This window comes from Uranotaenia lowii, chromosome 3 (genome assembly GCF_029784155.1).
Source record: "Uranotaenia lowii strain MFRU-FL chromosome 3, ASM2978415v1, whole genome shotgun sequence".
In the NCBI taxonomy this organism is placed as follows: domain Eukaryota; kingdom Metazoa; phylum Arthropoda; class Insecta; order Diptera; family Culicidae; genus Uranotaenia; species Uranotaenia lowii.
The window spans coordinates 356753011-356809156 of NC_073693.1; the positions used below are offsets into that span (position 1 = coordinate 356753011).

The 56146-nt window shown below is 34.2% G+C and overlaps 1 protein-coding gene across 1 annotated transcript; it reads left to right on the forward strand.

Annotated features, from left to right (window-relative positions):
* The first annotated feature begins 1338 nt into the window (after positions 1-1338).
* On the forward strand, positions 1339-41655 carry LOC129753983 (low-density lipoprotein receptor-like). Its single transcript, XM_055749839.1, has 11 exons — positions 1339-1498; positions 25669-25895; positions 25959-26229; positions 26304-26526; positions 34098-34430; positions 34495-34713; positions 34771-34915; positions 34976-35185; positions 35247-35445; positions 35776-35940; positions 40973-41655. The coding sequence occupies exons 1-11, from the start codon at positions 1339-1341 to the stop codon at positions 41653-41655; spliced, it is 2835 nt and encodes a 944-aa protein (XP_055605814.1).
* The last annotated feature ends 14491 nt before the right edge of the window (positions 41656-56146 follow it).

Sequence of the window (56146 nt, forward strand, 5' to 3'; positions counted from 1 at the left end):
TCTTTTATGATTCTCTCTCTACTCTGTTGACTTTATTTTGACTATGTATTTGCCTACCTGCCGATCTTAAAAGCGCCATATTTTAGAATACCCTAGTCTGTTGGGATTCAACCTAGTTTTTTTTTCTTTTAGCATGGATTTTGGCAAGCTAAATGATCACTCTCAAACTTTTGATTGTTTCTTTTGTTTTTGTAGAACATCCCAGGCTAATTTCATTACAAAAAAATTCTACAGCGTGAATGTTCTCTTTACCGCCCCAAGTCGAGCAATTGAAAAATGCGATCTACAATTCAAACTTCCACCACACACACACACCCATTTCGAGTGATTATGTTTTAGGAAACAATTTATTCAGTATCAGTAACGGAGTTTTCGCACTTTGCCCAAATCAGATACGACGGCGGGCTGCCAAAATCCAGTTACCGTTTCGGATCGGCCCAGAAAAGTTGAAGCAATTTCCCACTTGCTAAGTTAGTTACGAATTCATTCGCAATCAATTTTCCTGCTGCTGCTCCAAACTTTCCAAATCTGTTTTTAGCATTATTTTGGCGCTCCCACGTGCTTTTTCAAAGGCAAGAAGTTTGGATGCAAGGGAAGGAGTGGGGGTCGTATTTCACTTAATCAGAAATTCACCGAATATTTCCCCGGTACCTTTCTCATCCGGTTGGCCACCAGAAAATGTGTAGCAGCAACAACAACAAAAACAGATAGAACGAAAACGACAAAAGATGATTAGTATTCGAGAATCATCGCCCGGAGGCGTGTGGCAAAACACACGCAGCAGAACGAACGATGGCAGCTTTCGATGATCAAAAAAAGAGAAGCCTCACACACAGAAAATCGAGCAGATCACGCACGAATTTCGGGTTTTGTAGCCTCCGGTTGCTTCTGATCTGTCGCTGAAAATACATTTATCTCGGCGTGCCAGTCAGCTTCCATCTCTAGCCGGATTTCGTCTCTCGGCTTGTGTGAGTTATGACATGTGTTTTGTCAGCTCCACCTCTTGCGCCTGGAGGGCTGCAACCCTCCCATCTTCCATCTTCCAACTTCCGGTCGATCCGGTGAGAGATGGATAGGTGATGCTAATGCTGACTTGTGGGTGGCTAGCTGGTCCTCGCTTTCCGATTTGCCCTCCTCGCTCGCTTCAAATGCGATAAGTGTTCTGTTTCGGTTTGGCATCCTGCTGTTTGTCCTGTGTTTTCTGAGTGCCGACGGATGAGCGTCGATGAAATTTATTATTGCCGATAAGATAAACTACTTCAAACGGGCACAAACCTCGACATATGACTGTAATACCACTTTGCTGATGTGGCTGATGCTGTAACGAAGTGAAGAAAGATGGCGACTCCGGGAATCAAAAACGACGACCATCCGGAGTATCATCGCCACTTTGCCCCGGAGGAAATGCGAGTGACAGACAACATTCGTCCGCGTCCTGCGTTTCCGTTTCTCCGTCGAGCAAACAGATTGCCTGCAAGTGAAATGTCGTCGAACGTCGGTTTGCCGATTTCAAGCTTTCCTTTGACATTAAATAAATCAGCACTTCAAACGTTCATAAGCATGACGGAATTTGAAGGAGCTTCCAATGGACGCAAATGTGACTCATATCAACAAATCCACATTACAAATTCGATTTCCAGGCACTCATCTCTTTCTATACGTCACGTTCCATATTCCATGCCGCACATACTTTATGTAACGTTTAATATTTTACACTTTTTTTTAACACATCTTAGTATATTTCATAATCATTTATTTTTATAATTTTTTTAGTAACTTTATTTCCCAACCCCCAGCCATGATACAATCAATATTAACGCAAAGCTCATCCAGAAAGTTATAATAATACCCTCGAAGACTTTGTAATGTATATGGAACTTTCTATGGAACATTTTCAAGATAAAATCATGATGAATTCTGACAACGAATAAGAACCATACAAATTTTTGTCACGTTAAGGTTTAAGATTGAGTAACATTTCAAAGCGTTTTGACGCACTGGAAAAAAGTATCGGAAATTTCAATTTTCTTTGAGTTTTGCGTAGGTTCCACGCGAAAATTATAATGGTAAAAACAATATGGAATTTTGGCAAGTGTTCAGTTCAAAGAAACTGAGCTGTACAAAAAAGCAGCTCAAAAGGATTTGTTTTAGGTGCCTTGAAGCGCTCCTGGTTGCGAAATTTAACCCTTAAAATTAACTCTGAAGGGTAAACAAAAATAAATGGAGGGAATCGAATTGTTATTTTTTATTCTAAGTGACTTAAAAAAATGTTTGGAACGTCGAGATCAAGCGTTTTCAAAAATAAAATCGGATAAAAAATTTTTGTCGAATGTTCAAAAAGCATCCAAAAAATAAACTTTATAAGAGGTCCAGTCATTGAAGTCAATTGAATAATTTTAACATAATTAAAAAACAATAAAAATGGAATAAAAATTTAATTTCTAGAGAACCTTACACCGACTTATAAGAAAAAATACTAAAATAAGGTACAAAAATGACAAAAAAAGGCAAAAATGACAAAAAACAAAAATGACAAAAATGACAAAAAGACAAAAAAGACAAAAAAAACAAAAATGACAAAAATGACAAAAATGACAAAAATGACAAAAATGACAAAAATGACAAAAATGACAAAAATGACAAAAATGACAAAAATGACAAAAATGACAAAAATGACAAAAATGACAAAAATGACAAAAATGACAAAAATGACAAAAATGACAAAAATGACAAAAATGACAAAAATGACAAAAATGACAAAAATGACAAAAATGACAAAAATGACAAAAATGACAAAAATGACAAAAATGACAAAAATGACAAAAATGACAAAAATGACAAAAATGACAAAAATGACAAAAATGACAAAAATGACAAAAATGACAAAAATGACAAAAATGACAAAAATGACAAAAATGACAAAAATGACAAAAATGACAAAAATGACAAAAATGACAAAAATGACAAAAATGACAAAAATGACAAAAATTACAAAAATTACAAAAATTACAAAAATTACAAAATTACAAAAATGACAAAAATGACAAAAATGACAAAAATGACAAAAATGACAAAAATGACAAAAATGACAAAAATGACAAAAATGACAAAAATGACAAAAATGACAAAAATGACAAAAATGACAAAAATGACAAAAATGACAAAAATGACAAAAATGACAAAAATGACAAAAATGACAAAAATGACAAAAATGACAAAAATGACAAAAATGACAAAAATGACAAAAATGACAAAAATGACAAAAATGACAAAAATGACAAAAATGACAAAAATGACAAAAATGACAAAAATGACAAAAATGACAAAATGACAAAAATGACAAAAATGACAAAAATGACAAAAATGACAAAAAATGACAAAAATGACAAAAAATGACAAAAATGACAAAAATGACAAAAATGACAAAAATGACAAAAATGACAAAATGACAAAAATGACAAAAATGACAAAATGACAAAAATGACAAAAATGACAAAAATGACAAAAATGACAAAAATGACAGAAATGACAAAAATGACAAAAATGACAAAAATGACAAAAATGACAAAAATGACAAAAATGACAAAAATGACAAAAATGACAAAAATAACAAAAATGACAAAAATGACAAAAATGACAAAAATGACAAAAATGACAAAAATGACAAAAATGACAAAAATGACAAAAATGACAAAAATGACAAAAATGACAAAAATGACAAAAATGACAAAAATGACAAAAATGACAAAAATGACAAAAATGACAAAAATGACAAAAATGACAAAAATGACAAAAATGACAAAAATGACAAAAATGACAAAAAGGACAAAAATGACAAAAATGACAAAATGACAAAATGACAAAAATGACAAAAATGACAAAAATGACAAAAATGACAAAAATGACAAAAATGACAAAAATGACAAAAATGACAAAAATGACAAAAATGACAAAAATGACAAAAAATGACAAAAATGACAAAAATGACAAAAATGACAAAAATGACAAAAATGACAAAAATGACAAAAATGACAAAAATGACAAAAATGACAAAAATGACAAAAATGACAAAAATGACAAAAATGACAAAAATGACAAAAATGACAAAAATGACAAAAATGACAAAAATGACAAAAATGACAAAAATGACAAAAATGACAAAATGACAAAAATGACAAAAATGACAAAAATGACAAAAATGACAAAAATGACAAAAATGACAAAAATGACAAAAATGACAAAAATGACAAAAATGACAAAAATGACAAAAATGACAAAAATGACAAAAATGACAAAAATGACAAAAATGACAAAAATGACAAAAATGACAAAAATGACAAAAATGACAAAAATGACAAAAATGACAAAAATGACAAAAATGACAAAAATGACAAAAATGACAAAATGACAAAAATGACAAAAATGACAAAAATGACAAAAATGACAAAAATGACAAAAATGACAAAAATGACAAAATGACAAAAATGACAAAAATGACAAAAATGACAAAAATGACAAAAATGACAAAAATGACAAAAATGACAAAAATGACAAAAATGTCAAAAATGACAAAAATGACAAAAATGACAAAAATGACAAAAATGACAAAAATGACAAAAATGACAAAAATGACAAAATGACAAAAATGACAAAAATGACAAAAATGACAAAAATGACAAAAATGACAAAAATGACAAAAATGACAAAAATGACTAAAATGACAAAAATGACAAAAATGACAAAAATGACAAAAATGACAAAAATGACAAAAATGACAAAAATGACAAAAATGACAAAAATGACAAAAATGACAAAAATGACAAAAATGACAAAAATGACAAAAATGACAAAAATGACAAAAATGACAAAAATGACAAAAATGACAAAAATGACAAAAATGACAAAAATGACAAAAATGACAAAAATGACAAAAATGAAAAAAAATGACAAAATGACAAAAATGACAAAAATGACAAAAATGACAAAAATGACAAAAATGACAAAAATGACAAAAATGACAAAAATGACAAAAATGACAAAAATGACAATTTTGACAATTTTGACAATTTTGACAATTTTGAGAAAATTTTGACAATTTTGACAATTTTGACAATTTTGACAATTTTGACAATTTTGACAATTTTGACAATTTTGACAATTTTGACAATTTTGACAATTTTGACAATTTTGACAATTTTGACAATTTTGACAATTTTGACAATTTTGACAATTTTGACAATTTTGACAATTTTGACAATTTTGACAATTTTGACAATTTTGACAATTTTGACAATTTTGACAATTTTGACAATTTTGACAATTTTGACAATTTTGAGAATTTTGACAATTTTGACAATTTTGACAATTTTGACAATTTTGACAACAATTTTGACAATTTTGACAATTTTGACAATTTTGACAATTTTGACAATTTTGACAATTCTGACAATTTTGACAATTTTGACAATTTTGACAATTTTGACAGTTTTGACAATTTTGACAATTTTGACAATTTTGACAATTCTGACAATTTTGACAATTTTGACAGTTATGACAATTTTGACAATTTTGACAATTTTGACAATTTTGACAATTTTGACAATTTTGACAATTTTGACAATTTTGACAATTTTGACAATTTTGACAATTTTGACAATTTTGACAATTTTGACAATTTTGACAATTTTGACAATTTTGACAATTTTGACAATTTTGACAATTTTGACAATTTTGACAATTTTGACAATTTTGACAATTTTGACAATTTCGAAAATTTTGACAATTTTGACAATTTTGACAATTTTGACAATTTTGACAATTTTGACAATTTTGACAATTTTGACAATTTTGACAATTTTGACGATTTTGACAATTTTGACAATTTTGACAATTTTGACAATTTTGACAATTTTGACAATTTTGACAATTTTGACAATTTTGACAATTTTGACAATTTTGACAATTTTGACAATTTTGACAATTTTGACAATTTTGACAATTTTGACAATTTTGACAATTTTGACAATTTTGACAATTTTGACAATTTTGACAATTTTGACAATTTTGACAATTTTGACAATTTTGACAATTTTGACAATTTTGACAATTTTGACAATTTTGACAATTTTGACAATTTTGACAATTTTGACAATTTTGACAATTTTGACAATTTTGACAATTTTGACAATTTTGACAATTTTGACAATTTTGACAATTTTGACAATTTTGACAATTTTGACAATTTTGACAATTTTGACAATTTTGGCAATTTTGACAATTTTGACTATTTTGACAATTTTGACAATTTTGACAATTTTGACAATTTTGACAATTTTGACAATTTTGACAATTTTGACAATTTTGACAATTTTGACAATTTTGACAATTTTGACAATTTTGACAATTTTGACAATTTTGACAATTTTGACAATTTTGACAATTTTGACAATTTTGACAATTTTGACAATTTTGACAATTTTGACAATTTTGACAATTTTGACAATTTTGACAATTTTGACAATTTTGACAATTTTGACAATTTTGACAATTTTGACAATTCTGACAATTCTGACAATTTTGACAATTTTGACAATTTTGACAGTTTTGACAGTTTTGACAATTTTGACAATTTTGACAATTCTGACAATTTTGACAATTTTGACAGTTTTGACAATTTTGACAATTTTGACAATTTTGACAATTTTGACAATTTTGACAATTTTGACAATTTTGACAATTTTGACAATTTTGACAATTTTGACAATTTTGACAATTTTGACAATTTTGACAATTTTGACAATTTTGACAATTTTGACAATTTTGACAATTTTGACAATTTTGACAATTTCGAAAATTTTGACAATTTTGACAATTTTGACAATTTTGACAATTTTGACAATTTTGACAATTTTGACAATTTTGACGATTTTGACAATTTTGACAATTTTGACAATTTTGACAATTTTGACAATTTTGACAATTTTGACAATTTTGACAATTTTGACAATTTTGACAATTTTGACAATTTTGACAATTTTGACAATTTTGACAATTTTGACAATTTTGACAATTTTGACAATTTTGACAATTTTGACAATTTTGACAATTTTGACAAATTTGACAATTTTGACAATTTTGACAGTTTTGACAATTTTGACAATTTTGACAATTTTGACAATTTTGACAATTTTGACAATTTTGACAATTTTGACAATTTTGACAATTTTGACAATTTTGACAATTTTGACAATTTTGACAATTTTGACAATTTTGACAATTTTGACAATTTTGACAATTTTGACAATATTGACAATTTTGACAATTTTGACAATTTTGACAATTTTGACAATTTTGACAGTTATGACAATTTTGACAAAATTTGAGTGTTTTTTCAAATGAATAAATTTTGGCTACATTTACGCAATTTTCGCAACTGTACCAGACCAGACTTTTCCTTTATTTTGTATCAAATATCCGGGCAAGTCCAGCTGAAACCAGGTAATCTGACAAATAAATTACAAATAAAAATAATTACCACCTTCATGAGTTTAATTCAAATATACTGACTGTCTTCTTCTTGTTCCTAGACTCAAAGTTTTCACTTTGATTATGACAATAAATTTTTACAGGATTGCTTGAAACAATTGTAATTTTTAAAAAGGAAAGTGTTTGTCCTTTTTTTTAACGAATTCCTTAACTTGATTGGTGTCGAAATGATATCTCAAATTGATGTGTTTAATTTCTGTTTTCTATTTTGTAATCATCATTTCCCGTGAAATTTTTTAATTCTATACAACATATAATACGGTTTTTTTTCATAAATTTACCAAGTAGTTTTAGATGTATATATGATAAAAAATGTCTAAATCAAAAAATTTTTAGGTGGCTTGCACTTGCAAGGATTCGAATAAAAAAATGTAAAAATAATCTTTTTTTTTCCAAATTTGGTTATTCCATCTGAAAAACTGAAAAATTGGTTTTGAATTCTAAATTCAAAACATCCGAATTGTTAAACTTACTAAAATATACGAATTAAATTTATAAAAATGGGTATAGCTAGGATACACATCAGCATATGAATGCTGATCGTTGGATGTTGCGCTGCCTAAGAAAGAAAAGAAACTTTTTTTTCTCGTTCTTCCGGAAGTGGCGAAACGTGTCGGAAGTTGATCCCTGGATGGATTGAAAAGCCTATGTCAATTGGGAAAAAATTGCGTTTTTCGGTATAAAGTTTTGTCATGTACGGTTTTTGTTGGTTTACGTAAAGTTTTTTTCGGGAAATTTCTTCTAGATTGTCTCAATGCAGATACACTGGCTAGATGATGATGACAGCGGCCTTCGTTTTGATGTCTGAAGCCTTCCTTTTTTGTTTTAGTGCTGCATATTTTGGTAGAAAAATTTGGGATTCAAAACAAGACCGGCATTTTCGATGATAGAGGAACAGGTTTATCACGATTACAATCTGATCCGACCAGGCCAAACATAAGTCAAACTAGGTTGATAGTTTTGGATGATGAAATAAGCAATGTTGGTCCAAGTTATGCACCAATAGATGAACGAAGGATGAGGAAAAAAAGACGAGATTTCAATAAATAACTACAATACTAGAACACAGTGAAACAAAATTTTCAATTTTTTTATGGCGACCGTAAAAAAAATCTTAAAGATACCTGTAAAATTCAACTAGGCTTACAAATTTAATGTAGCCAGATAATTTTGGCAGAGTTTTTTTTTAATTTTTTGTTTCTTCTGACGTTTGAACTAGTTGAAATACTCTTTTTAGATAATTGCATAATTTCAAAGAATGAATGACAATTTCCAAAACTTTATTCAACAAACAAAATCACCAAAAGGAAAAATAACTTTCTTTAAAGAGAAAAGTGCACTTTCATTTCCTCATCTTCCACTCGAAAACATGAATAAAATATCCGATTGCATATTCAGGGAGCTTTTTCCTTTTTTTAACACCCTGTTCGAGCAATTTTCCGATGTTTTTCCCCAGTCGTTTTGGGAAGTGATTGAAATTTATTGACATTTTTCCCGGGTTGTTGTTTGGAAAGAAGGATGAACAACGGCAAAAATGTTGATGATGACGATGGTGGGTGATAAAAAAGGAAAAAAAAAAACAACAACATTCTTTCCAATTGCTTCAAAATGGGTGAAAAACGACGGTTCCATTCCTCAGCAGCCAGCAAATCATCATTTCGAATTCCGGGCGTGCTTTTGTTGCAATCGGCATTCGTTTTTCCCACTTTGCCGCATTCCTATCCCACTATTTTTGGTTGGAATTTTGGGTTTTGGTTTGACGATTATTTCTCACTTTCCGTTTTTTTTTTTCACTATTTGCTGATGCTATTTTGATGACCAAACATTTAAGAGTGACCGAATTTTGATTGGAGCTCGTTCGATCGGAAGAATTTGATCTGATTTGAAATCAATCATGGCTAATTAGTTTTTCGATTGGGCGAATTGTGGAATAATATGTTCCGCTTGGGTGTGATTTTAGGGTTAGGTGTAGGATGGATTTTTCATGACTTTTATCTTTGTGAAATCAATTGGAAGGGAAAAGATTGGAATTCGAAGTAGCTCACTCATTCGAAGATGAAATTAATGAGACATGGGAAATAATTTACATAACTCAGTCGAAATTTACGGTTGACTTAAAGATCCCATTTTCTCAGATTTTCCGAGTTGATTCTCGGAACTAATCTTTTTGTTATTTCAAAACTCAAACTCTTGAAGAGCGAGCTGTGAAAAATTGACCGGCGGCATCTGACGGCGGCGCCACATCAGGGACAACAGCTAGGGGTTGGCCATCTGCTGCTGCTGCAAGGGACGAGAAGAAAATTTAAATTAATTTTAATTACCCTAAAGCCACTCGGCCGCCAAAAAAGCAGAAGCTGAATAAGATTGGCCAACGACCACGACGCAATGCCAAAGGAAACAATCCGGAAGACAAAGAAAAACGACAACCATTTCTGGCACAAAAGTGCGTAATGTTGGATGGATTTTTCCTTGGTTCCTTTTTCCTTTTGCGGTTGATGTTTCTGACAAAATTAACGTAGCTTCACTAAAAAAAGAAATGAATAAAATAATAATACCTCAACACAGCCGAGGAGAGAAAAAATAGCGGAACAAAAAGAGAACCGCAACGTTTAGTGGCCGGGTGCGGCAATTTGCAGAAACTTTCTGCCTTTTCTTATCGCCATTTCCGCGCCTCGCGGCTGCGTGGGGCGTTTGTTGTTTATCGGCCGGAAATATGATGTGCCAGAAATAATAATCACAATACAACAACAGACGAACAAACAACAAAATGCTAGCAATGCTGAAGCTTTTTTCTCGCATTTTTGGTTTATTTTCCTATGCGATTGAAAATTGAATGGCAGCGTTTCGGGTGGGTTTGAAGTGATTTATTCAAGCTTCTTCGTCTCCTATTATTTCCGTTTGAATTTGTCCGTGGGCTTCGACTCACGATAAAAAGGCTTAGGGCGGAACTGTTTATGAATGTGATGAAATAATTTCGGAACGCAACCAATCAGAGGCCCTTTCTTTGATGAGGCGCGTGATCTCTCTCGGGTGGATTATTTTGCGAGCCCAATTAAAAGTGAGAACAATGATCTGCTTGGGGTGGGACTGGGATGGCCGCAGATGCTTTCGGGGTGAAAAACAACCATAAATAATTAGCTTTGTTGGTGGCTTGATGGAAAAGTTTTAAAGTTATTTCCAGTGTCAGTGTCAATGGCAGACATAAGCCGGTTCGCTGCGTTTGTGACTCTCTGGAGCCACCCACGTTGATTTTTTTTTAAATAAAAGAACCAGAATAGTTATAACAGTCAATTCGAATCAAATCTAGTAAAAAGCTAAAATATCGTCAAAAGAAACTCAAAATGAAAGATATTCAAAAAACGAACCGAAAAAAATGAGTTATAGAGAGTCACAAGAGATTCAAAAAAGTTTCTAAAGAGGGTCATGAGACAGCAATCAGTAAATCTGTGGAAAATTAAAATATTTTTGTAAATTTAATTTCGACATATCGGTGAAAATGCATATTCTTGGAGAAAGAATATCAGAGTTGAAAATTGATAAATTATACAAAAAAGTTAGGAGAAAATTTTACAGGTGTTGAAAAAAGCGAAAGAGCATTTTTGGGAGGAAAACTTATCAACGGACACCACCATACTTTACCCCGCAACATTTCATTATTTAGGAGAAGTAGGACCGGGATAGAGGTGGTACTACCTTAACCTATACAATGAAATTTGGTTGGTCCGAAGCTTACATGTAATGAACATGTATACTCCAAACCGGCAAAAATACTCTTTCGCTCATTTCAACACCTATTAAATTGTCTTCTCACTTTTCTATTCATCTTATCAATTTTCAATTCTGATATCATTTCTCCAAAAATATTCATTTCACCGATATGTCGAAAATAAAATTTAGAAAAATCAATTAAAACGGTGGTTAACTTATCTTAAAAAAAATGAGACTTATCTTTAAAAAAAGTCAGAATAAAGTTAAACAAGAAGAAGAATGCTAGAAGAAAGTAAAAAAAAAGTCACATCAGTGGTTAAAAGAGAAATGAAAAAAATTAGAAGAGTCTAAATTAGTCTCTTTTTTGGGTCCAAACGATTAAAAAAATCGAAAATCATCAAGTAAAGTCAAAAAAAAGTCAGCAGAGAATCCCAACAGAAATGAAAACAATCAAAATCGAAACAAAAAGTTATGCAAAGAGACTTGAAATGAGTCGAGAGAAATTACAAGGATTTTTCGGTTGCTTTGATTCAGTAGGGTCATTACACATATTATAAGGTTGCCCGATTTTTTTTCTGCACGTATCCGGGTAGGACAAATCCGAACTTTCTTAAATGGAAATCTGGCAAAATCCGGGCATTTGATTTCAAAATTGACGACCACAAATTTTGTAAAAACCCAGAAGCTACTCAACAAAAATCAAGGAAAAAAATTGAAAAAAAAATTAGTTTCATCAAAACTTATCGACAGATTTTTAAATGTATATATGGTTTAAAAAAACCCTTCATGATTATTTTTATAAAATTTGCTCAAAAAAATTTGTTTTGGAGCCATGAACAAAAAAATTTGTACAACACAGTTTGTTATATTTTTGTTTGATTTGCCAAATAAAATGAATAATTCTGGGCAAAATCCGGGCATTTTTCAAAGAATTTCGGGCTACCGGGCCAGACCGGACAGTTTCTTAATTTTGTATCAATTATCCGGTCAATAAAGGTTGCCGAAATCACAGAAAATTCTATAATTTCACGAGTTTCGAGCCAATTTTCATCACAGAACAAAGAATTTTGAAAATATTCACAGATTTCACAGAATTTTTAAATTTAGGACGTTTTTTTCGCAATCTGACATGACTTTTGAAGGAAAATAATGGAAAAAGCATCACAGAAATCCATCGCAGAATTTTTGGGTAAAATCACAGGAAGTCAGAATTTTTTTTCGTCAAAACACAGAATTTTTTTCGGCAACCTTTCGGTCAATCCTGGATAAAACCGGGCATTCTGGCAACCTTAACATATTAGAGCCATAAACCGTTGAGAATCAAAAGAAAGATCATAAAGGGTTAGAATGTATTAGAAAGACTTTAAAAAAAGGGAATCAGATCATAGTCGAGAATAAGTCAAAAGATAAACGAAAAAAGTCAAAAATAGTATAACACGTTCGTCACCATGGACAAACGCGTGACACTTTCTTACTCAAGTTAGCCGCTCAGTTAAGCCACACGTTGCAAATCTTGGAATCTCCCTGTTTTCCATCTCGCTCGGAGAATTTCTTTGGGCCCGACTTGTAAAACTACCAAAAAGAGCGTGGCGACGAACGTGTTAAAAGGCCAAAAGAGATTGACTTGTCATTTTTGTAATTTTTGTCATTTGTGTCATTCTTAGGGATTTTATTTTGACAAGTCAATTTGATGGAAACTACCAAATTGTTATAAAAAATTTAAAAAATAATACAAAACTCACAGAATAAAAGAAAATGACAAAAAACAACAAAAATGACAAAAATGACGAGAATAACAAAAATGACAAAAATGACAAAAATGACAAAAATGACAAGAATAACAAAAATGACAAAAATGACAGAAATGACAAAAATGACAAAAATGACAAAAATGACAAAAATGACAAAAATGACAAAAATGACAAAAATGACAAAAATGACAAAAATGACAAAAATGACAAAAATGACAAAAATGACAAAAATGACAAAAATGACAAAAATGACAAAAATGACAAAAATGACAAAAATGACAAAAATGACAAAAATGACAAAAATGACAAAAATGACAAAAATGACAAAAATGACAAAAATGACAAAAATGACAAAAATGACAAAAATGACAAAAATGACAAAAATGACAAAAATGACAAAAATGACAAAAATGACAAAAATGACAAAAATGACAAAAATGACAAAAATGACAAAAATGACAAAAATGACAAAAATGACAAAAATGACAAAAATGACAAAAATGACAAAAATGACAAAAATGACAAAAATGACAAAAATGACAAAAATGACAAAAATGACAAAAATGACAAAAATGACAAAAATGACAAAAATGACAAAAATGACAAAAATGACAAAAATGACAAAAATGACAAAAATGACAAAAATGACAAAAATGACAAAAATGACAAAAATGACAAAAATGACAAAAATGACAAAAATGACAAAAATGAAAAAAATGACAAAAATGACAAAAATGACAAAAATGACAAAAATGACAAAAATGACAAAAATGACAAAAATGACAAAAATGACAAAAATGACAAAAATGACAAAAATGACAAAAATGACAAAAATGACAAAAATGACAAAAATGACAAAAATGACAAAAATGACAAAAATGACAAAAATGACAAAAATGACAGAAATGACAAAAATGACAAAAATGACAAAAATGACAAAAATGACAAAAATGACAAAAATGACAAAAATGACAAAAATGACAAAAATGACAAAAATGACAAAAATGACAAAAATGACAAAAATGACAAAAATGACAAAAATGACAAAAATGACAAAAATGACAAAAATGACAAAAATGACAAAAATGACAAAAATGACAAAAATGACAAAAATGACAAAAATGACAAAAATGACAAAAATGACAAAAATGACAAAAATGACAAAAATGACAAAAATGACAAAAATGACAAAAATGACAAAAATGACAAAAATGACAAAAATGACAAAAATGACAAAAATGACAAAAATGACAAAAATGACAAAAATGACAAAAATGACAAAAATGACAAAAATGACAAAAATGACAAAAATGACAAAAATGACAAAAATGACAAAAATGACAAAAATGACAAAAATGACAAAAATGACAAAAATGACAAAAATGACAAAAATGACAGAAATGACAAAAATGTTTGTCATTTTTGTCAATTTGTTAATTTTGTCTTTTTGTCAATGTTATCAATTTTGTGAGTTTGGTGATGTTTATCAGTTTTGTAATTTTTGTAACTTTTTGTCAATTTGTCCATTTTGTCAATTTTGTCATTTTTGACGGTATGGTAAATTTTTTAGATTGTCAATTAAGTCAATTCAGTCAAAGTTGTCGTTTTTATCGATTTTTTATTTTTGAGAATTTCGTAAATTAAGTAAAATTGGTTAATTTCAATTTTTTTTAATTTGATATTTTTTGACAATTTTGTTATTTTTGTCGCGTTTGTGAATTTGTTGAAATCTGTCAATTGAATTGTTTAGACCAGTGGTTTTCAAAGTGGTCCCTACCGCCCCCTTGGGGGCGTTGAGAGCTTCCAGGGGGGCGGTGAGCTCAATTTTAAAATTTGGGGGGCGTTGGAAGGGCTCAGGGGGCGGTGCGGTCGTAATTCATATTTTCACAAATCACTATGCAACGTAGATTTGAAAACGATTAAATCCAATGCAAAACAATGAAATTACGTTTCAGAGAATTAGGTCTAGTTTAAGACTAAAATATCGATAATTTCACAGAGCTGTCTGCCAATTTTTGTTAGCATGTCATTTTTTTTTTTTCTAAAAATGTGTCTAAAAGATTTTTTAATATTGTCACAGATTTTGTATACACTCTACATGTTGATCTTGTTTTGCATGGTAATTTTGGGTTATACTAAATAAGATTAATTTGAGATGGCGAGGTTTGATAATTTTTAAAATCTATTGTCTCAAAAAAAACTGGTAGAAAAAAACCTTCGAAAAAATCTGTGCAAAAGGGTGTCATATGTGATTCAGTAATAGCTCTTTGGAAAGAAAGTTTGAAAGAATTTTCTTAGGTGAGATAATTTTAATTTTAACTTGTTACTCTTTATTTCGATTGTGGCGAATCTCAAAAACTTTTAATTTATTCGGTTATCACTAACAGTTCCGGAATTCAGTTAATAAAATCTAATTTAAATGCATAACTTGAACAAGACTTAAATTCAGATATCAAGAAAAATACTATTTTTACGTTATTTCATCGGCTGGACAGTAATTAATTTGTAAGTTTGTATTCAATAATGCGAATTAATAGTGATTATAAAATTTTGTTGTAAATGATTTTATATCAAAACAATCAAAACAAACTAATAAAGTTTTTATGTTTGGTTATTTTTCATATTTTTCGAAAATTTGCATTTTTCGTTCAGACGAAATAGTATGTAAAGAAAATTCTAAAATTCAGAAAAATTATGGAATAAAGTTTGAAATATAAGGAATTGTTTGACATTATAACATTAAAATCGACCATTTTTTACACTTACGTATACTTCCTACCACTTTGCCTCTGAGGGGCTCATATAGATTTGAATGAATTTTGAGTTAAGTCTTACAACAACATAAAGCCAAAAGCTAATGATTTTTCAACGATCCAGATTATCATTATTTTAGGATTTTCTTAAAATTTGCCCAGGGGGCGTTGAGCTCAAAAATTTTGAAAAAGGGGGCGGTGAGTGGAAAAAGTTTGAAAACCACTGGTTTAGACTGAGAACTTATTGAATACTTTGAACATCGAGTGAATCATGCCTGAACCAAAACATTACCAAACAATGCTCAATTAGAGATGTTAAAAGAATGTTCGATGTTTTGTTATTAGGAAAAAATGAAAACAGGTGAAAATTTTCGATGAATTTAAATTGTATTTTACTTTGACTTTTTCTTTCAGTGCTCTCTTATAAAGCAAGTTGAATCAATTTTTATGTGTTCTTCTAGAATTTTTAACATTTTTTGATAACATAACATTTTCTAAGCGATAAATTGAGTTTCAAAAACTGGTGTTTTCTTGTCATTGAAACGCCGCGTGATTTTGGTAAACCATAGCAACAAATTTGTAGGTTTTATCCCAAATCAAAGGACTTTTTGAGCTGTTTATTGTACTGGAAAAAAAATTTATTATGAAGATTTTTATAGGTTTATTCAGGTGTCGTATTCCATTTATGAAAATGTGCTTCTGAAATGTTTGCTCTTATATGAAAACGAAAAACGTGCAAACATTTCGTAAATTTCTGTAAAAAAACTTTTTCCCTCGGTGTGTCTTGTCCTTCTTATAACAGTTTGCATTCTTTGAGAGAAAATCTCGCGCTCTCTTGTATACTTTCGGGATATACGAATAATCCGATTTGTTTAGTTCTTATTGCTTTAGTGCTGAAAAATAGCACTTTTAGATACTGAGTTTAGTGTCGAAATGATCACTTTTCAGAGATGTTTTATTCTATGTAACTCTAAATTAAGCTTATTCGAAGCTTTTTGAAGATTGGTCGAGCAACTTGATCGAGTTTGAATTCTTTTCAAATTCTTTGTTAATATTCAAAGGCATTTCATTTAACGTCAGAAGCCAGAAGCAAATAGCTGAAAGTTTTCATATTTCGGAAAAGGCCTTTCACCTTCTGGTTAAAACTGCTCAGAGTAGTGACAATAATGAGTCGGCATCTTCCGGAAAGTATTGGAAAAATTATTCACGAAAAACATTTTCCCCTCTGGAGGCTGCTGGAGAGAAAGTAATTAAAACTGTTATCATATGAATTTGAAATTTCCCCCACCTCGCAGCCACTTCCTGTGCGAGAGGAATTTTTTTCCGGGTGACATTTCGACGCGGGGAGGGAAAAAACGCAGATGAATTTGTGGGCGGCGAGTCGCGAGGCCGACAACGATTAAAAGTTGTTCGAATTTCGACACTTTTGCAAGTGCTTTTTTTCTCGGTCTTCTAGGGGAGAAACCAATTGAGTGGTGGGACGTTTTTGCGTCTGGGGCACAGGCAGACAGTCGCCCGACAAGGCGTTGGGCATGAAGGATTTTCAAATTAATGGCATATTGGAAAAGTTTTTCCCCACGTTTTTGGTTTAATTCGTGTTTTTTTTTATGACAATTACGTGGCTGCTTATTCGAGTGCAAGAGCAAGGGGAAGGCAGAGCCTATATTTGGATGTCTAGATTCGGCAACCTTTATGCATAATTTTGAACAGACTAATGAGAAATTACTGGAGCCGAAAATTTGTGGATTTTAAAATTAAATGTTGTTTTGCAGATCAACTTTATTTACGGAGGGTTTGAAACTTTTTCTCTGTGTTTAAATTTTATTCCATATTCACAAAGCCTTTTTTGTTTTTTTTCAATACAGGGTGCGCCGTGTGAATGTATCCGATTTCAACAAATTTTTGTCATTTTGAATCATAATTTATGACAATTTGTTATTCCTGTTATTTTTTGTTATTTATGTAATTTTTTACTTAAAAAATTTGTTTACACTACTACTTTCTCAGTATTTTCAATATTGATTCATTTGAACGTATTTTTGGATAACATTCATAGCCAAGAAATTTTGAAATTATAAAAAATCGTACTTGATTTTTGGAAGTTTTAGAAAAAGAATCATAAAGGAAGATTTTTTGCAAAAACACAAAGCGCTTTCGTTAACTTTTCCCAAATCGAAATCAATCTCGGCCGACATGTGTGGATACAGTTAAGCGCATATGAATGATCAACGTTATGAGTGGTTTTTTTTCTGAAACACTTTTAGTAGAAGACACAATGTTTTTTCTGCTGCTTTGCCGGAAGTGACAAAGCGTGTTGAAAGTTTGCTTCTCCAGAAGAAGGAAGGATTCATGTCACATGGAAAAAATGCGTTTTTTTTTTCAAAACCCTATTCGTTTTTGTTCAACATATTTCGTGAGATTGCTTCAAAGATGACACGTTTTTGGGAGACGTCAGCGAGGCCTATGGTGTTGAATCTTTTTTTTTGTTTTTTGTTTTCTTGCTCTCGAATCTTGATGGTAACAGATTGTGGAGGCTCAGAGAATTAGGTATTCTAAACAAGTGCTTTGATAGCTTGAGCAGCTTTCGTATGATTTTTATCTGACCTGATCTTAGCTAAAGATACATCAAGCTTAAATGATAGTTTTTCGTTTTCAGGAATTAGTTTTGTTCTTAAGAGATTTCTTGCAAAGCACACATTGAATTTGGCTTGAGAAAATAATCCTTCTATTATGAAGCCAAGCAGTTTAATGAAAAATGTAATTGAAACATAATTTATGACGGTCGCCATGTATACGACACTCATACTATAATTTCATCCATGCTAAAAATCAAGATAAAAACTGAAGTTGAATTTGGAAAGTTCAACAGTTGTGCTACATCAAATGTGATTTATTTGTGAAAGGAAGCATCATAATTTGAGATTATTCTTCAAAGGAACATCCAATTCAAAGTGGGTTCGAGACATGCAAGGGTAAAAACCTTGTGAAAATTTATAAAAAAGGGGAAAAAAAAGCTCCCAACAATATCATCGTTGTGTCGACAACCGTCACACGCCACAGCTTTTCTCATGCTCTCGTGCTGTTTTCAACCAACTTTTTCCCATCGAAGCGCCAGAGGGCGGTTGCTTTCTCCTTTCAGATATTTGAATATCATTTCCGGCCGCCGCCGCCGTCGCTCGTTGTGATGGTACAGAATTTGCATCGAGCTGCGGATGGCAAACAACTATATCAGTAGTTGTCTAGGATTTTTTTCCGTTATTTTCCCTTTCTATTCGGAGCTCCATAGAAAACTAGTGGCCATCATCATCACCATTCTTGTGCTCGTCCGTATTTGTTAGAATCGGTCAAAGTCCTCAGAATGGCGATGAAGCTTCGGAAAACTAACGAACACCTTCCGCCGCCAATCCCGCTGGATTCCGGCGGAGTTTGGTGGCTACGACAGCTTCTGGTTTGATTGGTTGGCCGCAGCTTCGAGAGAATCCTGGCAACCGGAACCGGATGTAGGCTCAGGCTTTTTTATTTGTTGAGTATAATTCTAGGCGTTGATTATTTCCAAACAAGTTCTCTTTCGTGACAAATGCTGATGATTGGAGTAAAAATTTTTAGTTTTTCATTGTGATTTTTGCTTAATTTTTCAAAATTTCGAAACTATTTGGCAATCGATTCAAAATTTCTCAAAAAGATACAAAATAATAAAAAAAAGTTTATAGCTTTGATTTTCTAGGAAACATTTAAAACTTTCTTCGGGTTTATTCCTAGAATCCTCAGAAGCTGTAAAGAGAATCAATTCACTAAGCTCATAAGCAAATATCTTCTCCCCCACCTGGGAGTTTTTAATCCTGTTAAAGAACCGTAAAAAGTAGTGATGACCCAATCCGACCTTCTGATCCAAAAGAAAACAACTCATAAACAAACAAATTATCTGGAAGAGATAAAGGTATTAAGAAGAACTTTTCTTTTCGCCCATATGAGAAATTTGAAAAAGAAATCCTTTTAACGGATTGTTGGAATTTCCCATTCAATTGATTTTTTTTTTTTCATTTTGAAATCCTACAATTTAAGAAATGGAAAGCTAAAATAAGAATCTATTAAAAACTCCAAATTCAGTTTTCTGATTCAGATTTCAGATTCAGATTTCAGATTCAGATTTCAGATTCAGATTTCAAATTCAGATTTCAGATTCAGATTTCAGATTCAGATATCAGATTCAGATTTCAGATTCAGATTTCAGATTCAGATTTCAGATTCAGATTTCAGATTCAGATTTCAGATTCAGATTTCAGATTCAGATTTCAGATTCAGATTTCAGATTCAGATTTCAGATTCAGATTTCAGATTCAGATTTCAGATTCAGATTTCAGATTCAGATTTCAGATTCAGATTTCAGATTCAGATTTCAGATTCAGATTTCAGATTCAGATTTCAGATTCAGATTTCAGATTCAGATTTCAGATTCAGATTTCAGATTCAGATTTCAGATTCAGATTTCAGATTCAGATTTCAGATTCAGATTTCAGATTCAGATTTCAGATTCAGATTTCAGATTCAGATTTCAGATTCAGATTTCAGATTCAGATTTCAGATTCAGATTTCAGATTCAGATTTCAGATTCAGATTTCAGATTCAGATTTCAGATTCAGATTTCAGATTCAGATTTCAGATTCAGATTTCAGATTCAGATTTCAGATTCAGATTTCAGATTCAGATTTCAGATTCAGATTTCAGATTCAGATTTCAGATTCAGATTTCAGATTCAGATTTCAGATTCAGATTTCAGATTCAGATTTCAGATTCAGATTTCAGATTCAGATTTCAGATTCAGATTTCAGATTCAGATTTCAGATTCAGATTTCAGATTCAGATTTCAGATTCAGATTTCAGATTCAGATTTCAGATTCAGATTTCAGATTCAGATTTCAGATTCAGATTTCAGATTCAGATTTCAGATTCAGATTTCAGATTCAGATTTCAGATTCAGATTTCAGATTCAGATTTCAGATTCAGATTTCAGATTCAGATTTCAGATTCAGATTTCAGATTCAGATTTCAGATTCAGATTTCAGATTCAGATTTCAGATTCAGATTTCAGATTCAGATTTCAGATTCAGATTTCAGATTCAGATTTCAGATTCAGATTTCAGATTCAGATTTCAGATTCAGATTTCAGATTCAGATTTCAGATTCAGATTTCAGATTCAGATTTCAGATTTCAGATTTCAGATTCAGATTTCAGATTCAGATTTCAGATTCAGATTTCAGATTCAGATTTCAGATTCAGATTTCAGATTTCAGATTTCAGATTCAGATTTCAGATTCAGATTTCAGATTCAGATTTCAGATTCAGATTTCAGATTCAGATTTCAGATTCAGATTTCAGATTCAGATTTCAGATTCAGATTTCAGATTCAGATTTCAGATTCAGATTTCAGATTCAGATTTCAGATTCAGATTTCAGATTCAGATTTCAGATTCAGATTTCAGATTCAGATTTCAGATTCAGATTTCAGATTCAGATTTCAGATTCAGATTTCAGATTCAGATTTCAGATTCAGATTTCAGATTTCAGATTCAGATTTCAGATTCAGATTTCAGATTCAGATTTCAGATTCAGATTTCAGATTCAGATTTCAGATTCAGATTTCAGATTCAGATTTCAGATTCAGATTTAGATTCAGATTTGAGATTCAGATTTTAAATTCAGATTTCAGATTCAGATTTCAGATTCAGATTTCAGATTCAGATTTCAGATTCAGATTTCAGATTCAGATTTCAGATTCAGATTTCAGATTCAGATTTCAGATTCAGATTTCAGATTCAGATTTCAGATTCAGATTTCAGATTCAGATTTCAGATTCAGATTTCAGATTCAGATTTCAGATTCAGATTTCAGATTCAGATTTCAGATTCAGATTTCAGATTCAGATTTCAGATTCAGATTTCAGATTCAGATTTCAGATTCAGATTTCAGATTCAGATTTCAGATTCAGATTTCAGATTCAGATTTCAGATTCAGATTTCAGATTCAGATTTCAGATTCAGATTTCAGATTCAGATTTCAGATTCAGATTTCAGATTCAGATTTCAGATTCAGATTTCAGATTCAGATTTCAGATTCAGATTTCAGATTCAGATTTCAGATTCAGATTTCAGATTCAGATTTCAGATTCAGATTTCAGATTCAGATTTCAGATTCAGATTTCAGATTCAGATTTCAGATTCAGATTTCAGATTCAGATTTCAGATTCAGATTTCAGATTCAGATTTCAGATTCAGATTTCAGATTCAGATTTCAGATTCAGATTTCAGATTCAGATTTCAGATTCAGATTTCAGATTCAGATTTCAGATTCAGATTTCAGATTCAGATTCAGATTTCAGATTTCAGATTTCAGATTTCAGGTTCACATTTGAGATTTGAGATTTGAGATTTGAGATTTGAGATTTGAGATTTGAGATTTGAGATTTGAGATTTGAGATTTGAGATTTGAGATTTGAGATTTGAGATTTGAGATTTGAGATTTGAGATTTGAGATTTGAGATTTGAGATTTGAGATTTGAGATTTGAGATTTGAGATTTGAGATTTGAGATTTGAGATTTGAGATTTGAGATTTGAGATTTGAGATTAGAGATTTGAGATTAGAGATTTGAGATTTGAGATTTGAGATTTGAGATTTGAGATTTGAGATTTGAGATTTGAGATTTGAGATTTGAGATTTGAGATTTGAGATTTGAGATTTGAGATTAGAGATTTGAGATTTGAGATTTGAGATTTGAGATTAGAGATTTGAGATTTGAGATTTGAGATTTGAGATTTGAGATTTGAGATTTGAGATTTGAGATTTGAGATTTGAGATTTGAGATTTGAGATTTGAGATTTGAGATTTGAGATTTGAGATTTGAGATTTGAGATTTGAGATTTGAGATTTGAGATTTGAGATTTGAGATTTGAGATTTGATATTTGAGATTTGAGATTTGAGATTTGAGATTTGAGATTTGAGATTTGAGATTTGAGATTTGAGATTTGAGATTTGAGATTTGAGATTTGAGATTTGAGATTTGAGATTTGAGATTTGAGATTTGAGATTTGAGATTTGAGATTTGAGATTTGAGATTTGAGATTTGAGATTTGAGATTTCAGATTTCAAATTTTAAATTCCAGATTTTAGGTTTCAGATTTTAGATTTCAGATATTAGATTTCAGATTTGAGATTTCAGATTTTAGATTTCAGATTTTAGATTTCAGATTTGAGATTTCAGATTTTAGATTTCAGATTTTAGATTTGAGATTTTTAAAATTTCAGATTTTAGATTTCAGATTTTTGATTTCAGATTTTAGATTTCAGATTTTAGATTCAAATTTTAGGTTTCAGATTTTAGATTTCAAATTTTGGATTTCAAATTTTAGATTTCAAATTCTAGATTTCAAATTTTAGATTGTAAATTTTAGATTTGAAATTTTCGATTTCAAATTGTTGATTTCAAATTTTAGATTTTAAATTTTAGATTTTAAATTTTGGATTTCAAATTCTAGATTTCAAATTTCAGATTTCAAATTTTAGGTTTCAAATTTTAGATTTCAAATTTTAGATTTCAAATTTTAGATTTAAAATTTTAGATTTAAAATTTTAGATTCAAAATTTTAGATTTCAAATTTTAGATTTCAAATTTTAGATTTCAAATTTTAGGTTCCAAACTTTAGATTTCAAATTTGAGATTTCAAATTCTAGATTTCAAATTTATAATTTCACTTTTTAGATGTGGTTTTCATTTGTTTTTCCAACAGAATACTTTTATTGCCTACACATAAGATTTAATATTGCTGATGCTGGTTAAAAAGTCTTCAGCTAGAAGGATTCAGATTTCAGATTCAGATTTCAGATTCAGATTTCAGATTCAGATTTCGGATTCAGATTTCAGATTCAGATTTCAGATTCAGATTTCAGATTCAGATTTCAGATTCAGATTTCAGATTCAGATTTCAGATTCAGATTTCAGATTCAGATTCAGATTTCAGATTTCAGATTTCAGATTTCAGATTTCAGATTTCAGATTTCAGATTTCAGATTTGAGATTTGAGATTTGAGATTTGAGATTTGAGATTTGAGATTTGAGATTAGAGATTAGAGATTTGAGATTTGAGATTTGAGATTTGAGATTTGAGATTTGAGATTTGAGATTTGAGATTTGAGATTTGAGATTTGAGATTAGAGATTTGAGATTAGAGATTAGAGATTAGAGATTAGAGATTTGAGATTTGAGATTTGAGATTTGAGATTTGAGATTTTAGATTTGAGATTTGAGATTTGAGATTTGAGATTTGAGATTTGAGATTTGAGATTTGAGATTTGAGATTTGAGATTTGAGATTTGAGATTTGATATTTGAGATTTGAGATTTGAGATTTGAGATTTGAGATTTGAGATTTGAGATTTGAGATTTGAGATTTGAGATTTGAGATTTGAGATTTGAGATTTGAGATTTGAGATTTGAGATTTGAGATTTGAGATTTGAGATTTGAGATCTGAGATTTGAGATTTGAGATTTCAGATTTCAAATTTTAAATTCCAGATTTTAGGTTTCAGATTTTAGATTTCAGATATTAGATTTCAGATTTGAGATTTCAGATTTTAGATTTCAGATTTGAGATTTCAGATTTTAGATTTCAGATTTTAGATTTGAGATTTTTAAAATTTCAGATTTTAGATTTCAGATTTTTGATTTCAGATTTTAGATTTCAGATTTTAGATTCAAATTTGAGGTTTCAGATTTTAGATTTCAAATTTTGGATTTCAAATTTTAGATTTCAAATTCTAGATTTCAAATTTTAGATTGTAAATTTTAGATTTGAAATTTTCGATTTCAAATTGTTGATTTCAAATTTTAGATTTTAAATTTTAGATTTTAAATTTTGGATATCAAATTCTAGATTTCAAATTTTAGATTTCAAATTTTAGGTTTCAAATTTTAGATTTCAAATTTTAGATTTCAAATTTTAGATTTAAAATTTTAGATTTAAAATTTTAGATTTAAAATTTTAGATTTCAAATTTTAGATTTCAAATTTTAGATTTCAAATTTTAGGTTCCAAACTTTAGATTTCAAATTTGAGATTTCAAATTCTAGATTTCAAATTTATAATTTCACTTTTTAGATGTGGTTTTCATTTGTTTTTCCAACAGAATACTTTTATTGCCTACACATAAGATTTAATATTGCTGATGCTGGTTAAAAAGTCTTCAGCTAGAAGGATTATAAGCTAGAAAAATCCTCATTTTATTACAGCTTAGTGTGGATTTCTGCCGGGATTCCGAGAAGTTACAGTACCAATTGAAGATTGAATTACCTTTTCCAGATAGCCTTTACTGGTTGGTTTGTTTTGCTTTGGCGGTTGCTTTGGCGGTTGATTTCCTTTAAATAAAAAGGCGAAAGAGCCCAAGCAGCTGTTTGTTGTCTCGATAAATCCAGATGTTAACAGTCTTGGACCCTTTTCCCTCTCTCTTTAGAATGGCTTCTGCCATAAAGTTGGGTTTAAACCAATTGATTCTATCGCCAAACCAGCCACTTGGTCGATTCGAAACCGAAAAATATCGCCATAAAGTAGGCAAAGTTTATTGCGCCTTTTTGAGTTTTGCTTCCCCCTAGGAGGCCGGTTTTTTTTTCATGTTATTTGACAAGGGTGTGACAGTTTCGGCCGGTCTGACTGACCAATAGACAACCAAATAAAAAAGTACCCAATCACGGAAGAAAATTTTCGGCTCAGTTTAAATGTCTTTTGAGATTTCCCTTTTTAAAGAACAATCTAGAGATTGATGAAAAAAAACATGAGTTTCGTTCTAGACTTTTGAATTTTGCACTAAAAAATTTGCCTCCATTCAGCTATTTATACCGTTTTCTTTTGACTGTTCATCGCAGATGAAACCTGTCGCTCGGATGAGTTCACCTGTGCCAATGGAAGGTGCATACAGAAACGTTGGCAGTGCGATCGGGATGACGATTGCGGGGACAACAGCGATGAGAAGAACTGCCAAGCTACGACCTGCGATCCGCTAAAGCAGTTTGCCTGCTCGGAAAACTACTGTATCACGTCGAAGTGGCGCTGCGATGGCGAGCCCGATTGTCCGGATGCTTCCGATGAGAGAGTAAGATCACTTTAGTCTTAAATGAAATTTTAAGTGCGGCTAATCAAACTTTCTTTCAACTAGGGCTGCACAAATCCCACACCTCCACCGGTCAACCCGTGTCTGTCCTTAGAGTATCAATGTAACGATCGGATCACCTGCATTCACAAGAGCTGGATCTGCGATGGGGAGAAAGATTGTCCCCAAGGTGACGATGAGATGCCTCCGATCTGTCAGAATGTAACCTGCCGAGCGGATCAGTTCCAGTGCAAGAAGGATCGTACCTGTATCAATGGGCACTTCCACTGCAACGGGAAGCCCGACTGTCAGGACGGAAGTGATGAGTTGGATTGTGGTAAGTATTTTCAACCCATAAAACCATCCCTGAACACCCATTACAACAAACTTTTTTTTCTTCGAATAATTCAGCGGAACGCCCGGCGGCCAAGTGCAATCCGAAGACGGAGTTCGATTGCGGTGGTGGAATGTGTATTCCACTGTCGAAGGTTTGTGACAAGAAGGCTGATTGTCCCGAGTTCCAGGATGAGCCTGTTGACAAATGTGGCAAGAATGAGTGTCTGGAGAAGAACGGCGGATGTTCTCATACATGCGTGGATACGCCCGCTGGATATTACTGCGACTGTAGGCCTGGGTGAGTACACGATAAAAAATTATGTATTTATCTGGAGTTGAGTTTTTGAAAAACTATTGGATGAGACTAGCTTCGCAGGTTTAGTTCTCTACAGATTTTTTTTTAATTTTAGTATCAGGTTAAATCACTAGTTGATTTGTCATAACCTAAGTTCACAGATACCTCAGCCGTGAAAGTTTCATCTACAATGAAGATCTGGTTTAAAGCTTACAGATCCAGTCTTTAGAACGACTCTATTGGGCTCATTCTTCGAGTCGAACGACCTAACCCGCTAAATTTCAGCTCGTAGCCTTGACTCCATTAAACGCTTAAGAAAAGAATAATCAAGTCGGATAAGCTTCGAGTACCCATTTAAGATCATCATCACTAACATTTCTTGCCAACACGCTGTATGGACTCATCACTACGAGGTGCAATTCGACGAGTTATGTCACCCGAATCGCTATGTATTCTTCAATGTATGTTTTTTTTTGAAGAAAATTTGACTCAAACCATAGCAGCCGGGTATTTGCTGACGTGAGTGGGTTCGTTCCACTAAAACCACCTTGGGCTTCGTATTCAAGATGTGCCTTCGATTAAGATATTGCTTGAAGGACCCTTGACCTGAAAGAAACTGCGTCAGGTAGAAGTTGATCTCTCCATATTGCCGATTTACTGAATCTGAAAGTCGCGGGATTAGCCTATGCGTCCATCTTGCGTTGTTAGATGCACCACTTGAGCGTTGACGCTGCTCGTTTAACTTTACGCACTACTCTAACAGCTCTTGCTTCGTAACACTCCATATCCTCCGCCAGATTTGGATGGGAATCATGCCAGTGATGACAAAAGCTGCATCAGCTGATATGATCCTGTATGCACAGGAAACTCGTATGGCTATCTACCGATGTGTTCTCTGTAATTTGGATCTGTTGCGATGTTTGGATCTGGTACACCTCTATGACAGAACTCCAGGCCACTCCTCCGTATCTCTTCTGTTGGTCACGAGTAGAACTTTGATTTTATGATGAGCTATCTGAAGCTTAACTCCCTCCATCAAGATGCCAACCTTTTCTACGAGCACCGTTGCAAGGTCTTCTATACCCTCGATTGTTTCGGTGGTGATCATGAGCACGATATCGTCAGCAATTCCGACTATCTGCATACCTGCTGGTAGTTTCAGATTTAACACCTTATTATAGGGCAGTAGATCGTAACCCAGTTTCGGTTTCGTACGTCAGGACTCGATTTTCGAAGAAGCTTCCTATTATCCTGCAGAGGGTATTGGGAACACTCATCCTGTGAAGCGCTTTGGCAATCGCTTCCCAGCTGGCATTGTTGAAGGCATTCTTAACGTCGATTGTCATAATGGTGCAGTGACGAATACCTATTCGCTTCTTTTTATATGCGCGCTTCGCGTACTCTGTCAGCATTTGGATGGCGCCCACCGTAGATCTCCTTTTCCGAAAACCGAACTGTCTGACCGAAAGTCCACATTTGCCATCTGTTTAAAAAAAAAATAATATTATCCTCTCCAGAAGGGTGTCCAGCAAACAAATGGGTCTGCACGATAATGAAGGTTTCCCAGGTTTCGGCAGTAGCACCAACTTCGCCGTTTTCCATGGATTGGGAAAAGATCTCTTGTCGACACCGCTCTGAAAGTATCCGAAATGGTCTGTTCCGCAACCTTCATCACTGCATTTGGGATTCCGTCCAGACCAGGGGCCTTATTCACCGCCAGTTTCTTAGCGATAGCCACAAGTACCTCGTTCGTTACTGGCTCGATGTCGTGGTCTCCCGCGTCGTACGGGGTAAGTGGCCACTACGTCGGGCCATGCTGCGAGAAAAGATGTTAAGCAACGATCTCTCTCAGGTTTTCCGGACACTTTTCGGTCGGCGACCTTGGGCGGCTTGGCCCCATGGGTTATCATCTACGCTCTGGCATAACGCTCTGTATGAGTTCTCTTTGCTTGTTTTAATAGCTCGCTTAAGTGCCACCCTGGCTGCTCGGTAAACGGCAACTCTCGTTTCTCTATCGGCTTCATTTCTCGTCCGTTGAGCTCGTCGTCTGGCTTTTAGACAGCTTGTACGAAGCTCAGTTATTTCTGAGGTCCACCAGTAAGCTGGTCGTCGCCACCACTTCGGTGTATTCCTTCTGGGCTCTGGGCATGGTCATATCGCACACCGCTACCATCATTTTCGTCAGCTGCTCAGCATTATGAACCTGTGATGTTTCCTGCATGTACAGTCAATCGCAAAATTGATCGTACACACATGGTTTACTAACTCTTTTCATTTATTTGGTGTGAAAAAATGGTTCAACATTTATGATTTTGATGCACATTAACTGTTTACAAATTTAGCTATTGATCTGATAGCGACGGTTTTGAATAATATGTTCTGCTTATTTTTTTTAAAATCCCAAATGAGGAGTATGCAAAATTGATCGTACACCTTTTATTTAACCTGAAATGTTTGATGTGTAAACAATACCAATGTGGATAAGCAAAAGTTTTTTTGTCAGTGTTTCATGTCAACACCCAGCAGCTACTTGGGCAGTAGAGTGCCCCAAATGACCCGACTTTTGAAAAAGTTATGCGCTGCAGGCTAAAATTGATCCTAGGCCTAGTACAAGATCTCATGCCAAATTTGGGCCAGATCGGATCACGGGAAGGGGTCGCTCAACGAGCCTGAAGTTTGTATGGGATTTTGAGACATTTTGATCGGGAGAAACATGAAAAACCAGTTTTTCATCAATAACTTTGGTTCCCGTCGGCCGATTTCTTTCAAAAACGGGTTTTCTTAAAGCCTAAATTATGAAAAACATTTCATCCGAAGACTGCATATCGATAAGAGTTAAGACAAAAAAGTTATTGGACTTCCAAAATTGGCTAACTTTTTTTACGGTGGTATTCATCACTGCTAATGAGGCGTCAATAAGTTCGACCGCCCCGACTCATTTACTGAGATGAATACCATCCTTAAAAAAGTTAGCCCATTTTGGAAGCCTAATAACTTTTTTGTCTTAACTCTTATCGATATGCAGTCTTCGGATGAAATGTTTTTCATAATTTAGGCTTTAAGAAAACCCGTTTTTGAAAAAAATCGGCCGACGGAAACCAAAGTTATTGATGAAAAACTGGTTTTTCATGTTTCTCCCGATCAAAATGTCTCAAAATCCCATACAAACTTCAGGCTCGTTGAGCGACCCCTTCCCGTGATCCGATCTGGCCCAAATTCGGCATGAGATCTTGTACTAGGCCTAGGATCAATTTTAGCCTGCAGCGCATAACATTTCACAGGTTTTGAATTTCCCATACAAATTTGGGGCAGTCTATTGGGCAGTGTTTATTTTTGTTTTTTTTCCTGAATTTCGAAGATTTGTGATCAAAATGGTAAACAAGCACAAGGAAACGGACATTGCGACACGATCGTTGATAAAAGTATGTGTTGTCGCGGAAAGTCATGGCGGGAAATAGCAGAATCTGTCGAGCGAACCCACTCTACAGTGCAGTATATTATCAAAAATGGAAATACGAAGGAACCGTGAAAAAAATCGCTGGAAGAGGAAGAAAACGCATCTTGACTTCTACATATGAATGGGTAGTTGTGCGAACTCTGAAAAGGAAACCTAAAACAAGTATTCCGAAATTGGCCCATGAAGTCGCTGAGACCATCGGAAGAGCTGTCAGCGCAGATACTGTGCGGAAGGTAGCGCACAGGATCGGTTTGAGAGATTGAGTAAGAAGCCCTTTATCTCAATGGTAAAAATGAAAAAAACGACTGGAGTTCGCTTAAGCTTATAGGCTTATCTTAATAAGCCTAAAGAGTTCTTTTCGGATCGGATGGACGGCAAATGGTGCGGAGAAAACCAGGAATGGAGCTCCAGCCCAAAAATTTGGTCCCAACTGTAAAACTCGGTGGCGGCAACCAGATGTTGTGGGGCTCAATGTCGGCCTCTGGACCTGGAACCATGGAATTCATTGACTCAACGATGGACAATTCATTGACAAGATGGGTAATTTTTCGATTGACTGTATATAGCTTCGGTACAAACTTTCTTATCGAAAACTTTGGTCTTCCATCTTCGCTCTTGTACTGGCAGTTACCTTACTGCCACCAGATTTCAGTCTCCTAAGCTATAACGTATCGCCTGGTGATCGCTGTGCGTATAATCGTCACACACTCTCCAATTCATGTCAGTTTTTAATGATGGGCTCGCAAAGGTGACATCTATCACTGACGTTCTGTCTGGAATTCCATGCTTGCGATAGGTGCTGATGGATCCAGTGTTGCACAGCTCGACCTCCAGTCTCACGAAGGACTCTAGCAAACTGTGGCCCCTAGGGTTGTTGCACCTACTACCCCAATTAACCGCCAAAGCGTTGAAGTCTCCTCCTATCACTACAGGGGCCCTTCCTGTCAGTTCGTGAGTGAGTTTATCCAAGATTGTGTTGAACTCCCCGATCGTCCATCTTGGTGGAGCGTAGCAGTTGCAGAAAAAGATGCCGTTAATTTTAACAATCACGAATCCGTCTCGAGAATATCTACCACTATCTCCTGGATAGAAAAACGTCCCGTGGCGTACATAGCAGCTAAGTCAGACCTGTCCGCTGTCCGATTACCGTTTCCAGACGGAATTTTGTATGGTTCTGATAAAAGCGCCGCATCACACTTCCTTCCGCCTACCGTTTTCTCCAGTAGAAGCTGTGCGACCTCGCTATGGTTGAGATTTAGCTGGATTACATCCAATTTGACTGGCTTGCCTTTGCCTTTTTGTATGCCTGACAGTCCAAGCCACCAGTTTCGTGAGCGTTGTCATCCGCCTGCTTGCACAGCATGAATTTCGGTTGATTTTTGTAAACTCTAGCGAAGTGTCCTTCTTCACCAAATCTTCGGCAACATCGTGACCGGTCGGGTCCGTTGCAGCTTCGGGATTAGTGACCAAAGTCCCAGCAATTAAAGCAGCGTTGCATTTGTTTCGGTATCCTGGGTGCGGTTCTAAAGTGCCCCACTGACCACCAAACTCTTAAACTCCCTGCCGTCAGAAGAGTGTTGGCCGCTGGTGGCGAGAGACGAATCGTCGCAATCTGCATTCCACCGTACGTCTTTCTCAGTTCTATAGCTAGATTTGTTGCTCATACCAGGTATGCTGGAGAGTGCTTTCTCGAGCTCTTTTGCTGTGGTGAACTCATCCAAGTCCTTGCATTCAATAGATGCGCACTGCGATAGCGTTCGGGCAGTCGCTTCATCGCCTAGGGTGCTTTCGACAAGCTCCTTGAAGTCGGCACTCTTTACAGCTGGGTGTTTTTTAGCTCGAAGAGCAGTTTGCCTTTTCGGGAGCATCTTGTTTTGGTGACGCTCTCGCCAAGAGCAGATAATTTTGGCTCTGCGCGTAGCTTCCGGAACAAGTCCGCATACGTTGTGCCTTCTTTCGCTTCGCCGATCACCCGTTGAGGTTTTGGTTTTGGGGATGGATCTGGCTTCATGACGGACTTTGTTTTCGTGTTCTCCTTTCAATTTCGAACCATTCGCCAGCCTCCTGCACTGTTTTCTCCGTCTGTATCCTTCGGCATTCTGCAGAAGTACCATCAATTTCGGAACCCAGGTCTTGATGTGCGTGTGCACGTTGTTGGTACATCGTACAAACTCCTGCATCTTGTCGACCATATCGGCTGCCTCCAAAAAAACACATCTTTTTTATGCTCCTTGGTGTACCTCTTCCTGCGACTGGGACCTGCTCCTCTTGCTGGGAACTACTGCGGTTTTCAGTGGACCCATCTGCGGCCGGGCTTCTCCCCGCTTCCTTGGCAACCTCCCTGCCAATCTCCTTTCCTAGCTCCTTAACTACTTGGCTTAGTAAAGGAGACCTAACACAGTAAGCGCGTCCTCTCAAAAATCGACAGAGAATTCACAAAATTGAGTACTGGGTATCCCGACTTAGGATAAAACGGTTATATTTCGGCGACACTCGCGCACGCCGAGGCCGATATTTCTTCTTATTCGACTTGGGAGTATTTTTCTAAAGAACTTAACTGGACCGACGGGCGACGGCTGCTCGTTTGATATTATTCATATTACCTCACCGGGTTACTAGTTTCGAATAAACTGTGTGCAAGCAAAGCATTGTCAGTTCCAGACGTACCCTCGTGTGGTGCAGTGTGGTTTTCTGAAAGCTACGGATTAGATCAGTAAATACAAATTTAATTGTTTTTCTATATGTATCTATGTTTGTACGCTGCGGGAAAAAACTATGAATTATGACTCATTGCTATATATGATTCATTGTTTGTATGCAAACGAAAAAAATACGGGTAACTCTTTCTGAAAGAGTTAATCCAATAAAGCATTAATTTGAAAAATCGCGTTTTTACGCCCATCAAATCAACACCACTGTGACGGAAATCATTCGGCAAGCGTCGGCAGATCTGAGCCGAACACACACACGTCACGATAGGAACACACAGTCACAGTTCGGAATGTGCTCTTTTGGAGCGGGTCTAAGCATTTCTACTCAGATTTCGTAGCACTCACCCGAGACACGCATATGGTGTGTTACTCTCTATCGATAAGATGATGCATAATCGCTAGAGAAATCGAAACGATTTTGAAATTACGGGTTGGTGAGCCGTTGTATCTTTTTTGAGAAATTTAGGATATTTACGGCTTATGTTCTTTTTTGCTCTCTTTGATATCTCATGTTTCTCTAATACTTCCGATCGCATTTGAAAATGTGATCATTTTCCGGTACAAAAATGTATCAAGTAGAGTGTCCATTTCCCGGTCATTTTTCCGTTCTCAAAAAACGAGAAATCCGACGGCCAATTTCCCGGGACTTCCCGGGATCCCGGGAAATATTGGAAAACATGTAAAATGTATGTACTTTGATTGAAATACAGCTGATTGAAGCTTTGCTGCATGCCATTATAAAAGTTTTCTTTATTTAATTTTTCAAGCTGAATTATTTTATATATTATATTATATTATAATCAAGTAAGATAAAAAAACAACCAAAATATTTATGCAAATACAGAAACCATTCATGCAGTTTATTGGTCATAAAAATGATCAAGTAATTTTTTAACTTATAAGAAAAATAACAAGTTCAGAAAAATTTGTTGTAAGACATTCTGAAAAAAAAATTAAAGTTACATATTGATATTATTCATGGATATTGTGCACTAGCCGAAGATACGAATACCAAAATGAAGAATTTTAATTTATTTGGATGCTTATCATACGGAAAGTGTTATGTTATATTTTATCATTATAATCCATTTTTACTTTACCTTTCCTACACATGTATTCGAATCTTGAACATTCCTGGGCTTATTCAATAAAACGTTTTGCAAAGACTTAACGTGCTATACGTGCAGTATCTTTGCTCTAAAGCATATACGATACAGAAAGATTTAATCAAAAGCTTGAATTATCTATGGGAAAATCAACTTTTTAGCTTCAACAATCTTTTGTTCTTTGTTTCTGATACTTCTTTTTGGAACTTTTAATATCAACATTGAAATCTTTGGAAAAGTCCTTAACAACAATAACAAACGTCTCGTTTTCTAATATCTTCTTAATTTTTCGCCCCGCAGATACAAACTGGTCGATAATCGGACCTGCGAGGACATCAACGAGTGCGAGGAGGACGGGTCCTGTTCGCAAAAGTGCACCAACGAGATTGGAACGTTCAAGTGCGAATGTATGGCCGGCTACCTTCGGGACCCCCGGGATCACACCAAGTGCAAGGCAACGGAAGGACACGCTTCATTGCTGTTCGCCCGCCGTCACGACATCCGCAAGATTTCACTGGACCACCGCGAGATGACTTCGATCGTTAATGACACCAAATCGGCGACGGCTTTGGACTTTGTGTTCCGCACCGGGATGATCTACTGGAGCGACGTTTCCGAGCAGCGGATTTACAAGTGGGTTTTGGGAAGATATTACTTATATTTACTAGGTTTTTAAACTTATTAAATCTTCTTACAGAGCACCGATCGATGAAGGTTCCGATAAGACAGTCGTTGTAAAGGATCAAACAGTAACCTCGGATGGTTTGGCCGTGGATTGGATCTACAATCACATTTACTTCACTGACATAAAGAAATCTACCATTGAGCTGACCAACTTCGACGGTAACATGGGAAAGATACTGATCAAGGATGATCTGGAGATTCCACGAGCGATTGCCCTGGATCCCGTTGATGGGTGAGTTTTTTTCCCTTAAGTTGATGTTTGAGATTTGAATATTGTATTGGATTTCAGATGGATGTACTGGACCGATTGGGGAACTTCTCCTCGTATCGAACGAGCTGGTATGGATGGAACTCATCGGCAGGTGATCGTCAACTACGAAGTCAAATGGCCAAATGGACTGACGCTGGATTTGGTTCGGAAACGCGTATACTGGGTATGATAACCTTTTCAGTAATGAGTTTAAGATGTCACTACAAAAATGATCCCGCCACAGGTTGATGCCAAACTGAACACGATCGCATCCTGCAACTACGATGGTTCCAAGCGATCGGTTGTCCTATACTCGGCCGATTATCTGAGACATCCCTTCTCGATCACCACCTTCGAGGATTACGTCTACTGGACCGATTGGGACAAGGAAGCCGTCTTTAAGGCTAACAAATTCAACGGCAAGGACTTGGAACCTGTGACGGCACAACATATGGTATGATCGAGAGAACTTTCTTGAAAAAATTTTCTCAATGAATTTTTTTATTTTTGTGTAGCTTCAACATCCGATGACAATCCACGTGTATCATCCGTACCGTCAACCGGACGGTATCAATCACTGTCAGGCCGTAAATGGGCACTGTTCTCATCTCTGCCTTCCGGCACCACAGATTAACAGCAGAAGTCCGAAGATTTCCTGCGCCTGTCCAACCGGGCTCAAGCTGATGGACGACGGCCTAATGTGTGTGGAAGACGGTAAGTTTCCAAATAAGTTTTTCTCAAAGGTCTATCATTGGCAAGTTTAAAATTTCAAAGATTAAAATTTTTAGTTTTAAGATGTTTTGGTTTTTTAATTTTTAAGTTCATTTATTTTTATTTTACTTTTCGATCTTCGTTCAACGGAAAAACCATCCTCACAATTTTGTGAAATAAAACACATCGCATCCTACCTTTTTGCATGATTGATATGCTGGACATAAAAATTGGGTGATTCATATCGAAATTTAAAAAAAATCCTTCAAACCGAATGCTGAATGTGGGGATCGACTGGAATGAAAAAAAAAATGTGCAAAAAAAAAATGGTAGTAAGTGCAACCACTAAGGCTTCGGTGCCGACGCATGCCACCTCGGCCCCAGCATCCCCCGGGGAGAACAAACAGATCGAACATCATCCGGGCAACCGGTACGAGGAGGACAAGGAAATCATTTCCAAACATCCGACGGGTAAACCATCATCGCCCAGTGAGAAGAGTGAGTACCAACCTATTGCATCAACCAACCGACGTTATTTTGGGGGCATTTAGATTGCGGTATTTTGAGAATCGTTAACACAATTATTTTTAACGGTACATTCTACAACTGAAAACAATTTTTCTCGAAAAATAAGTTTCCAATATTAAGTGACATTTCTGAATACTGCCACACTTTTTTGTACAGAGGCTGTTCAACCACACATTGCAACATTTCAGCGTAAATAACATCAACATTACCCATCACTAATCTACCTTTTGGGAACACTCGACACATCTTGAAACAAAAGCACGAATTCGGGGGAATATTTTAAGCTAAACAATATCATTGATGACATTTACATCACAATTGTGCCTGTTTTTGAAGCATTTAAAACAATCGTTTTGGCATAACAATCAAGGATATGCTGCAACATAATGCAGCTCGTAACAACCGAAAAATTGTCATAATTCCAGTACATTCTAAATTCCATTTAATCCGCTCGCTAAATTGTTCTAATTTGTTTTCATTTTATGCAAATATTGTTACCGAAAACGGTCGAAACTCTTGAAACCCATTTTAAATGAAAAATAATTCCAAAACTAATCGCAAGATCCGTTTAGATGTGACTTAAAAGTGAATTATCAAAGCTTTTGTTTTACTCGCTGTACTATTAAATCGATTTATCATAAATGTGACAATTAAGAGGTGATTTGTTTTCAAGCCTCCTAGAGAATAGATGAAAGTATCGCTTCATCAGCGACTTTCAACCATCCCTCTATAAACGCAAAACAAACGAAACTGCAGTGTCAAAATTTGCTGAGCGAGACTCTAAGGTTTTCCAATAATAAACTCAGCAGCTAAATTGCCTCGATTTGCGCCAAAAACTGGAGCAGTTAATGGAGCCCATTATTTTCGGTATGATGGCCCCGTCAGAAGCTTTCAGCCAACAATGAACGAAGCAGATAGTCAAGCATCGTTCTAACAAATTTCCAAATATCTCTTCACTTTTCCTTCACCGTATGATGTTGAAAATGGACTTCCACTGTCGATTCGACAGAGTCAAAATGGTGGGAAAATTTTCGGGAATAGTAAACAAAAATCGAGACCTCCGCCCGGTGAGATTTTCCCTGATGGAAAGTTTCCTTTTCCGTATCGCTGAAGTTGCTTGCCTGACTCTCTGGCTGATGACGGTGATTAATTGAAGCAATATTTACATTGGCCCAACTGGCGCAACACAAACAAATCCGTCGTCCCATTTTGGAACAGTTCTTCGTTCAGATTCGTGGCCTAACAGAGGCTGTAATCTGGCAACGGAACTCAATCATGTCACTAAACGCTGGATGAAGTTGTATAATACATCAAAATGAGCGTATGTCTTTTTCCACTCATGTCGTGTAACATGGATCAGAGATCAAACATTTGATTGATTTTGTCTGGTCTCGAGCAGACTAAAATAAGACTTTTGCTGTTTGTCGTGACCCAACTCATTAGTTGAAAAATAGGAAATTTTCGTTAATGAGCCCCGAAATGCCCCTTATCAATTCGGTTGTTTCACCTCTGATATTTGTTTTCAAATTTCATCCCAAAATAAAGCAACTCTTATTGCCCCCCAAATTTCAAACCCCTCCGAGCAGTAGTAAAAAACCATCTTTCCTCATCATAAGGTCTAAGTTTCCACCGAACCGGAAAATAATCCAATTAATCATGGGAAAAACTACTACTTCAGTCGCAAATCTGCAAATGCCCTACTCCAGCCAAATGGCCGTGCAAACTTTCTCGGAATCTATATAGTCAGCTCGACTCTCCCCGACTCTCACTCTGTTGGGGCGAGCTGTTGATTTGGTCTGAACCCAGCAGAGAACACCTCTTGCCCGGACCAACTTTCAGTAAATGGGCGCATAATTATTCGCAGTTTTTCGCCTCGTCAATTCCGGTTCCACGGCCCAGGGTTCTGACTAGTGGAAATGTAAAACTTTTTCCTGTGGAACTCGTCCTTCGAATTTTCCCCAATGTCACCTTCCCTTTTGCTTAAATACAATCGTATATCTTTTGGGCGCCCAATCTCGAAGTTTGATTGATCAATTTTCCGCCAGATTTTAAATTATCTTCTAAAGGCTACGTACTTTTTACCTTTAGGAGTCCTACAAAAACTCATTTAAACTTTGAAAATTTCAAAATAGAAATAAATGACATCAATCCCAATAATTTTAAAAATATTCAAAAACGCAAAACATACACAATACTCTCAGGGACACAAAAAGCAATATGAAAATTATTCAAAAATAACAACGAAAAAAAAACACAAAAATAAATGATAAATGACAAAATTAAGAAAAAATAACGAGAAAATATGCAAAAATTTCAAAACGGTCGAGACTAACAAAAAGACGAAATTTATACAAAAAAATAAATTATAAAGAAAAAATAAAAAAATACGAAAAAAGACAAAAATGGCAAAAATTCAAAATAAACAAAAGCGACAAAAATGACAAAAATGACAAAAATGACATAAATGACATTTATGACAAAAATTACAAAAATTACAAAAATTACAAAAATTACAAAAATTACAAAAATTACAAAAATGACAAAAATCACAAAAATCACAAAAATGACAAAAATTACAAAAATTACAAAAATGACAAAAATGACAAAAATGACATAAATGACATAAATGACATTTATGACAAAAATGACAAAAATGACAAAAATTACAAAAATTACAAAAATTACAAAAATTACAAAAATCACAAAAATCACAAAAATTACAAAAATTACAAAAATTACAAAAATTACAAAAATTACAAAAATGACATAAATGACATAAATGACAAAAAATACAAAAATTACAAAAATTACAAAAAATACAAAAATTACAAAAATTACAAAATTTCAAAAATTACAAAAATTACAAAAATTATAAAAATTACAAAAATTACAAGAATTACAAAAATTACAAAAAATACAAAAATTACAAAAATTACAAAAATTACAAAAATTACAAAAATTACAAAAATTACAAAAATTACAAAAATTACAAAAATTATAAAAATTACAAAAATTACAAAAATTACAAAAATTACAAAAATTACAAAAATGACAAAAATGACAAAAATGACAAAAATGACAAAAATGACAAAAATAACAAAAATGGCAAAAATGACAAAAATGACAAAAATGATACAAAAATGATACAAAAATGATACACAAATGACACAGAAATGACAAAAAAATGAAACAGAATTAACAAAAAAAATGACACAGAAATGATACAAAAATGATACAAAAATGACAAAAAAATGACACAAAAATGGCACCAAAATTACACAAAAGCGGCTCAAAATGACACCAGAATGACACAAAAATGACATTAAAATGACACAAAAATTAGACAAAATTGACACAAATACGACCCTTAATGACAAAAATGACACAAAAATGACAAAAATGACACAAAAATGACAAAAATGACACAAAAATGACACAAAAATTGCACAAAAATGGCACAAAAATGACACCAGAATGACACAAAAATGGCACAAAAATGACACAAAAATGACTCAAAAATGACACAAAAATGGCACAAAAATGGCACAAAAATGACCCCAGAATGACACCAGAATGACACAGAAATGACACAAAAATGACACAAAAATGGCACAAAAATAACACAAAAATGACACAAAAATGACACAAAAATGACACAAAAAAGACACAAAAATTACACAAAAATTTCAAAAATGACACAAAAATTACACAAATATGACACATTAATGGCACAAAAATGACACAAAAATGACACAAAAATAACACCAAAATGGCACAAAAATGACACAAAAATGACTCTAAAATGGCACAAAAATGACACAAAAATGACACAAGAACGACATAAAAATTGGTAATAAGATGATACAATCGACATAAAATTTTAAATAATAAGATGTAGAACACAAAAATTACAAAAATATTTTACAAAAATGATACATTATTACTGAAAAATTACTCATAAATGACACAAAAATTTCCCAAAAATGACACAAAATTTCGAAAAGATAACACAAAAATTGCACAATAATTGGCATAAAATGATATACAAATTTAACGAAAATGACGCCAAAGTGACTTGAAAATGAAATAAAAATGACTAATCGCAAAAAAAACCACACAAAATTTACTTGTATTTGACCTAAAATAAACAAAAATAGTAAAAACAAATGTCGAATTTTTTAAAGCCTTTTTTATGTTCATGAAAGCCGGAAGATTGTTCTTGTGGAAATAACTACCTAAAAACTATAACTTTTGAGAATTCCGGTTTAACGAGGGAAACAAAACGATTTTCACATATACTGGGTGCCAGTTTATTGCCTAATGGAGGTAAACATTGACAAAATTGACAAAATTGTCCATTTTTACTAAAAATGTAAATTTCACAAAATGTTTGAATTTAAAAAAATTAAAATTGTTTATATTTTGGAAATTTTCCAGAATTTTGAAAATTGGAAAATTCTATAATCATAATCTTTTTTCGTTGAAGAAATTTCTATTGATATTTGATAAAATTCTAGCAGATTTGAGTTCAACTAAATTGACTCCTTTAATAATTAATAATATACCAGAATTTTTTCGCAAAACAACATCATGCTGAAATTGAACTTGACCGGTACAAAGGGGAAAGTTTGGCCGGAATTGGAAAAGTTATTGCGCCGCGTTGTTCTCTCGTTTCGCGCGCTGCTCGGCTATGAATATTTTTGTATCGACTCCAGATGGGGTGTGGGTGGTTTTGGGTAGGGAAAATGTTGCTCCGAATTCGTGCTTCATGCCAAACTCGCTGTCCGTCGTTGGTTAATTAACAGCATCATTCACGAAACATCACTTATTCATCATGTAGGTATACATACACAGAAATGGAAAACTCTCGAGTTCATAACACACATTCATTCGCGGACTCATAAACACACTCACATCATACACAAACCAGGGGCATGGTAATAATCCATCAACGCGAGCTTGAATTTTCATCTGCATTCATCACAAAACCGCATCATAACAGCATCATTCACAGCATCCGACGATGACGGCTCTAAATATGACGAAAAGGAAGCAGACGAAGATGAGTTCAAGTCCACTAGTCCGGATCAGGAACCATCCTATGCTAACAGTCTGCACCTGGCCGCAATATGCACCAATCTGACGAGCCAGGAGGCCGTAATGAAGACCCTCCAGTCAATCCGGACCGTGAATAAAACGGTTCTGATTCGGTCCTACATGAACCGGCACCATCACCGGAGGCCACCATCGACGACGACGACGACGACGACGACAACTGATTCTGGGGCGGAGGATTCATTCGGTCGATTGGGTGGAACAGCTAGCCCCAAATCGGATGACCCGGACGGCCTCCCGACTATAGCCCCATTGATGATTTTTCTCGGGGACAATGACTGGGACCAGGACCAGACTTCGACTTCGACCAGCAGTAGCACTACAACAACTCCGACTCCTGACAAACAGAAGAACGACACGACGACAAGTGAATTCGAACCGTGGACCCAGTATCGCTACTGGGAGTTCCGGAAACGGTTCAATCTACTGGAGGTCCTGTTCGAGGGCCAGTTTGACGACGTGGGTGGACCGGACGGTGGCCGGCGACGTATTTACGATAGCGAACTGCAAGCTTCTTGGGAATACGTTCGCTGGATCTGCGGGAAGTACAACGGTCTGTGCCCTGGATGAGGCGTGTTGTTATTTTTTTCTCGTTGTAAATTTCTGTGTCTGTCTGTCCATTCGTGTCGTCTGTCAGATTAGGACTTTATTCTGGTTATGTATGTTATCGAATCGAATTGACCGTGGCTTCCGGGTGCCAATACATCAATTCATATCGTCGTCGTTGGTCCATGGAATCATTTGCCTGGTCAGGTGGTGGGAATTGTGTCGTCCATCCATCGCTCGTTCGTTTTTCCATTCGCGCATGACAATATTTTACTTCATCGAATAATATTCGCTACCTAGCTGAATAAGTATTGGCCTCTAGCAGCCCTCTCCCCGTGATGGCAGGCAGCTGCATCTGATCCCAATGCATTAATTAATATTTTCCAGCTCTCTAATCTATCACACGAATTTTCTACAGGTAAAAGCACTATCGGCACATTCCGTGGAATTGTGTCTTGCTTTGCTTTTATTCATATTATGACCCTCGGATTCATTCAAAGACTCTCTTTTAATAATCCAGTTATTTATTTGTTTCCGATTCAATATTTTATTTAAAAAAAAATATTTTTTAAAATTATTTTTATGTATGTTTGCCAAATGGGTCATGTCGAATTTCAAAAACCAACCATATATATTTTGTAAATCGGCCCAGAAAACTGTCCTGTGCAATATTTCAGGTCAATAGGACTTGGTTTAGGGGCGCCTCAAAGCGCTCAAAAAAATGTTTGGCCCTCAAAAATCACCAAAAGAAATCGAAAAAATCTAAATTTTAATTTTGATGTCAAATAACTTTGAAATGCACAAAATGTCAAAATCTGGTTCCATCTCGAAATTTTTATTTGTAGAAAATTGACTACTACTACTTTTGACTTCTCTCTCCCGGCAAGATCTAAATCGGGAGCATGACATTGAAGCCCACACCTCAGAGAAGGAAGCTTTATATCAAATAGTCGATTGAGTTCAAATCTGAACTGCTCGGAGCCCAAAGATCCTCCGGCCAAAACTTCATATATTCCTCCAGCCATGTTTGGATCCCTTTCGAGGGTCTCCATCATGTTGGAAAAAAACATTTTTGGGTTCAACAAAATTTGACCGAATCCACGAAACACCTGATTCTTCAAAACATTTATGTCAACTTCTGTATTAACTTTCACTCCAGCCTTTTATGAAAACAAAAGGCATCTTCAATCCGCTCCAAATGTTTGGCAGTAAACTTGAATTTCGGTTCTTTAGAAAATCTTTTGCCTTCAGGGGTAAACAATACCGAAACTGAAACTTAAACAGTAATTTGTGAATAAGAAGTGTATTCGAAAATAAAGGAACACTTTGAGTTGTACATAACTTTTAGACAAAATTGTTCGAGCAGAATCGAAAAAAAATCGGGAAAGTTCCGGTCTGAGTCCAAAAACCAGCTGGAAATCAACTCTTCAACCAAAATCAATTTTGTAATTCGTTTAAAGAGTTCTAGAAGCTCTAACAGTGAGCTGAAATTTTAATTGAACGGAAATTGATTTATTCCATGAAGATAAGGAATATGGAAGGTTTTATCCAGAGCCATCCGAAAAATATCAATAGGGAAAGTGATAAAAAACATAAATTTTCTTACTAGTTCGTCTAACTGACGAATAAATAGGTCTAAGTTCATTTCTACAAGGTAAAAAAGCTGCCCACTGGTAAAATAAACAAAATACGGTGGTCAAATCGTGTGCAAAATATTTGGCCGCTAGCGGGGAAGTTAATATTTTGGAAAAATTCGTATTGAGCAGCAGGACGATCTTTTTAGCGGAAACCTGGCAGGTTTCCGGCCAGAAACTTTTGTTCCGGAGATAAATTTGGGGAAGCTGACAATGGCTATATATACAAAGAAGACTGCCTCCTAATGCGACCATTTTTCCTGCATTGCACTTCAATAGGTGTAACAAAGTTGATTCTCTGTTTTGGTTAAATTTAAAATCGTGCCATATCGCAAAAACTGTGAAAGAATGATTTTTTTTTGGCAACATCTTTATTTGAAACGGCTCATACCTTGAGGCTTTTAGGAGCCAAATTCGTTTTATTTGTTTACAATTGTGTGCTTAAATTTAGTTCATAACTTTTTATCAGAATAGAAAAGAAAATTGATAGGGAAATATGAAAAATAAAAAGAATTATAGACGGAGATCAATAGCTTTAAGGAAAAGGTATATTTCGAACATGTAGTCCAAGTTCATCACGGCCAAGACATCTCTCACAGGAACATTGGGTGGTTTTCCTCGGGCCTGGTAGAATAATAAAAATACAAATATGTATGTTGATTTTGCGCCGAGGAGGAGTAGTCCATGACTTTCGCGAACCGCACGTGTTTTTTTCCGTCCGCGAAAATTTTATCAAAATTGAGGTTTTTTAGATTTTAATTAAAGTGAAACTAAATGAGAGTTGCGCGAAAGACCTCGGGCGGAACAGTTCGTTAAACTTCGAATGCTTCTTAATTCCAAATTCAACTCGGTGCTTGAAATTTAAGTGAAAATGAACATGCGAAAAATTCATCAAATTAATGGCGTCTGGTAGTATAGTCTGCATCATAACAACGGTGGCCTCACTGGTTATTTCGTGCTTACGTGCTATGGAAATTAGTGATTCAAAGTATCTTATGCGGTTTCCCAAAAAAAATTAGTTAGTAATATTAAAAAACTGTAGAATGGATGACATTATCAGTCGTCGCGGGTGTGTTTTTTTTCAACCATTTTGTCCAAGCTTGAGTGTGCATCATTTTGTCTCGCTGCATCAAATGGTGGAATATCGAAAAAGCAGCTGTCTTCGCGAGCTTTTACTCATCACACCAGTAAATATTGACAGCGTTCGTCTTGCTCACTCCCTTGAAGGAAAGGGAGAAAGTATCCGAAAATGCTGTTTGAAGTTACGGTTTTGGTATTCGGAATGCTGCACGAATGGAACAGAAGCCGAATGAAATCTCAATACCGGATGAAAGCTAAGTTTATTTCCCTTTTCTTTAGTTTACTTCTAAACAAATACATGATAGAATCATTCAAAAGTAGTGTTCGACAAAAAGATCTAGCCGAGCTTAAACATTTTAATCTAAAATTATTTTAATTTTTGTTTTAATTGTTGTTCGGCCTTTACATACGAACTGCCTTAGTTTCTCAATCACAAAGCCAATGGAAATACATAATTAATTGCTTTGTGTTTCAACCGTTTACTAAAATTTTTCTGATCATTAACCCTTCATACTATTCACAGAGTAGACGGAAAGATACGAAAGCAAAATAGTTACAGAAACCCAAATGTAGTATTCTATATTCTAATTAATAGTATCGTAATTTACTAATTCCTTAACAGCATTTAATGTATCAATATTCCCAAATGACATAAATTCAAATTTAGGTCCTTCCATATTCAAAATATTATATGAGCGTTTGGTAGGGATCTCCACGCTTCATTCCGCCCCTGTATCCAGTATCTTTCGCGGTTTTCATCACATGGTTGGCCTGGCCGTAGTAATATCTGCAATGCATAGTAATATGTAACAGGTAATACGCTGAAAAGAAAAATGATAGACGCAAGTCTCTCATTTTCCAGGATGCCTACATGTTTTGGCCATGTTGATGTAGAAGAAGAAGAAGAAGAAAATATGTATGTTGATTTTGCGCCGAAGAGGAAAATCGGCTAAATTTGTCTCCTACCAAATCACAAATTTTGAGTTATTTTGAGAGTCAAGCTTCAGGAAACAGAAAACGTTATCAAAAAAGCCTCGATCTACCCCCCCCCCCCCCCTCAAGCGGGCATAAAAACAATGCAAAATACACGTTCCATTACTGGGATGACCAATTTTCCAACAAGCGCTTCAGAAGCGTAGGACTTCTCTGGGCAGTATAACTTTCTTATCTTTCTTTAAAATTGTAATCATTATTCAATGTAAAATATTAAAAAGCTCTATTTTTTCCTTAATAAATTTACAGAAGTTTAGTTTTATGAATACTTACAAATTAAGTTCTATGAAAAAACTTGATCGTAATGCATACTTTTATTTCGAATTTGCAAAAATTGCATATTACAAGGCAGAGCAGCTCTATTTAGAATTCTATTCGTTTGAAAATATTTAACATAATTGTCGATTTGTTGCCGGTTTTCCTAATCCCGCTTTAAGCTGGCCTTCAATTTTTTTTTTATTTTTACATACGATGATATTGTTGTCAACAACTATTTTACATCGACAAAAACGTGGACCGATTTGTGACGCTGCAAAAATTAGTATGGTTGGATAGATTTACATACTTTGAAACATTCTGCTCAAAATAAAATTTTAAACAACGATTGGCTTTAATTTATGCTGATTTTGATTTTGTTTGATTTTTAAAATGTTAAAAAAATCAATTTTTGATGTTTTTTTTTTTTCATAAAGTATCAAATTACAAACAGACACAGTTTTATCTTTTATTTTTTTGTAAGTGTTAATCGCTTCCTGTTAAATATCAAGCAGAATAGGCTTTGTCCTGATGGCAGCGCACGTGTTTTTTCGGGTCCGAGAAAATTTTAATTAAATTGTTTGTTTTGATTTGAATAATTTTCATAAATTGTTAGAAGATGAGTAAAAGAAGTAGCTGGAAGTCTACTGACTCTCTGAACGCCGGAAGTGTTTCAAACGGGCTTGTGGGTTGATAGCTATGCACATTTAAAAAAATTTGCATCGAGCAAAAGGCAAAAGTTTGGACAATTGAAGTGAAGTTTGTGACTCCAGTGCGTTTGAATTAGTGTAACTCTAAGTTTACGAAGGAGTTTCACTGATAGATCCCACGTGAAAATGTGTTGAGGCTGCAGTTTCTTTCACATTTCGTGATAATCGTCGTCGATTGTTGTTATTAAATAATTTCCTGGGATACTTATGAATTAAATCACAATCAAGATAACAAGAACCTTGAAATTGATGTTTAGAATGTGATAATTGAAGAAGTGATTGTTATGTCGAGTTGGTGTGGAAAGAAAAGTTTGCAATTAGGCCAATCGCCGTGGTGATCTCGGCATGCTGCGATCAGATAAGTTTTTCTTATATGGTTTTTTGGCCGCTTAGAAATACCCGAAGCCTTTTATGGAAAAACGATAAGTATCCTAAATATCATTTTATGAGTTTTAGATTCCTTTTTAAAATCAGGTAAACATAAAATAGAGTTGTACCGAATATTCGGTCGGCCGAATATTCGGCGCCGAATACCGCCGAAAACCCGTTAAGCCGAATATTCGGCTCACCGAATAGTGGACCTAAGTATTCGGCCGAATAGGCCGAATAGGCCGAATATCTACTACAGACTTGTAAATTTTTCAAATAATTTTGGATAACTTATAAAATATCAAAATGGAATGTTTTAAAAGCTACACAATCATTAAAAACTTATCGTTTCAGCAAAACATCTAAGGTGTATCCGCGTATATTTCACTGTAGATCGTACAAGAGAATGCTAAACGGTATAGCTTAATACTTTGATTATAGTTTATTCTATATAGATTTTCTGGATATATTCAGGCTTGCCCATAAATCCATTAAAAAACCAGATAAGTCAAATCTGGCCGGCATGTCCAGATATTGTTTAAAACTTCTCGATTTTTGCTCGGGTTTATTCAGATTATTTGTTAAATAGAACAAAAAACACAAATTCCTCTTTTAAATTTTATAGATTTTGTGTTCAATAACGATTTTTCAAAAATTTCAAAATATTCATATATTTTGCCCTTTTTAATTTTTTTTTTCAAAAATCGTTTTGAATGCCTGACCGTGTGAATACGTATGGTTGAAAGTATGGTATGTTTAAGGTTAAAGATCATTTATCTTTTCAACAACAATTTTGAAGATATCTTGCTCAAACTCGACCTTTATCTAATTCAATATCAGGGAAGCAATTTCGACATGTTTTATTCCAGATTTCGCAGGAACGCAATCTTTTTAGTGATAAACGCCCTAGAAGCGACTAGTTATTGGTGTGATTTTAAAAATCAGAAAGATTCCTAGTTAAAAAATATCTTTAAATACATAATCCAATAATATCATCTGGTTGAAAATAATCGACTTAAAACATGAGGGGCATTTATGTGGAAGAAATAAAAAGCATTGAAATAATCGCTTAAGCTGTTTTCTCACTGAAACTCAATAGAATGTTCGAACGAATATTCGGCTGATTATTCGTTTGGCCGAATAGTTGAAAAGGTCAATATTCGGTATTCGGCCGTTCGCCGAATACCACTATTCGGTACATCTCTAACATAAAATAAATGTTATAAATAGGTAAAATGCAAAACATGATTCAACAGTGTATAATGATCGTAAATTCAAAATAGCTTAACTCTATTATGGGGGCTTAGTGGGGGGGTAGGACAGGGCATCAAACGAGCGGAAAACTGATATACAATGGATTGTGGGTTCAAGCAAGCCGGAGTATCTCGGCAAATTTGTAATCATGTGTATGGTACTAAGGTACCTTTCCAGGATTCTTCATTTGTTTCGAACAGTTTGAAGGGAGCGAGATGATTCAAACCTGTCCCAAGCCAGTGGTAACGGGCCCCTTGGTTGTGCTGCAATTATTGTTGATGAGTTAAGCAAGAACAACATTTGAAAATGCTATCGAGACTTCCCGTACCGCCTCGGGTCGAAAGACCTATCAGCCACTGGTGGGTTCTCATTCATTCATACATACATACATACATCATGGAGGGGTTCCCCCCCCCCCCCATGAAGGTCCGAAGTTGCCAAGTGAAATTTTGTACTAAACATCAAATTTGAATTTTCTAATCAAATTTTGATGAACTACGTTAATGATTCAAGAGTTGCAATAGTGTAACAATCTTGACTCCAAAACCTCGAAATCTCATTCCAGGACCACAATTCTACAACAGTTGTTCAAAAAATTTCTCATCTTTTGAAAGTTATTGAGTCCCAAATAAAGTTAAACTAAGCTTACAAGATTGTACGGATTTGGACCATATTTTCTCACTCTATTTGCAAAATCAAACGAAAATTTCAATTGAGTCCTTAGAATCATGTATTTTGTTTCCAAATCAGTTTTTTAATCAAATTTTATCAAAAAACATAAACGATTTTTTGGAAGTCTGATTTTTCTAATGATTCTGAATCGCCTGATGTGTTTCGAAAAAAAAAAGTATTCCGTGTGTTTTCTTCTCTATTTTAGAGAAATAATTCCGAAACTCGCCTGCATATTGGACGGATTTTTAAGAAAAACTTGAAACAAGGTTTCAGGATAAATTGCCTGGATTTGCCAAGCCCGGATACTTGATCCAACATAAGTGTTGCATTTCAATCTAAAATGTGATGAATTTTCCATATTCAAAACTCTGAATTTCGGGATATGAAAAAAAATATTTGAAATTCATACCACTTTTAAGATTTGGATCTGAATTTTTATTCTCAATTTATGTGAAGAGTTCAATCATAAGAAAGTTTCATGAGTCCAGAAATTAAAAATATGTAATAATTTTATTCAAATTTTTCAAGTTCAATTACGAATAAATAATTGAAAAGAAAATCATATTGAAAACCATAAATTCAAGTTCAAATAAAAGATATCTGGTCAAGGGTTCTGATACAAATTTCGCTTTTTGTTTTCAAATTCATAGGATTTCTTATCCGGAATTTAGATTCAGGCTTAGAATTTGGGTTCAAATGCAGAATTCAGACTTGGAACTAAAATTCAAGGATTGTATTCAGATTAAGCTCAAATTTAAGTTTTATGATCAATATTAAAATATCGATGATAAAATTTCATCAGGGATTCAAATTAAAGGAGATCGGAGTTTTATTACTTTGATTCTTGATTCAAAATTAAAATTTTAAATTTATCAAAGACAGCTTAGAAACACAAACCTGATAAAAATCACATATAAAAAATAGGGAAGAATGCCACCTAGTGGTAAATTCCTGAAAAAAAAAAAAAAAACATATAAAAAATAAGATTTTGATACATTTCAAAGAATTTGTTTTTTGAACAATCTAGATTTTGATTTTGAAAACTTTAATTACAGGATTTAAATTATGAAATATTAAATGATAATTATTGAACTTGTTTTTTATCCTTATGTAAAAATGCAGCTGGAAATATTATTTACAAAATTTACATATATTGCAGATTCTTCAAAATCAAAGGTTCTAACTAAGTCTTAAATTTTATTCAAGTTTACAAGAGTTGTAAAAAAACCTTATTTGAACCGCAAACCTTGTTTTTTACTTTTATTTCTGAATATTTTATACATTTTCACCCAATGCTTGAAATGGTTATGCATATGGTTTAGAAGAATTAGCTTGCTAAAGTAAGTGAGTTAACACTAGAAAGACCGCACCAGTCAAAATGACTGGTTGGACACTTTGTTTGTTGAGTATCTTTTATACACTACGCTCTAAAAATTCGCAAAAAATACGACTTTTCATGAATTTTGAATCTCTACAAAACTTTGTATTTTTTATTTCACTAGATCTTTTAATAAGCGAGAAAAATTTCGCCATGGACACTCGGACCGTGACCAGTCAAAATGACTGGTAAAATTCACAACCCTATAATTCAAACAAGATAAATTTTTTTCGCTTGCTTTTGGTTTCATTTGCAATCTACATTCAAGACAACGAGCCCTAGTTGATTTATGGTGGGCAGGAGTGTGTCATTCGTAATGAAATTATTGATTTTCGATGCGAAGTCATAAAATTTGTAGAAAAAGTTCTCGGATTGACCGCTGTATGGCGCTTCAAGCATTTTACTCCCAATTTTTTTAGTCCGTTTTGTTGCTCAACTATAATCAAACTTTCTGTCAAAATTTGGCGACATTTTACCAAGATTTGTAAAAGTTATGTTAGATTTAATACATGTCCATTCGAGAAATCGAGTAGTTTTAGGTGATAAATATGTTTTATACTAAACTAGAATGAGTAAAATAATTATGAACTGTGTACTCATTTATTCAAATTTATTCAAATTTGAAGACACCAGCTATGAAACTGAATAATTTAAATGATATTTCAACATGGGTGCACGGAATATTTTTTATATGTTGGTTATCCACCATGGGTGCACGGATTCACCGCAGTTTCTGCCTAAGTATGTGTTCACATACATTCTTAGATTATTAGGTTTGACAAATTTCCAATGGAAGTTTTTTACAGGTATTCTGGCACCCGTGTATATACTTGGCCAGCTGGCAACTGATTGAACATTCTTATTGAACATTCTTATTATAAGAGGAAGCACATCTTACCTGTCGGCAACTTATGGGGTTTAAACCCAAGTGTTTTCTTGCCGATACCGAGAATCAAACCCAGTACGCCTGGCATACCTAGACCAGACTCGCGCCAGCCTATCTGATAGACCACATCAGCGCTAAGATATTTCAACATGGGTGCACGGATTGGCTGTAAATTCGCCGTTGAAAATTATATAGAAATAAATAGTTTTCAACTTGCTTCAGAACACAAAATATTTTTGAATTAGATATGATAGGTATTTGAAATGCAATATTGATCATTAAAAAAACTTTTAAGGAAAAACAAGTCAACGTGAACATTTGACAATGTTGATTCATTATTTTTATTTCCACTTTTCCGTCGCACGACATAACTTGATGCATATAATTCCTAAAATTCACTCGGTCCATGTTTTCCAATTTCTTGGATGTTGATCAGATCTTATCAGATAAATATACGATTGCAAAAACCTGTTTTTAAATAATAAATAAATAAATTTATTATTTCAAGATATAATTAAAATATTTTTTTCCAGGAATGAAAAAACGGAACTTAAAATGAAAATAGTTATTTAAATCATTATGTCTCAACATGAACAACATGGTTTCGACTTTAGTTTAGTTCAGATTTGTAAAAATGCTTTTAAAAATTTGGAAAAAGTCCAATATTTGATTAAAACGCAGTGAATCCGTGCACCCATCGTGAAAAACCATGTATTTAACACAATTTTTCATTTGAATCTATAAAAGTCTTTATTCTTTACCTTTAGCATGCAAAAAAATTGATTTTGGATGAATGGCGGTGAATCCGTGCACCCATGGTGAATTGCTCTACTTATAGAAAAAGTATGCTTCAAAACCTACAATATCAGGTATAATTTATAGGCAACGTGTTGAAAAATTTCAGAGCGATGGATGCTAGAAAATATCTACTAAAACCAAATTGAAGTGAAACCGTGCACCCATGGTCAATACCCATAGCCATCTAACATGATTTTATAATAAAATTGATAATGTGTTTTAATTTTTTGATAATTATTTGAAATATTCATTTTATGACATACACGCATTCGTCAACTATGCGAATATGAGGTGATTCCGTGCACCCATGGTGACAAAATATTTCCATTTTATAACAAAAATGATATCGAATAAATTACAAAATAATCTTAAAAGAAAAAAGTTAAAAAAATTATGATATAAAAAATTTTCCCTTTACCAGTCATTTTGACTGGTCGCGGTCCGAATAGGTATATTCAATTTGCCGGTCCTTCTAGTGTTAACAAAAAAAAATTTGAATGAAGGTTCAAAATCCTTTTTTTTTTTTTTTGTTTCGATTCTCGATGCACCAGATATTGAAAAACCTATCTGGAACAATTGTGATCGATGTTTACTCTTGGGATCGAACTCACGGATATCAACTCAGGAAGCAACTGATTTACCAACTGAGCTATATCACAAATATTCACATATTTTTTAAAGCTTCATGAACAAAATTGGCTTCTCCTAGGACTTATTTTCAAAAATAAACAACTTTTAATGCAAAATAACTTGAATCTGAATAATTTGCTCTAAGTACATATACAATTTTTCACTTGTGTAGGCATTGTTTAAGCAAAAATGTTAAAAATTTGTCATCAAAACCCCCCTCCCATGAGCATGTAGTGAAGATGATGTTTAGTGCTATGACTTAAGTAATAATAATGATTAAGCTGATAGTGTGTATGAAAAACTCAAACTAAATGAATATATAAATTATACAGAATTTTAGAAGATATAAAACAAAAGTATTTAATATAGTTACATTGTCCCACTTTATAAAAAATTTAGTAGTCAACAACTTATTAAAAATTGTTGGAAAAAAAAATTATCTTAATGCTTTCCAATCTCACAATACCAATATGAGATTATCTTTCTAAATTGCACTTCATTAAACGTAGATAATAGAAAAATATAGCAAAAATGGATTGGCTGAGCATTGCCTTTGTCTAGTAGATGTGTTAAAAAAAACAAGATTGCTCGAGAATTAAATTGTTGACCTTAAATTAAAACAGACTTAGGAGCGTTTTTTATTTTTATTTTTTCCCTGTTTAAACTTTTTCTTAATTTTTTTTTAATTGGACTTATCAGTTTTTTAAGCAATAACTCTCACCCTGAAGGAATTTCAGAGGAAGATAACGAAAAAAGCTGAGTTTTTCTATCGTTTTACCTAAATTTTCCAATTTAATACTTGCTTACTTAATTAAATACTTGCAAAATGATAAACTGCAGCCATCGAGAAGTTATCACAATTGAAAGGTTTAAGTAAAAAATTATAGGAACATTTTTTTATTTATTTTTTTATTTACATAGTATTCCGTCTTACGACATAACTTGACGAACATAATTCCTAAAATTCACTCGGTCCATGGCAACCGTTCTCCAATTTCTCGGGCACCCCACGTTCGCCAGATCACGCTCCACTTGGTCTAACCACCTTGCTCGTTGCGCCCCTGCTCGTTTTGTTCCTACCGGATTCGTGGCGAACACCTGTTTTGCAGGACAGTCATCCGGCATTCTCGCAACATGTCCCGCCCAGCGTATCCGGCCAGCCTTAACCACCTTCTGGATACTGAGTTCGCCGTAGAGTCGCGCGAGCTCGTGGTTCATCCTTCGCCTCCACACTCCGTTCTCCTGTACGCCGCCAAAGATGGTTCTTAGCACTCTTCGCTCAAATACTCCGAGTGTACGCAGGTCCTCCTCGAGCAATATCCATGTCTCGTGCCCGTAGAGAACAACCGGTCTAATGAGCGTCATATACAGGTTACACTTCGTGCGAGGGCTAAGTCTTCTCGACCGCAGTTGCTTGTGGAGTCTATAGTAGGCACGACTTCCGCTGATAATTCGCCTCCGGATCTCACGGCTGGTGTCATTGTCTGCGGTCACCAGTGAACCGAGATAGACAAAGTCTTCATAGGAACATAGGAACATAGAAAAATATTACTAGAAATATCTCATCACACTTGTCAAAAGTGTTTCCTTATCATATCCCTGCACCCAAATCTCCAACCAAAAGTTTTTTGCTAGGATGTAGAGGTGACCTCGGTCCAAAAGCACAAATTCCGGCGCCGTTATTGATGTTCAAAGAGAGAATATGAGTTTTGTACACTGAGAATGAGCTCCTAATCTCAAGAACCATTCTTTTGACCTTTGTACAAAATTGATGGCCTCGGTCAATCACGGAGTAGCAACCATTGGCGATGTGGAATTACTTCTACTGAGCCACACCTGCGATCATGGAATTCGAAATGTTTGAAAGGCAATACTAATGTGATCCTTATATCACAATCTGATCATAATAAATCCAAAACAGATATACCTTATGCGTAAAAGAGAAAACTCGATTGAAAAATTAGTGGCGAAGCATTTCGGGTTCAATGGTTGAAGGTGGATGTGAGTAGTCAATCAAGCTAAGCTAAGCTAAAATCTAAATAATGCAAATTTATTCTTTTGATCGGGCATCGGGATCTGTCTTCAATAGTGATACATTTTCATTAAAATGTTTTTATCTCCGATAACTGATTACCCGTCGAAATCCTAGTTTTCCACTTCCAGACCAACGTTTCTATGTACATTTAAACAACTTCATTGCAAACTTTCAGCATTTCCGTTTTTTTTTTCTCAAGCATGGATAACAATGTTTACAAATTATTTTACGATCAAGCACTTAAATTGATGTGTTTACCTAGAACGCAAATTCATTACGCGTCCCCACTACTCGGAATCGGAATGCGCCCGATGAAAAAAAATATATTACCTACTCCACACAAGTAATAAAAATCGTTCGGACTGGGGCACCAAATTGGGGGCAAGTAAACTGCCGAAAAACTGTCCGTCCGCCAGTAGAAAATTAAAATTGAAAAAAAAAAATCAGCCCCTGCTATACTCATTTTGCCAAATCGTCCGCAGAGTGTGTTTGGTTGCTGAACATCAATCATTGTGGTTTTCGGGAAGCCGATCTGGAGTGTTGGAAACAAATTTAGAGAGAGTGCACACTAGTGGTTAGTGAAAAGTTTTTTGGTTTGAAAAATGATCCCGCGGAAAAAAGTGTTTTCCTAGTGTGTGTGTTTTTTTTTTCGACCTAATATTCACCAGCCCTTCGTGAGTGATATTTAAAAGTTTCAAAAAATTGAATAACAACAGCCAACAGTAGAGTGTAGTAAATTGAAGCAAAAAAAACCCTTTTGGAGTGCAATCGACATCATGTTTGTGTTAATTGGAAAAAGTTGCCCCGGATGCTTTTGATCCTGCCTCGTTTCGTTCCATTCCGTTGATAGGCAGATAAATTTCTGCCCACAGAGAAACAGAAAAAAAAATCGGTCCTCTCAAAATGCGCCTCACAAATGTTACTCTATGCATGTTGATCAGATCCATTCGTCGACAGGAAGGTAAAAATTGTATTATTGTTGTGTTCTGTTTTTTTTTTTTCGTTTTTAAATTTTTCACTCGGTGGTTTTCAATTTAAATCTATTATTATCGGTTTTCCGTCCAACTGACGGAAGTTTGCATAAACTGAAATTCAAACGAATAAAAAAACTCGAGGGATAAAATCTCTCGAACCGGAAAAGTGGAAATGTCATTGCTGTGAGAGTTATGTATTGTCAAACGACGGCCTCGCCAAAATTGGAAAACGCTTGTTTCGGCTCGCGACAGATAATAAAAAGGTTTAATTATATTCAATTGGAGCTTTTTCGGATGTTTTTTCCTCCATTTGTCTTTTTTTTTGTCGCCCGAAAACGGATGCACATCTTTCCAGTGAATGATTTTTTCCAGCGAGCGGGCCTCGAGACTCTCTCGAGCTATTTTGAATTCATTTTGAATAATTGCACTGTCAGAGGAATTCCAAATGATCGCATTTATTAAAGCTTTTTTGTTGTTTATAAATGAGTTGAAGTTACTCAACGAACAACTATAAGCATATAAGTGCTTGAAACCAAATCGAGATACCTAATTAATTGAGAAGTATTTCGTTCTGCAAAGAACATCTCTCAGCAGACTAAATTAGACATTTATTATCCCAGAACTCAAGCTTCCAGAGACTTTTCCACTTTTCGACTTTCTGACTTTTCGACTTTTCGACTTTTCGACTTTTCGACTTTTCCACTTTTCAACTTTTCGACTATTCGACATTTTGACTTTTCCACTTTTCGACTTTCCGACTTTTCGACTTTTCGACTATTCGACTTTTCGTCTTTTCGACTTTTCGACTTTTTAACTTTTCGACTTTTCGACATTTTGACTTTTCGAC

Excerpts from the sequence above, each read along its gene's own strand:
- LOC129753983 (XM_055749839.1), top strand. The coding sequence starts at position 1,339 with ATGGCGACTCCGGGAATCAAAAACGACGACCATCCGGAGTATCATCGC. Across the intron at positions 1,499-25,668 it reads TGAAATGTCGTCGAACGTCG|ATGAAACCTGTCGCTCGGAT; the intron begins GTTTGCCGATTT and ends TGTTCATCGCAG. Across the intron at positions 35,941-40,972 it reads ATCATCGCCCAGTGAGAAGA|CATCATTCACAGCATCCGAC; the intron begins GTGAGTACCAAC and ends GCATCATAACAG.